This window comes from Lepus europaeus, chromosome Y (genome assembly GCF_033115175.1).
Source record: "Lepus europaeus isolate LE1 chromosome Y, mLepTim1.pri, whole genome shotgun sequence".
Taxonomy (NCBI): Eukaryota; Metazoa; Chordata; class Mammalia; order Lagomorpha; family Leporidae; genus Lepus; species Lepus europaeus.
In genome coordinates this window covers 1,279,830-1,351,918 of record NC_084851.1, presented here as the reverse complement: position 1 = coordinate 1,351,918, position 72,089 = coordinate 1,279,830, and the positions used below count along the sequence as shown (strand labels likewise).

General features: G+C 41.1%; 1 pseudogene; it reads right to left on the bottom strand.

Moving 5' to 3' along the window:
- Positions 1-24,847: 24,847 nt before the first annotated feature.
- On the bottom strand, positions 24,848-24,908 carry LOC133754252 (U6 spliceosomal RNA; annotated as a pseudogene).
- Between the last annotated feature and the right edge of the window lie 47,181 nt (positions 24,909-72,089).

The window sequence follows — 72,089 nt, the reverse complement described above, 5'->3', positions numbered from 1 at the left end:
TGCTTCTAGTCTAATTAGTTTTCCTTTATATATTACTTGACACTTTTACTCTATTTTCTTTGTCCTTAACATGTGACAATGTGACTACAATATAGCTTACATAAAATCTATCTTAGATGTGTCTACTTAGGGTCGTTTGAGCTTTTTGTAGCTGGATGTCTGTCTTTCTCAAGATCTAGGAATTTTTCAGGTATTGTGTTATTCAGGATTTTCTCAAAATCTTTTTGCTTCTCTCTTCCTTCAGAAATATCTGTAATATGAATGTCTGTTTGTATCCCATATTTCTCACATAATTTCTTCATTTTTCTGAATTCTTTTCTCTTCATTGGTACCAATTTTATTTCATTATTCTTGCCCTCGAGATCCTTGGCTCTTTCCTGCCCTTCTATTCTGCTCTTTAAGTTCTCAATTGCATTTTTATTTCATTGATTGAATTTTTAGTCTCTAAACTTCCTGTTTGGTTCTCCTTAATCATTTCTATGCCTAGTGAATTTTTCATTTATGTCACTTATGGATTTCTTCATTTCATTAAGCTCTCTGTATTCTTTCAAAGCACATTGAGTTTTATTACTGTCATATTTTGAATTCTATTTCTGTCATTTCATTACATTTCCTTACATCAGGATCTAATCCTGGAGAACTATTGTTTTGTTTTATTATGTTGTTTTGAAGTGTCATACTACGTTGTTTCTTCATTTCTGATCCCTATGCAGAGGATTAACCAAGTGAGCCATGGCCCTGGCCCTGTCTTAGGCTTTCTTTTCCCACACTAATCTAAAAGGTGCAAAGAGAATTTTCTCAGGTCAGACCAGAGCTTTTCGGGGTTGCTGCTGGAACTTGCCCCACGGACTGAAGGGAACCTATCTGAGATCACATAGAGTGAGTGAATGCAGCTTGGGACTCATGCCCAAAACTTCCAAGGATGCAGAGGATCTGCTCTCTGCCCCATAAATTTCCCTGTCTCTGACTCTGGTTTCTTATAGCAGTGTAACATAGATCAGCAGAGTGACTGTTCACAGACTGCTGAGACTAGTGCTTTGTGGAGGTTTGTGCAGAGAGGCCATATGTCTTCCTATCACATTGCAGAGCAACAACTCAGACCCCACTCAATTCACCAGGCTGGAATTAGCCACTGGATTTATCTCTCAGTTAAAGCTGCTGTTGGCATTCTACAAGAGAACTTCATACAGTGATTGGAGAAGATGACTTTCAGCCAGCTGTTGACAGTGCCATGCAGTTTGCCAAGAATATGTTTTCTTTCCTCACAGTCATATAGACTGTCTTCTGTCACTTCACTAAAAACTTCCAGTCACTTCACAGGAAATATGGTCTTTCATTTTTCTTGTATTTTTTCTGTAAATGAGATCAATATGGCTCCTCTTTTTTTAAATTTTTATTTAATGAATATAAATTTCCAAAGTACAAAATACAAAGCTTATGGATTACAAAGGCTTCCCCCCCATAACTTCCCTCCCACCCACACCCCTCCCCTCTCCCACTCCCTCTCCCCTTCCATTCACATCAAGATTCATTTTCAATTCTCTTTATATAATGAAGATCAGTTTAGCATATATTAAGTAAAGATTTCAACAGTTTGCACCCACAAAGAAACACAAAGTATAAAAATACTGTTTCAGTACTAGTTATAGCATTAAATCACAATGTACAGCACATTAAGGACAGAGATCCTACATGAGGAGTAAGTGCACAGTGACTCCTGTTGTTGACTTAACAAATTGACACTCTTGTTTATGGCATCAGTAATCACCTTGGGCTCTTATCACAAGTTGCCAAGGCTATGGAAGTCTTTTGAGTTCACCGACTCTGATCATATTTAGACAAGGTCATAGTCAAAGTGGAAGTTCTCTCCAGTCTTCAGAGAAAGGTACCTCCTTCTTTGATGAACTGTTCTTTCTACTGGGATCTCACTCATGGAGATCTTTCATTTAGCTCTTTTTTTTGCCAGAGTGTCTTGGCTTTCAAGGCCTGAAATACTCTCATAGGCTTTTCAGCCGGATCCGCATACCTTAAGGGCTGATTCTGAGGCCAGAGTGCTGTTTAGGACATCCACCATTCTATCAGTCTTCTGTGTATCCCGCTTCCCATGTTGGATCATTCTCTCCATTTTTTGTTCTATCGGTTAATATTTGCAGCCACTAGTCTCTTTTATGTGATCCCAATGGCTCTTAGTCCTATCATTATGATCAATTGTGAACAGAAATCGATCACTTGGACTAGTGAGATGGCATTGGTACATGCCACCTTGATGGGATTGAATTGGAATCCCCTGGTATGTTTCTAACTGTACCATTTGGGGCAAGTCAGCTTGAGCATGTCCCAAATTGCACATCTCTTCCCTCTCTTATTTCCACTCATATATTTAACAGTGATCATTTTTCAGTTAAGTTTCAACACTTAATAATAACTGTGTATTGATTATAGTATTCAACCAAAAGTATTAACTAGAACAAACAAAAATAAATACTAAGAGGGATAACATATTGTTCATGAATAGTCAGGGCAAGGGCTGATCAAGTCACCATTTCTCACAGTGTTCATTTCACCTTAACAGGTTTCCTTTTTGGTGCTCAGTTAGTTGTCACCGATCAGGGAGAACATATGATATTTGTCCCTTTGGGACTGGCTTATTTCACTCAGCATAATATCTTCCAAATTCCTAACAGGGATCACTTTTCAGTTAAAATTTAAACACCTAGGTATAATTGTGTGTTAATTACGGAGTTCAACCAATAGTACTAGGACAAAAAGAATGCTAAAATGGATAAAGTATTACATTGTACACCAACAGGCAGGACAAGAACTGATCAAGTCACTGTTTCTCATAGTGTCCATTTCACTTCAAGAGATTTCCCCTTTGGTGGTCAGTTAGTTGTCGCCAGTCAGGGAAAACAAATGATATTTGTCCCTTTGGGACTGACTTAATTCCCTCAGCATGATGTTTTCCATCTTGTTGCTATATGGCTCCTCTTAATCAGACTGTTTGGAATTCACTTTCACTCTCTAATAGCAGTTTGCTGAATGTAGGATTCTTGAGATGCATTTTTCATTTTTATTTATTTATTTTATTTAAGAAATACAAACTTCATGCATTTAATATATATAAATTTGGTAACATGATGATTCTTCCCCTCACCTCTATACCACTCACACTCACACTTTTTTTCCTTCTCCTCTGACTTTCTTTTACAAACTTTTACAAAGATCAATTTTCAGTTAATTTTATACTTGCAAGATTAACCCTATGATAAGACTTCATTGAATAGTATGAAGAAAAAAGAACAAAACAAGCAGGAAAAACATTGTTCCTCAACAGTTTACACTGGGTTGTTCAGAATCATCTCATCTTATTCTCTCCTATAGATTACCATTTAGGTACTCTATTAACTCCCACAGAGAGAAAATATGGTATTTGTCGTTTTTTATTTTTTCATTTTATATATTTACTTATTTTTGACAGGCAAAGTTAGACATTGAGAGAGACAGAGAGAAGGGTCTTCCTTTGCCGTTGGTTCACCTCCCAAATGGCTGCTACAGCCAGCACGCTGTGCCAATCCGAAGCCAGGAGCCAGGTGCTTCTCCTGGTCTCCCATGTGGGTGCAGGGCCCAAGGACTTGGGCCATCCTCCCCTCCCCTCCCAAGCCACAGCAGAGATCTGGATTGGAAGAGGAGCAACCAGGACAGAATTCCATGCCCCAACCAGAACTATAACCCGGGGTGCTGGAGCCTCAAGCGGAGGATTAGCCTAGTGAGCTGCAGCACTGGCTGCTATTTGTTTTTCTAGCTGGCTTATTTCACTAAATATAATGGTATCTAGTTATATCTATTTATTTCATGATTTTTAAAAGTTTATAAATGGAACAAATTTTAGGTATCTCTTACCTACAGTTTTAAGAATATAATGACATTCCCATGCCAACCTCCCTTCCTCCCTCCCCCTCTCCCTCTCATCCTTCCTCATAATTCTTTTCTTATTTTCTTTTTAATTTTTGTGATACTATACATTTTTTCCTTGGAGAACAAGTTCTAAAACTTATGAGACATTAGAAAGGCCTCTACTAACACAATAAAATGAAATACATATTTTTTAATTTTATTTTTTATTTTTGCTGTTAACTCTCATAATCCAACTCTTTTTTTAATGATTTATTTTTATTTACTTGAGAGACAGAGTTACAGTGAGAGGTGGAAACAGAGAGAGGTCTTCCATTTGCTGGTTCACTCCCCAGATGACCACAATGGCTGGAGCTGTGCCGATCTGAAGCCAAGAGTCAGGAGTCTCTCACATGGATGCAAGGGCCCAAGCACTTGGTCATCTTCCACCACTACCCCAGGTCACAGCAGAGAGCTGGATAGGAAGTGGAGCAGCTGTGACTAGAGCCAGCACCTCTATAGGATGCTGGCACTTCAGGCCAGGGTGTTAACCTACTGTACCACAGCACCAGCCCCATAATTCAACTCTTTAAGGACAGAGATCCTGCATGGGAAGTTAGTACAGAGTGACTCCTGCTGTTGATTTAACAATTTACACTCTTTCATATGATGTCACTGATCACCCAAGGCTCTTGACATGAGCTACCTATGCTATGGAAGCCTTTTGAATCCATAAACCCCTTCAGTATTTAGACAAGGCCATAAGCATAGTGGAAGTTCTTGCCTCCCTTCTGAGAAAAGTACCTCCCTCATCGATGACTACTTCTTTCCACTAGGGTCTTACCCTCAGAAGTTCTTCATATAGGACAATTGTTGCCATAGTGTATGGTTTTCCATACCTAAAATGCATTGTGTGCTTTTAGGCAAGATTAGAATGCCTTAAGCACTGACTCTGAGGTCAGAGTGATACTTAAAGTGATTGTCTTACTATGAGACTGCAATATGGACCACTTAGCATGTTGGAGAATTCACACCTTTTTAATGCTTTTTTTGTAGATATGTTATTTATTTGAGAGTTTAAGTTACACACAGTGAGAGGGAGAGGCAGAGATAAAGGTCTTCTAATTGCTGGTTCACTCCTCAAATGTCCTCAACAGTTGGGGTTGGGCTCATCCAAAGCCTGGAGCTAGGAGCTTCTTCCAAGTATCTCAAACTGGTAGAGAGTCCCAAGATGGGACCATCTTCCACTGCATTCCCAAGCCATAGCAGAGAGCTGATTCAGAACAGGAGCAGCCAGGACTTGAACTGGTGGCCATATGAGATGCCGGTGCTGCAGTAGGAGAATTAACCTACTGCACCACGGTGCTGGCCCCAACACACCTTTTTGATGCTATGTTATTATTATCAAACACATTGCTTCTTGGCCTTTTGGCTAAGATGAATTGTAGTATTATTACTAAAGACGTGATCCTGCCTATAAGATCCATTTAATGCTTGACCACATTCCTATGATTACTTTAACTCTTAAAAAGCATTTTTCTTTACCACCCCACTTATGAGTATTTGGCACCCATGGCAAACTTTAAACTGTACATTAGAAGTAAGTCGAAAGAAATGTATGCAGAACTATACAGTTTTACAGTTACGAACTTCATATATTTCACAATTACAACTTCAGGAACATCCTGATTCTTCCCACCATGCCTGCCATCAAACCCACATTCCCACTCCCCTTTCTCCTCCCTCTCTTTATCCAACTCTTATTTTTTTACTAAGGTCTATTTTCCATTAAGATTATACACATACAATTGACTCTATGTTAAGTAAAGAATTCAATAGATAGTATACAAAAATCGTTCCAGATTGCGGCCAAGATGGCGGATAGTGAGGACGTGCGCTGTAGTTTGGGAAAATAAAGTTTCATAAAAGTGGAATTACTGTAGCCTCAGGAAAAGACTCAAGAGAAAAACTGCAGAGGGAACACTTCCGGATCTAGTGGATGTGACACAGAGGACCTACAGGGAGCCCACCACGATAAACCCAACCGCGGGAGATGAGCCGCAGAACCTCGTCAGGGCGGGAACGAATGGTAGGTAAAACAAAGACGTCAGAAACCCAAGACATTGGGGGGGGGGGGAGGCAGAAACCTCTCTCTTCACTCACCAAGCAAAACAAACAGCAGGCGCCAGTTTACATATGTAAAGCGCAACTAATGAGTTCACAAACTCAGTAACTTTGGAACTTTGGTGAAACTTGAGAACACATTGAGGGCTGCATAAACTCTTTGTGTGGTCCCAGGGGTAGATCAAACGAATACTCACAGAGGCCAGATTCAACTACACTCAAGTCCACTCACCTGTGCTGAATTACTTCAAAACTTAGTCAAAAAAAAGAGAAAGATAGAGAGAGCAATCCAGCAAGGAGCAAGGGAGAGAACAATCGGGGTGAGTCGCTTTTAGCCCAGCCTTAAACCTGAAGAATCAAGCAGAGCTCACTGGCCACACCCAACACAGCCTCAAAGGATACATCAAAGCAGACAGCCCAAATAGAGGCATAGTATAACGAGAAAAAAACACCACAGCAAAAAAAAACAACAACAACAACAACATAAATTATCTCCAACATGCCAAACAACGAACGTAGAAAGCGAGGTAACAAGAGCAAGGAAGACACTATGATGCCCCCAAATGAACAAGACACCCCAATCCAGGATTATGAAGATGAAGAGACAGAGGAAATGCAAGAAGTGGATCTCAAAAAATTGATAAGAACATTAAGAAGTTCTCAAACACAAATTCTTGAACTACTGAAATCCTTAATGGACAAGATAGAAAATCTCTCTTGTGAAAATGAAATATTAAGGAGGAATCAAAATGAAATGAAACAACTAGTAGAACATGAAACTGTGATAGTGACAAAAAACCACAATGAAATGAAGAACTCAATAGAGCAAATGACAAACGCATTAGAATTCCTTAAAAACAAAATGGGTGAAGCAGAAGAGAGAATATCAGACTTAGAAGACAGAGAACAGGAAAGGAAACAGTCAAATCAAAGAAAAGAAGAAGAAATCAGAAACCTAAAAAATACTGTCAGGAATCTACAGGATACTATTAAAAAACCCAACATTCGGGTTCTAGGAGTTCCTGAAGGCATGGAGAGGGAGAAAATATTAGAAGGCCTTTTTAGTGAGATACTAGCAGAAAATTTCCCAGGTTTGGAGAAGGACAGAGACATCCTAGTACAGGAAGCTCATAGAAACCCTAATAAACATGACCAAAAGAGATCCTCACCATGACACGTCGTATTCAAACTCACCACAGTGAAACACACACACAAAAAAGATTCTAAAAGGTGCAAGAGAGAAACGCCAGATTACTCTCAGAGGATCTCCAATTAGACTCACAGCTGACTTCTCATCAGAAACCCTACAAGCTAGGAGAGAATGGCGAGATATAGCCCAGGTACTAAGAGAGAAAAACTGCCAACCCAGAATATTATTTCCTGCAAAGCTCTCATTTGTGAATGAAGGTGAAAGAAAGACCTGTCACAGCAAACAGAAATTGAAAGAATTTGTCGCCACTCGTCCAGCCCTAAAAAGATGCTTAAAGATGTGTTACATACAGAAACACAGAAACATGGTCACCAATATGAAAGAATATAAAGGAAGTAAACCTCACAGCAAAAGATCACCGGAATCTCAAACCATATATTAGAAAAAATCATTGGCAAATGACAGGGCAAAGTTAATCCTTCTCGATAGTCACATTGAATGCTAATGGCCTGAACTGTCCAGTTATAATATACCGATTGGCTGATTGGGTTAAGGAACAAAACCCATCTTTTTGCTGCTTACAAGAAACTCATCTTTCCAACAATGATGCATACAGACTGAAAGTGAAAGGCTGGAAAAATATATACCATGCCAACAGATGAAAAAAGAGCGGGAGTAGCCATCTTAATATCGGACCACATACACTTTACCACAAAAACTGTCAGGAGAGACAAAGAGGGGCACTATTCAATGATTAAGGGATCCATTCAACAGGAAGATATAACAAGTATCAATGTATATGCACCTAATTACAGGGCATGGGTTTATTTAAAAGACTTGTTAAGGGACTTAAAGGCAGACTTAGACCCCAATACAATAGTTCTGGGGGACTTCAATACTCCACTCTCAGAGATAGACAAATCAACAGGACAGAAGATCAACAAGGAGACAGTAGATTTAAAGGACACTATAGCCCAAATGGACCTAACAGATATCTACAGAACATTTCATCCTACATCTAAGGACTTTACATTCTTCTCAGCAGTACATGGAACCTTCTCTAGGACTGACCACATACTAGGCCATAAAGCAAGTCTCAGCAAATTCAAAAGAATTAGAATCATACCATGCAGCTTCTCAGACCACAAAGGAATGAAATTGGAAATTAGCAACTCGCGAATTCCCAGAGCATGTTCAAACACATGGAGATTGAACAACATGCTGCTGAATGAACAATGGGTCATAGAAGAAATTAAAAGAGAAATCAAAAATTTTCTGGAAGTAAATGAGGATAACAGCACAACAAACCAAAACCTATGGGGTACAACAAAAGCAGTGTTAAGAGGAAAGTTTATATCAATAGGTGCCTACATCAAGAAATTGGAAGGCACCAAATAGATGAGCTTTCAAGTCATCTCAAGGATCTAGCAAATCTGCAGCAAACCAAACCCAAACCCAGTAGGAGAACAGAAATAATTAAAATCAGAGAAGAAATCAACAGGATTGAATCCAACAAAACATTACAAAAAATCAGCCAAACGAGGAGCTGGCTTTTGAAAAAATAAACAAAATTGACACCCCCATTGGCCCAACTAATTAAAAAAACAAGAGAAAAGACCCAAATCAATAGGATCAGATATGAAAGGGAAACGTAACAGAAATAAAAAGAAATAAAACAGAAATAAAACAGAAATAAAAAGAATCATCAGAAATTACTACAAGGACCTGTATGCCAGCAAACAGGGAAATCTATCAGAAATGGACAGATTCTTGGACACATACAACCTACCTAAATTGAGCCAGGAAGACATAGAAAACCTAAACGGACCCATAACTGACACAGAAATTGAAACAGTAATAAAGGCCCTCCCAACAAAGAAAAGCCCAGGACCAGATGGATTCACTGCTGAGTTCTACTAGATATTTAGAGAAGAACAAACTCCAATTCTTCTCAGACTATTCAAAACAATCGAAAAAGAGGGAATCCTCCCAAATTCTTTCTATGAAATCAGTATCACCTTAATTCCTAAGCCTGAAAAAGATGCAGCATTGAAAGAGAATTACAGACCAATATCCCTGATGAACATAGATGCAAAAATACTCAAAAAAATTCTGGCCAATAGAATGCAACAACATATCAGAAAGATCATCCACCCAGACCAAGTGGGATTTATCCCTGGTATGCAGGGATGGTTCAACGTTCGCAAAATAATCAATGTAATACACTACATTAACAGACTGCAGAATAAAAACCATATGATTCTCTCAATAGACGCAGAGAAAGCATTTGATAAAATACAACACCCTTTCATGATGAAAACCCTAAGTAAACTGGGCATGGAAGGAACATTCCTCAATACAATCAAAGCAATATATGAAAAACCCATGGCCAACATCCTATTGAATGGGGAAAAGTTGGAAGCATTTCCACTGAGATCTGGTACCAGACAGGGATGCCCACTCTCACCACTGCTATTCAATATAGTTCTGGAAGTTTTAGCCAGAGGTATTAGGCAATAAAAAGAAATTAATGGCCGACGCCGTGGCTCAATTAGGCTAACACACTGCCTTACTGCGCTGGCACACCTGGTTCTAGTCCTGGTTGGGGCACCGATCCTGTCCCGGTTGCCCCTCTTCCAGGCCAGCTACTTCTGTGGCCATGTAGTACAGTGGAAGATGGCCCAAGTACTTGGGCCCTGCACCCCATGGGAGACCAGGAGAATCACCTGGCTCCTGCCATCTGATCAGTGTGGTGTACCGGCCACAGCGTGCCTTTCGGCGGCCATTGGAGGGTGAACCAATGGCAAATAAGACCTTTCTCTCTGTCTCTCTCTCACACTGTCCACTCTGCCTGTCAAAAAATAAAAAAAAACAAACAAAAAAATTAAAGGGATACAAATTGGGAAGGAAGAACTCAAACATCCCTCTTTGCAGATGATATGATTCTTTATTTAGGGGAACCAAAGAACTCTACTAAGAGACTACTGGAACTCATCGAAGAGTTTGGCAAAGTAGCAGGATATAAAATCAATGCACAAAAATCAACAGCCTTTGTATACACAGGCAATGCCATGGCTGAGGAAGAACTGCTAAGATCAATCCCATTCACAATAGCTACAAAAACAATCAAATACCTTGGAATAAACTTAACCAAGGATGTTAAAGATCTCTATGATGAAAACTACAAAACCTTAAAGAAAGAAATAGAAGAGGACACCAAAAAATGGAGAAATCTTCCATGCTCATGGATTGGAAGAATCAATATCATCAAAATGTCTATTCTCCCAAAAGCAATTTATACATTCAATGCAATACCAATCAAGGTACCAAAGACATTCTTCTCAGATGTGGAAAAAATGATGCTGAAATTCATATAGAGACACAGAAGACCTCGAATAGCCAAAGCAATCTTGTACAACAAAAACAAAGCCGGAGGCATCACAATACCAGATTTCAGGACATACTACAGCGCAGTTGTTATCAAAACAGCATAGTAGTGGTACCGAAACACATGGATAGGCCAATGGAACAGAATAGAAACACCAGAAATCAATTCTAACATCTACAACCAACTTATATTTGATCAAAGATCCAAAACTAATCCCTGGAATAATGACAGCCTATTCAATAAATGGTGCTGAGAAAATTGGATTTCCACGTGCAGACGCTTGAAGCAAGACCTCTACCTTTCACCTTACACAAAAATTCACTCAACATAGATTAAAGACTTAAATCTAATACCCGAAACCATCAAATTGTTAGAGAGCATTGAAGAAACCCTGCAAGATATAGGTACAGGCAAAGACTTCTTGGAAAGACCCCAGGAGCACAGGCAGTCAAAACCAAAATTAACATTTGGGATTGCATCACACTGAGAAGTTTCTGTACTTCAAAAGAAACAGTCAGGAAAGTGAATAGGAAACCTACAGAATGTGAAAAAATGTTTGCAAACTATACCTCAGATAAAGGGTTGATAACCAGAAACTACAAAGAAATCAAGAAAATCCACAACATCAAAACAAACAACCCACTTAAGAGATGGGCCAAGGACCTCAAGAGACATTTTTCGAAAGAGGAAATCCAAATAGCCAACAGGCACATGAAAAAATGTTCCAGATCACTAGCAATCAGAGAAATGCAAATCAAAACCACAATGAGGTTTCACCTCACCCCAGTGAGAATGGCTCACATTCAGAAATCTACCAACAACAGATGCTGGAGAGGATGTGGGGAAAAAAGGACACTAACCCACTGTTGGTGGGAATGCAAACTGGTTAAGCCACTATGGAAGTCAGTCTGGAGATTCCTCAGAAACCTGAACGTAACCCTACCATACAACCCAGCCATCCCACTCCTTGGAATTTATCCAAAGGAAATTAATTTGGCAAATAAAAAAGCCATCTGCACCTTCATGTTTATTGCAGCTCAACTCACAATAGCTAAGACCTGGAACCAACGAAATGTCCATCAACAGTAGACTGGATAAAGAAATTATAGGACATGTACTCTATAGAATACTATGCAGCAGTAAGAAACAATGAAATCCAGTCATTTGCAACAAGATGGAGGAATCTGGAAAACATCATGCTAAGTGAATTAAGCCAGTCCCAAAGAGACAAATCTCATTTGTTTTCCCTGATCGGCAACAACTGAGCACCAAAGGGGAAACCTGTTGAAGTGAAATGGACACTATAAGAAACAATGACCTGATCAGCTCTTGTCCTGACTCTAGATGTACAATGTAATACTTTATCCTCTTTAGTACTTGTTGTTGTTTTTGTTGTTGTTGTTGTTGTTCTAGTACTAGTGGTTGAACTCTGTAATTAACACACAATTATTCTTAGGTGTTTAAGTTGTAACTGAAAAGTGATCCCTGTTAAATTTCAGAGTGGAAAAAGAGAGGGAGGAGATGTACAATTTGGGACATGCTCAATCAGACTTGCCCCAAATGGTGGAGTTATAAATGTGCCAGGGGATTCCAATACAATCCCATCAAGATGGCATGTACCAATGCCATCTCACTAGTCCAAGTGATCAATTTCAGTTCACAGTTGATCACACTGCTACGTCTAAGAGTCAAAGGGATCACACAAACAAGCCAAGTGTCTGCTAATACTAACTGATAGAATCAAAAAGGGAGAGAAATATTCAACATGGGAAGTGGGATACACAGCAGACTCATAGAATGGCAGACATCCTAAACAGCACTCTGGCCTCAGAATCAGCCCTTAAGGCATTCGGATCTGGCTGAAGAGCCCACGAGAGTATTGTAGGCATGGAAAGCCAAGAACCATGGGAAAAAAAAGAAGACCTACATGAAAGATCTCTGTGGGTGAGATCTCAGTGGAAAAAACAGGGCCATCAAAGACGGAGGTACCTTTCTCTGAAGGGAGGAGAGAACTTCCACTTTGACTAGGACCCTATCGGAATAAGATCAAAGTCAGCAAACTCTAAAGGCTTCCATAGCCCTGGCAACTCATGACTTAGAGCCTAGGGAGAGTACTGACGCCATGAACAGGAGTGTCAAATTGTTAAGTCAGCAACAGGTGTCACTGTGTACCTACATCCCATGTGGGATCTGTCCTTAATATGTTGTCTAATGTGCAGTGATGCTATAACTAATACTGAAACTGTATTTTTACACTTTATGTTTCTGCGTGGGTACAAACTGATGAGATCTTTACTAATTATATACTGAATTGATCTCCTGTATATAAAGATAATTGGAAATGAAAAAAAAAACCCTGGTGTTAAATTGTAAATGGCATAGAAAATTAATTTTTTAAAAAATATTATGTAGGATCTCTGTCTTTAATGTGCTGTATACTCTTATTTAATGCTATAACTAGTACTCCAGCAGTATTTTTTTTCTCCTAGTGTTGCTATATGGCGGAAAACTGTTGACATCATTACCTAATATATACTAAACTGATCTTCTGTATGTAAAGAGAATTGAAAATGAATCATGATGTGATTGGAAGGGGAGAGGGAGCAGGAAAGGGGAGGGTTGCCGGTGGGAGGGAAGTTTTGGGAGGGGAAAGCTATTGTAACCCATAAGCTGTATTTTGGAAATTTATATTCATTAAATTAAAGTTTAATTAAAAAAACGATTAAAAAAAAGGCCTTCTAATTTTTTTCTCCCTCTCCATTCCTTCAGGAACTCTTAGAACTCAAATGTTGGGTTTTTTAATAGTATCCTGTAGATTCCTGACAGTATTTTTTAGGTTTCTGATTTCTTCTTCTTTTCTTTGATTTGACTGTTTCCTGTTCTCTGTCTTCTAAGTCCGATATTCTCTCTTCTGCTTCACCCATTCTGTTTTTAGGCTCTCTCTTTTTTTTGTCATTTGATCTATTGAGTTCTTCATTTCATTGTGCTTTTTGTCACTATCACAGTTTCCTGTTCTACTAGTTGTTTCATTTCATTTTGATTCCTCCTTAATATTTCATTTTCATGAGTGATATTTTCTATCTTGTCCATTAAGGATTTCTGTAGTTCAGGAATTTGTGTTTGAGAACTTCTTAATGTTCTTATCAATTTTTTGAGATCCACTTCTTGTATTTCCTCTATCTCTTCCTCTTCATAATCTTGGATTGGGGTGTCTTGTTCATTTGGGGGCATCATAGTGTCTTCCTTGCTCTTGTTACCTCGATGTTGTTTGGCATGTTGGAGATAATTTATGTTGTTTTTTTTTTTTTGCTGTGGTGTTTTTTTCTCGTTATACTATGCCTCTAAGTGGGCTGTCTGCTTTGATGGATATTTAGAGGCTGTGATGGGTGTGGCCAGTGAGCTCTGCTTGATTCTTCAGGTTTAAAGCTGTGCAAAAAGTGACTCACCCAGATTGTTCTCTCCCTTGCTCCTTGCTGGATCTCTCTCTCTCTCCCTCTCTCTCTCTCTCTCTCTCTCTCTCTCTCTCTCTCTCTCTCTCTTGACTAAGTTGGGAAGTAATTCGGCACAGGTGAGTGGAATTGAGTGTAGTTGAAATCTGGCCTCTGTGAGTATTCGTTTGATCTACCCCTGGGACCACACAAAGTGTTTATGCAGCCCTCAATGTATTCTCAAATTTCACCAAAGTTCCAAAGTTACTGAGTTTGTGAACTCATTAGTTGCGCTTTACATATGTAAAATGACACCTGCTCTTTACTTTGCTCTTTGAGTGAAGAGAGAGGCCTCTGCCTTTCCCCACCAATGTCTCGGGTTTCTGACGTTTTTGTCTTACCTCCCGTTCGTTCCTGTGCTGGCGAGATTCTACGGCTCGGCTCCTGCAGTTGGGTTTCCATGCAGTGGGCTCCCTGTAGGTCCTCTGTGTCACATCCACTAGATCTGGAAGCATTCCCTCTGCAGTTTTTATTTGAATCTTTTTCCTGAGGCTACAGTAATTCCACTTTTATGAAACTTTATTTTCCCAAACTACAGCGCACGTCCTCACTATCCACCATCTTGGCTCTGCCCCCAGAAGGTATCTCTTAAAACCAAGTGTCTAGTTAGAGCTGAACCAAATTAGCACATTGCCATGCATGTCACTGGCATTTTCATGTGTGAGATTTTTATATATACATATTTTAATAGAGGGGAAATTATCCTACATTAAACCATTTTCCAAATAGAGAAAACAAGCTAAAAAAACTGCTTTTATTTTCTAAGACTGAAGTTGAAAAATTGAAGAGGGGGGTAGTTGGGTTTACCCTTTAGGCCTTTACAATAGTACAACAGAAATTGGGCTGCATACCCTCATAATGAATTTTTAGGTTATAAAAAATGCCAATTTCTTGCTATGCTTGAGTCTCATATTTTAAAAAGATTTATTTATTTATTGGAAAGTCAGAGTTACACAGAGAGGAGAAGCAGAGAGAAAGGGGGGGGGTCTTCCATCCAATGGTTCACTCCCCAATTGGCTGCAACAGTTGCAGCCATGCAGATCCTAAGCACGGAACCAGGAGCTTTTTCTGGGTCTCCTACAAAGGTGCAGAGGCCCAAGGATTTGGGCCACCTTCTACTGCTTTCCTGCAGAGAGCAGAGAGCCACACTGGAAGTGGAGCATCTGGGTCTTGTGCCAGTGCCCATATGAGATGCCGGTGCCTCAGGCCAGGGCATTAGCCTGCTGTGCCCCAGTGCCAGCCCCTTGAGTCTCATTTTTTAAAAAGATTCTTTACTTCTTTATTTGAGAGGTAGAGTTACAGTGAAAGGGAGAGACAGACAGAAATGTTTTCTGTCCACTGGTTTACTCTCCAAATGGCCGCAGCAGCCAGAGCTGCACTGATCTTAAGCCAGGAGCCAGGTGATTCTTCCCGGTCTCCTATGAAGGGGCAGGGACCCAAGGACTTGGGCCACATCCACTGCTTTCCCAGGCCACAATAGAGAACCGGATTGGAAGAAGAGCAGCTGGAACTAGAACTGGTGCCCATATGGGATGCCAGTGCCACAGGTTGAGGATTAACCTACTGCACCACAGCACTGGCTCCGAGTCTCATTTTTTGAGCATTCCCATGATTCATCTTGAAGTCCCAAGATCAGAGACTGAATTCTGAGTTAAGACAGGACTTTTAGCATTCTAGAGGTAGTTATCTTAAGACTCAGTTCTGGTGTCTCCTTGTGTTGATCTTTTGACCAAAGTCTGGGTGTCAAAGGAATTCCCAGTGTCCTGTGGCTGAGTATTGTGCCATCCTGAGAGTATCATTCAAGCTCTGGGCTGTGGGAACATTGTATCACAGATCCCACAGTGAGGGAGAGGTAGTCAGGTAGGAGTGTGTGGTCTACACTCAGCCACCCTTTTGCCTGAGTGCCTGGGATGCCTTGACTACTCACTGCCAAGGAAATTGAATTCCAGTGAGATGGGAATGTGTTTGGAGTCTTATTCACTTACCCCATTAAAGAACTGACTTTGAGTTTCCCCCAAGTTTCCTTTAGTCTATAAAGAAAACCTCTACTGAGGTTTCCTGAAAGGGATATCTCACAAAAACTAGTGCATGTCTCGAATATAGTCCCGAGAGCCAATGTGGCCCTTATCACCTCGATGATGAGTTGCACTTGTAAATGTCACACCCAGTGAGTTGCCACATCCCTCTGGAGTTTTCATGGGGCCTGATGGAGTAAGGACATAAGCCTCAGACATTCTAGTTCCTTGCTCAAAAGTAGGTGGAATCAGAATTAACCCCCTATTCCCGCTTCCTTTCAAGAGACTAGTTCAGTCTCACATCCTATATTGTTCCACATGCCACACTCTGCATTTTTTCTGGGTTTGACAACCCATGCACATGTTGAAAAACCTGTATGGAGAAGCTCATACTGCCTATTGACACCCCAACCCCACTCCAGACCCTTAATCATCTAAGGTTTATAAGCACAGCCCACTGAGGAGTCTGTCTTCTGCCACATATTCAGTCTGTGAGCAGAGTGGCAATTGGCCACCACTGAGAATAAATCCCTTTCGGTTGTGAGTTCATATCCTGTCTCCACTCTGTTCTGCATACCTTTTTTTTAACAGTAAGAGAGAGAGACAGAGAGAAAGTTCTTCCTTTTTCTGTTGGTTCACGCCCTAGTGGCAGCTAAGGCCGGTGCATTGAGGCTGGTGTGCTGCGCCAATCCGAAGCCAGGAGCCAGGTGCTTCCTCCTGGTCTCCCATGGGGTGCAGGGCCCAAGGACCTGGGCCCTCCTCCACTGCACTCCCAGGATGCAGCAGAGAGCTGGACTGGAAGAGGAGCAACCAGGACAGAATCCAGCACCTCAACCAGGACTAGACCCTGGGGTACCAGCACCACAGGTGGAGGATTAGCCTAGTGAGCCATGGCACCAGCCTGTATACCTTTCTTTACAGGGCCAGCCTCAGAATCCTTGCAAACCACTCAAGAAATACCAGGGTGTGATAAGGGTTCTTTGTGGGGTCCAAATGCAAAGAGAAGGAAATTCTGTGATGGAAGGGCCCCATAGGGCCCTAAGGTTTACTAAGCCTCAGAGTCAGGGGTAATGACTACCAGTAGGTTCCTGCAATAGCCAGTAAAGAGGCACACTGGAGGAAGAAATTCCTGAGATACTAGAAAGCTACTGTGACTTCATACCCTGGACCAAAAGCTGGTACTGGAAGTGTCCGATTGAGGTACAGTTGACTAAACCAGCCTCAAGGATGAGGGGGTCAGGTCAGGAGGGATCTCAAAGTTTCAAGATTCATCATATGGATTAACCCATATATTTCAATAACAATTGAGGTTATTGGGTCTAAATTTTTGCTGAAACCCTGGGGCAAAATTACAATGATATGGGCAACGGTCATCTGAAAAAAAATCTCTTCTCTACCTGGTATTAAAAGGCTCAGCAATAGTCAAACACTGATAACAGAGGGACCCTGGTTGCTCACTAAACATAGAACCAAGGACCCTATGAGAGACTCTGGAGAAGAACTTAATTCATGTTAGTGTGCATGCTGGGAAGTAGTCACGAAGGGATTTAAAACAGAATTCTAAAACAAGGAGTCATAGTAAAGAGATTGACACTGGGGCTGATGCTGTGGCTCACTTGGCTAATCCTCTGCCTGTGGTGCCAGCATCCCATATGGGCACCAGGTTCTAGTCCTGGTGGCTCCTCTTCCAGTCCAGCTCTCTGCTGTGGCCCTGGAGGGGAGTGGAGGATGGCCCAAGTGCTTGGGTGCATGCACCCACGTGGGAGACCGGGAAGAGGCACCTGGCTCCTGGCTTCGGACTGGCACAGCGCAGGCCATAGTGGCCATTTGGGGAGTGAACCAACAGGAGGAAGACCTTTCTCTCTCTCTCTCTCTCTCTCTCTCTCTCTCTCTCTCTCTCTCTCTCATCGTCTATAACTCTGCCCATCAAATAATACTTAAAAAAAAGAGATTGACACTTTTCTCCATTTGCTTCTAGAGCATAAAAAGTGTCTTCCAAAGTCCATGTGAATCACTTATAGGGAAAAATTCCAAGGAGGGTAGTTGAAGGCAACATAGGAATCTCACCTCTTCTCTACCAAGGAGAGTCATCCAGTCAGAAATGAAAGTAAAGGGGAAGTCAGCGCTTTGTAACCCTACTAGACAGTGTCTGGAATTTGCCTGGGGAGATTTCAATAATACTGAGGAGTAGTCTTAGGGACAGTCAGTCTTCCACCCACTTATCTCCTGCCACATACATCCATGGCATCATTCTGGAAAGGAAAATGGAAGTGATAGGAAAAACAAGTAGGAGCAATAGGCTGTTGTTGGCCTTTTACTCACTGCTTAGAGAAGAAATCCTGGGAGAGCCCCCAGTAATTTTGCAGGAAGACTGGTATGATAAGCCTGTGTTCATGTCTTGATGTTGGTGACAATTTATGAAGCTAGACCCATGGTGAGACTAGAAGAAGTGAAGTTTTATTTAAGTGAGGAAAAAGGAAGCTCCACACAGTACAATTGGAAGAGCTGTATTAGAGACTCCAAGCCACTGCAGTCTCATAGTCTTTGTAGGTCCTTAACATTTATCTCCAAAGAACACAAATAGTGGTTATACTTTAGCCTCTGTGAAAGCCTAGGAGAGTTTTAATGGAGGCCTTTCTCCCTTATTTTGATCTAAACCTAGATGTTGTCACCAAAACCTATATCTTGTAATTGTTGATAAGTATTTGATACAAGGAGTTTCCAACTAGTTCTGTTTAGTGTGTGCATGCTGGGAAAGTGCTGTAGTTTGTATATGCTGACAAGGAGCTGTGGGATAGCATTAGTTTGGCTTAATTTTAGTCTAAGGTTCCCTAACTAAGACCCCTGGTTAGGAAAGCCCCTCCTGCTGGACTGCCGACTAAATATTAAATTTGGCCATGAGCTCAGAAACCCTGCATCTCCATCTAATGGATACAATGGACAGATTTCTTGCATGCTAGGATTTCTTGCATGTTCAGTCTCACCTGAGAGATACCCTTGGACACAGATTGGACCTTACTGCAGAAAGACACATGACTTTGCACACAGGTAAGCCCCAGAATGGACAGAAAACTCAGCCTTGGGGGCACCATGTGATTCAAGGCCAGGGGAGAAACTGGCCCCCTAGTTTAGGGACTGCAATGTACTATTTTTCTAAAAGAAGGTCCCCATATTGAGCCTGCAGCATGTATAGGCCAGGAGATATCAGGATATTTCAAAAAGTTTGTGGAAACAGAATGCAAAGATATGCTTCTGTTGGTGTAAACATGTTCGGAATACACATGTAAGAGATCTTCAAAACCATACATGGAAAATACATGTTGTACAACAAATAGTTTGCATGGAATGTGGAATTGTTTTGTATGTCAGCAAATGAGAGACAAGAGTATTCTCTATTTAAGACACTGAAAGAAAGTAAATCTTTGAGAATAAGATTTACCATTAACTCTAAAAAGAAAATTTGTTTAGGACAGAGGTACTGCATGGAATGTTGGTATACAAGGACTCTTTTTTTTGACAGGCAGAGTTAGACAGTGAGAGAGAGAGACAGAGAGAAAGGTCTTCCTCCCGTTGGTTCACTCCTCAAATGGCCGCTACGGCTGGCACTGAGCCGATCCGAAGCCAGTAGCCAGGTGCTTCCTCCTGGTCTCCCATGAGGGTGCAGGGCCCAAGCACTCAAGCCATCCTCCACTGCCTTCCCGAGCCACAGCAGAGAGCTGGACTGGAAGAGGAGCAACTGGGACTAGAACCCAGTGTCCCAACTGAGACTAGAACCTGGGGTACCAGCACCACAGGCAGAGGATTATCCAAATGAGCCACAGCACCGGCCCACAATGACTCTTGTTGTCATTGTACAAATCAACACTCCTGTATGACATCAGTAATCACGTGAGTCTCTTAAGGTGAGATGCCTAGGCTGTGGAAGTCTCTTCAATCCACAAACCCCATCAGACTTTAGACAAGGCATGCACAAAGTGTCAGTTGTCTACTTCCTTCAGAGGAGACATTTCTCTTCGATGGCCACTTCTTTCCACTGGAGTTGGGCCATAGTGGTCCTTCAGTGCAGGGACACTCTTCACACTAGTGTCCTGGCCTTTCACACCTGAAATGCTCATTTGTTGCATTTTCAGCCAGATGGGATTTCCTTATGGACTGATTCTGAGGCCACTGGGTGCTACTTAACAGCAACTGCCATTGAACGAGTCTGCTGTATGGACTGCTTTCCTTGTTGGAGCAATCTCTCCCTTTAAACAAACCCTGTCTGTATTATGCGTAAACACTTATAGCCTTAGAAGTGAGTTCGCAGGAGTGCCTGAAGAACTATGCAGCTGAGCAGCCTCTTGGTAGGACCTGAGGAAACAAAAGTGGACAAGGCTCTCCCCAAGCCTAATGATGTTTAAGCATGTGACTTGGACCCACTGCATTAGGTATAATTCTCATGCCTTACTTTATTTCTGTGAGACTTTATTTTTGTACCAAAAATGGGTTACATTGTCTTACTCAGCACACCAGGGACTCCTTATTTCTGACAACTAATGTAAAGCTAAAATAACAAGTTAAAATAACTGTTGAGAAAACCCCTTGGCCTAGGAGACAATCCTAGAAGTCCCCAGAGTAAACCAACAGACCTATGATACATAATCCTAGGAGGCCCCAGAGAACCAGAATAAAGCTAAAATTAAAAAATAAAATAGGGGCTGATGCTGTGGTGCAGTGGGTTACTGCTGGCATCCCATGTGGGCACCAGTTCAAGGCCCAGCTGCTCCACTTCTGATCCAGCCCTCTGCTATGGCTTGGGAAAGCAGTAGAAAATGGTCAAGTCCTGGAGACCCCGCAATCACATCTGAGATCCAGAAAAAACTCTTGGTTCCTGGCTTTGGATCAGCACAGCTTTGGCAGTTGCAGACAATTGGGGAGTGAACCTCTGGATGTAAGACCTCTCTCTCTCTCTCTCTCTCTCTCTCTCTCTCTCTCTCTGTAACTCTTTCAAATAAATATTAAAAATAAAATAATAAAATAAATTTCCAGGGCTAATTTCCATAACCTTAGGTCACCCACAGTTGTGTTCTCAGTAATCCATGGGAGAAACCTGAAAGAGGACCAGCATAAAGCTAAAATGAAAAACGAAAATAATATACCTCACTGTTAACCAGGTAAGCATCATGCAACCAGCTATTGGGGCCCCCTTCTTGGGGCTGGAGATATGTTGTTCATATCATAGAAGTCCCCACAGAGGATGCCCTCTTGCAACCAGCTGTTGTCACTGGGAGCTGCTATTCTGGGGCAGAAGTCCTACCCTCTGCAGCAGGAAGTCGAACCTCCACTATGTTTGGAGTCCTTCCTTCCTGCCACTAGCTGCAATTGCTAGGCAACAGAACACATCTCTCTGGTTTGCCCCACCAAATAATGCCTGCAATTAGTAAATGAAAGCACCCTAGGATATATGACTTTAAGTTGAAAGAACCCAAGACAGAATGGTCAGAAACCATAAAGTTGTCCCATAAAACCAAAGGCTTAAATTTAAGCCTCTCCATGGAAAGCCAAGAACCATGGGAAAAAAAAGAAGACCTAAATGAAAGATCTCTGTGGGTGAGATCTCAGTGGAAAAATTGGGCCATCAAAGAAGGAGGTACCTTTCTCTGAAGGGAGGAGAGAACTTCCACTTTGACTATGACCCTATCAGAATAAGATCAAAGTCGGCAAACTCTAAAGGCTTCCATAGCCCTGGCAACTCATGACTAGAGCCTAGGGAGATTACTGATGCCATGAACAGGAGTGTCAAATTGTTAAGTCAGCAACAGAAGTCACTGTGTACTTACATCCCATGTGGGATCTGTCCTTAATGTGTTGTCTAATGTGCAGTGATGCTATAACTAGTACTGAAACAGTATTTTTACACTTTGTGTTTCTGGGTGGGTACAAACTGATGAGATCTTTACTAATTATATACTGAATCGATCTCCTGTATATAAAGATAATTGGAAATGACAAAAAAAACCCTGGTGTTAAATTGGAAATGGCATAGAAAATTAATTTAAAAAAAAAATTATGTAGGATCCCTGTCTTTAATGTGCTGTACACTGTTATTTAATGCTATAACTAGTACTCCAACAGTATTTTTTTCACTTTGTGTTGCTATATGGGGGCAAACTGTTAAAATCTTTATGTATACTAAACTGATATTCTGTATGTAAAGAGAATTGAAAATGAATCTTGATGTGAATGGAAGGGAAGAAGGAGCGGGAAAGGGGAGGGTTGCAGGTGGGAGGGATGTTATAGGGGGGGGAAAGCCATTGTAACCCATAAGCTGTACTTTGGAAATTTATATTCATTAAATAAAAGTTTAATAATTGAAAAAAAGAATATAAAAAAATTAAGCCTCTCCAGTAATTTAAACTATCCCTAAAAACAAACAACTGGAAACACTTATAAATTTGCAAACAATCACAAACTGCCACATCTTTTTCCTGCTTCTCTGCCTAAATCCAGTTAATGCTAACAGTCTGTATTAGCCTCTACAACTACCAAAATTAGAAACACTAAAGACATCAAGTTTTGCATTTTAGCTGACTTTTCCAAGCTGTGAACACTGAGAGAAGAGATTATGGGGAAAAGAGAGATTTCCAGGATTTGGAAACCATGGATTGCTGACAGAAACTGATGGAATTCCACTTACCATATTGCCATTGTGGAATGGGTTTTCTGCTGTCTGATTCTGTCAATTAGTTGTGGGGTAGGTTGGGCAGAAATTCCTGTTCTTGGCTCTTGTATCTTACTTACAGGAGTATTCTAAGCATAGACAGTACCACAATTAAGTGATGCAGTTATTTGAAAAATGAGGAAAACATACACACACACAAACACACACACAAACACATGCACAGACACACAAACACAGAGAGACAGAGAGGCAGAGGCAGAGATATATGGTACTGCCCCTCCAGGTCCCAGGTCAGGTGAGTACATCCTGGGATACATGCATGAATAAGATTACATAGGGCAAGGGAGGTGTGGCTTCCAACTTGTGGCCCTAATCTAGCCACCTGTCTTATCATGATGATAAAAAGAGGTAATGCAGACATTGCCAATGATGTAGAAGATGGCTAAATGATGAGGACAAATAAGGAAGTAGTAAAGTAAAGTTTAATAGAGCAGCACACCATCCAGTTAGTTGAAGACAGATGTACTCCTGGTTGTCACAAAGAATGCTCCCATTTTGTTTAACGTGAGCCTGCTGGAAAGTAGCTGTAGGATGGTGTTAGTCTGGCCTGCTTTTAGTCATGGCCTCCCTTGTTTCCTCCCTCTGCTTATAGAAACCTTGGTTGCTGTCAAGGGTTAGGGTAAGGACTTCTCTGACTTATTGAAGCTAAGCAGGGGAAAGAAGGAGCCCACTGTCAAGACAGGGTTGTAGCAAAAGTGGCGTCTTCAGGGAGACTCAGTGCCAGTTCACAGCAACTGCTTCAGTTTGAGGTTTCATGTGTTGGGCCGTCTAGAATTTCACCACTTCAAGTCTGGGAGAAACAGATCTAACAAGCAGATTAGATACACAGGGTCCAAAACACAGGGTAGAGTCATTATAAGAGGAGCTAAGAAGAGTACTACACACACCAGGAGGCAGTTTTCCCAGAGAGGCAAATAGAAATTGACAGCAGGGGGCCTGCTAATAATCACTGGGCATTAAGGCCTGGCCAGGTATCTGTGAGGTCCAGACCTATCTGGACCTATCAATCTTTTCACATGGGGTAGTGGAAGAGACTCCATAGGGAAAATGTGAGCCACCTTAGGGAAGACACCCTGTTGATTTCTATTACCTAGCTGCCCTGAGTGGATAGCTGGCCTCAACAGGAGGTTAGAGGTGGTGGCATCATTAATTTATATTTATTTATTTATGTGTTTGACAGGTAGAGTTACAGAGAGTGAGAGGGAGAGACAGAGAGAAAGGACTTCCTCCCGTTGGTTCACTCCCCAAATGACCACAACAGTTGGAGCTGCACTGATCTGAAGCCAGGAGCCAGGTGCTTCTTTCTGGTCTCCCATGCGGGTGCAGAGGCCCAAGCACTTGGGCCATCTTCCACTGCTTTCCCAGGCCGCAGAAGAGAGCTGGACTAGAAGAGGAACAGCCGGGACTAGGACTGATGCCCATATGGGATGCCGGTGCCACAGGTGGAGGATTAATCTAGTGTGTCACTGCGCAGGCCCCAGAGGTGGCATCTTTAAAAGGAAATTTACAGCTCTGCCTGTAATGTTACTGACCTTAGGCTGTTCCCCTGATGGCAGTGATTACTTTAGTAGCTGGGCAGAGTGAAGGTCCTTTTCTGCTTAGGAAGAGGCCACAGGGTTTGCAGTAGTGAACTGAAAGCCTTTCAGACTGACTCCTGTCAGGACTTGGGACTACTGGCCCACTGTCCTGGTTTTCCACATCAAAAAACAATGCAATTTGTGGTGGGGTAGCCCTCTTAGGTCTCCCTGATGGAAAATCACTGTGTAAAGCTTTTGTTAAATGGCCTGCACCTATCCTTACATTGCTTCTGCTACCTACCTCTCTTGCTACTCTTCCTTCTGGATTCTGTTCAAGATAGATTACAGAAGAAGACTTTATAATGTCATCCACAGGGATGTTCAGTCACATCCCTAATCTTTGGTGGCATGAACTAGAAATCTGTGGTCACAGGGTTGTTCTGAGATCATTTTTCCTGTGAAATAAGACAATGCCCATGAAGAGAGCCACATCCTACTTCTAAGTAAGGTCAAACATGATGACCACCTTATAGAACCTGTCTACAATTTTTTTTTAAATATGGAACGCTTCACGAATTTGCATGTCATCCTTGCGCAGGGGCCATGCTAATTTTGAAGTCATTAATGAAACTTTTTGCTCTCCTTTAGCTTGGATTGAGAAGGTAGGCTTTGCCTATGTACCATGCTTATAGAAAAAAAAATCTAGGAGTAAAATCTTACCCATGTGTAAGAGAGCCACCTCTGTGAATTTATTTATTATTCTTATTGAATAAAATTGTTTTGGAGCTAAGTTTGTGCCCTGTCTCCTTTCTGTTCAGCTCCCATTTTCCTTATAAGGGCTTGCCGGCATCTGATCTCTGCAGACTTGGACTGCCTCACTAATTTTGTTACAAGATGATGAAAGTGATCTTGGGTTCTCTGTTGCCATTGATTTCTCAACAATGTTGAAGTGGATTGGTTTCTGAGAGGGGCAGCATGGTGGGGGCAAGAGGCACGCAGTCACCACACAGACCCCGGGAGTCGGGTGAAAGCAGGCTTGAGGCGAGTAGCCCGCAGACTCGTTTATTACAGTTGGAACATCTTACATAGCCAAAACCAGCCAATCTGGTCAAGGGGCGGTCTATGCCCCAACCAATCACAGCCTGTTGCCAGGCAGGCTCCATTGCCAGGTGGGTTTCAAAGCCATTACTGAGTAACTAACACTTGCCAGTGGCCACCTTGGCATGGCCTTCTCATTCCACCACATTTCCCCCTTTTTGTTTATTTTTGAGCAACAGAAGGCAGGATTCTTGGCCATACCATTGTTGACCCCGTTTCCATGGGGTCTCCATACACAGCTGTGCCTGTCTTAGGTTGTCCCCCAGGGGATCTTACCCATCATTGACTAACCAGTGCTCAAATCGAGAGACCACAGGATTGCTTGCTCAGATAGGGGTAGGAATGAGGAATAATGGTTATCAGGAATGGCGTGACCACACACAGGCTGTGGGCCATTTGAGTGGCTGACCAGAGCTAGTGGGGTACACAACAGTAACAGATATGGCTTTGGGCAGTTTCCCAGGGTAGGATGATAGGGCAGGTGCGTCTGGTAACAAGGCGGAGTCTTGGTCTTGTTCAGCTGGTTCTGGCTGGCTGTCAGTTTCAGGTTTGATGTTTCTAGCTGGTACCCAAATGGGCTGTTCCACATTCTCTGGAAAGACACAAACATATCCGCGACCTTTGGTTAGCAGAAGGTGTGTTATGAGGGTTAGTGGAGGGTTCTATGTGTCCATTTTCCAATTGTTCTTGTACTAATTCTTTAAGGATGCTAAGTTTGGGTTGTATGATTGGCCACTGCTCTACCCAATGTTTCCTGTTTTTTCTCATTCAATGGGGGTTGGGCTTGGCTTTTGTATGAGGTGAGCAGTGGCACTAGAATTTGAGGTGAATCTTACTTGTAGGCTCTCCGTTAAAGCTGTTGGCTTGTGGAGATTTGTGACCCGTAGTAAGGACTGCTTGCATTTGTGAGAGCACATCTCTCCCCCATAAGGTCATGGAAACCTCAGCAATTAGTGGAAAGATGGTTCCTGTATCTCCATTGTCATCTCACCAAGTTACGGGTCTGATGACCTGATCAGCCAATTTTAAAATCCTCCAACACCTTGGAGGTCAGGTCCAGGTGCTGTCTTCCAAAGTTGTATTTTTCTTGCACCCCTAGCTTTTAAGACAGTAACATCTGCTCCCATATCAATTAAACCCACAAAGGCAATGTTATTTAAATATAGGGTCAATTTCTGCCTCAGATTGAAGATAGGCATTGACCAGTTAATGGTGGTGGGACTCCCTCTTACTTGCTGAGCTGAGGGCGCCCCACTGGAAGTTTAAAGGTTTGGTCTTGCAATCTTTTGCCCAAATGAAAGCCTTTTTTATATCTAGGACACAGCGTTCTGGGCTTGCCCCATCTTTTAGCATTTGGGCAGTTTCGCCGTAGGTTTCCTGTTTCCTGGCATCCCCAGCAAACTGGAGGGTTATTAGACTTCAATCAGAGGCTGGGATAACAACCAATCAGAGACAAGGAGAAAATACATCAGAGTTGTGAGAATTGGTTACCGTGTTTAGCCTTCCTGTGGTGGAAAGCTTAATGTTGCTACAGGCAGCTTCTGGGAGGAGACTTGCACATTGTTCCACTCCTAAAGGGACTCTGCACCTTTTTTAACTCCTCATCCCCACATCCCCCAAATAACTGGACCTAACTGCTGTTAATTAGGGATATGGGAGTGACAACCACTCTAGCTGCTTCCTGCTAGAAAGGGACACAATAAGGGGTCAGCAGAAGAGCATTCCTCTGGGAGGTCAATCAAAGGCTCCCTAATACAATGCAGATTTCCTGGGGACATTGTCTGGAGTACCATGAGGAGTTTGATGGCTTCTAATTGTTTAACTCTGTGTTACACAAAGCATGCCAGGCAGTTTAGGCTGGATGGTCCTATGGAGAGTATTAAAAGGATTGCACATGTTAGTCTTAGGAAGAACAATAGCCAAGGTGGCCACTTCCGATTTTTAACTAAATTTCTCCAGTTTTCAAAGAAATTTCCATCAACAGGTATTTAATTCATTTCTTCATGTAATTTGTCAACTTCCCTTTGAATTATGTTTATCAGTTAAATTAAAACAACACAATTCTGGCAATTGCCTACATCCATTTTGTTTTTTTAGTAATGTGTAACTGATGGCTGCATGGCTTTGTAAGACTCCTTCCCAAATTTGGCTCGGCTCCTCACTGAGACATGTTAGGGAAAGTAGCAGTGGTGTTAGCTGTCCTTTCCAATACACAAGCCAATGATTAATTTCCTTATGTGCCCATGCAGCTGGTCCAGGTGTTGGTATATTGGAAATAACCACTACCAATGCCTCAGTCCAAGTGGATGGTGACAAGAATCATCATACTCCAGGGGGAATGATCATCTGGCATGTATGGAATACATAACTCTACAGGAGGACATAATAGGAGTCCCACCACCAATGAGGAAATGCTTCTCCTTTCAAATAGCTGCATGAGCATGGAGGCCCAAGTAAAGATACTGAGCCAGTGTATATATTGACTCTCTGGTCCTTGCTTGGTTCAAGGGTTCCATTTAAGTCTATCAGTTCAGTCAGCTGAGCACTTACCCTGGGGGCCACAGGGACTCTTAATAGCTTCTGTGAAAGTAACCATTGCCTAGCAAGCCTGGTGATGTCCACATTCCATAAAGGAGCTCATATCCTGGATTTTTCAAGGGGTCTCCCTAAGTTCTTCTCTGGTTGCATATGTCTGCAGGACTACCTCTTCATAGTCATGCCTGAGACTTTTCATCCACTCTGGGAAGAAGGTGGCAGTGTTAAGAGATGAGCATAGCTTGATTTGAGCTGCTGGGCTCTCCACTAAGAATGCTTGATATTTTAAGAGGTGGTCATCTCAACCAAAGGCTTCCTTTTGGAGGCCAGCAATATGGTCACATTTTGCATTATTTATACTACTAAATCTGGCCCCAAAGTAAATTTGGTGACTTCAGGGACCAGGAGAGTGATTACAGCCACTACCCAGAGGCAAGCTGTCTATCCCTTGGCCACAAAGTCAATATCCTTGCTAAGACACCCTATAGGCTGTTAACTTGGTTCTTTCATTTAAGGTACTACTCCCAATACGATCCATTTTCTTTCTGTTTCTTAGAGAGTAAAGGTTAATCCATGAGGAGGTATAGGGCAGGGGCCTTAGGTAGGACCTATTTAAGTTCAGTGAAGACTTTATTGGGGTTCTGAGCTCCATACCAGAGTATGGGTGCTGGCTACCTGGATGTCCTTTATCAGTTGATACAAGGGATAAGCCATCCCCCCATATCCAGGGATCTAGAGATGAGAAGACCCTGTAAGACCCAGGAAGCCTATAAGCGGCTTGAGAGTCTTAGGATGGGAGCATTTGTCTAGAGCTTAAATCTATCTTCTCCCACTACCTACTTTCCTTCAGAAATAGTCAAGTCCAGGCATCTCGAGACTGCATTTTGAGACTTCATAATCTCTTTTGGCTAAAACTTGGAGACGTACATGGTGTGCTCTTGGAGTCTTCCTTGGTTTGAGTGTACAGGAGAATGCCATCTGCATGTTGTAGAACATTTCTTGAGGGTTAATTGAACTGTTACAGATACAGATTTTTGGACAAGACCTACAAAAATAAGTATGGACTGTTCCTGAAACCCTGGGATGACAATGTCCAAATCAGTTTTGAGGATTGGCTGAAGGGGTCCTCAAAGGCAAATAGAACTTTGGAATCAGGGTGAAGGGAGAATGCAAATGAAGGCATCCTTTAATCATAAAACAGTGAGCTAGGCCATCCTTTCTGGGATTATATAGGATCAGAAACCACAGGATGGATGGGCACCACTGCTTCATTAATTAGCCAGAGATTCTGTACTGGTCTCCATTCTCTAGTTGGCTTTTGGACCCCTAGAACCATAGTGTTAGAGGGACTAGTGTAAGGCTTTATAAGTACCTGCACCTGGAGATTTTGTACTCTATGGCTCTTAGTCCTTCTGAGTCATGGGCTTTAATGGATAATTTCTCTAATGAAGAAAAAAGATAGGTCTTTAAGATCATCCTGCAAAACTGGGCAGTTATAGCCCAACCAATTTTTCTCTGGACGTTCCAAACTTTGAGATTGATAACTATCTCAGTTTAGAGGGAAGCCTGAAGTTGTCTCATCCTATAATAAGGTGGCCTTCATCTGACCCAGGAGCTTTCTGATTATTAAAGGTGCTGTACTATCTGAGATAATCATAAAGGACTGAGTAAATATTAGCTCATTCCAGACACAGTTCAAAGGTTGGGTGAAAAACCTAAACTGAGGTAGGGGTTACTGAAATAACTTTAGAGGCACTATATGCAAGGAGAGGGGTCCAAAGCTAGGATTAAGAACAAAAAATATTGCTTTCGTGTCCAAAAGGAAACTTATAGGATGCAGGCAGCCTTTGGACAAGCTAAGGCCAATCTTGGCTTGTGGAATTCCTGGGATAAGAAAGTCACATATTCCCATCCTGAAGGAGGATGATAATCAAGAACGCTCTGTTAAAATTATCTGTGCCACTGGAGGCCCCGAAAAGTGGCTTACATATGCTGTTATGTTTTGTGCTTTTTTGTGCTTCTTTGTGCTGGTTATGTATAACTACCACCGAGACATTGGAATAAACTAGCCTTGTTGTCTTGGCTCCATTCTCTGCGATCTCTTGTCCCTCTTTTCAGTCCCTCTCCCTCCCTTAGGTTCTGTTTGACTGGTGCGGCTGGCCCACACAATAGGAAATCTGTTTCCCTTCACTATGAGAACCACATGGGGCCCCTGGGTACTGATCTTGACCCTGCAAAGGAAACACTGGAGCTCTTCAGTCTCATGAACCCTTCAATCATGTGGGAAGTCTACTGGAAATGCCTGTCCCTGAAGCTCTTGGCTTCTGGAGCAGTTAAATTTCCAATTATCACCTCTGTAAATAGGCCATAGCCCTGGGGGCGGGAGGGGTTTGATAATCCTTGGTGAAGCGTCCATTTTCTGTGCATCAAAAACACTTGGGATGTACCCAGGGGTTCTTGCTGGAGCTGAGACATCACCCCAAAATGCACCCTTCTTCTTATCTGTTTGCTCCTGCTGTTGAGTGCCCTCCTGATCTCTGTTACAAATCATGGTGGCCATTTTTTTCAGAGAATTGTCCAGGGTGCTTTTGGGTCTCACTGCCACACTTGAGTTTTTTTCCATAATGTTTGGGGCACGTGGGTTTAAAATCAACTGTCCTACTACAGAGACAGTACCTAGTAGGTATAGGTCTTTAAAGTCTCCCTCAAATATTATAAGAAGGTGGGTGTATTTTTGTGTGGCCATTGATATATCAGGTATAGTGTTGAGTAAATGAGGGGCATTGACCTAGATTTCTTGAAATTCACTGCAGCACAGCTGATGACATGCCTCCTTCTCCAATCATCCAAAGAGTCACTAGGACCCTACTTACGGTCATCCTGCAGAACTGCCTGTTGACCACAGGGAATATACATCACTTGATCAGGGATTGCAATTTTGGCATTAGGATAATAAAATTTTGGATAGTAAATTTGACCACGCACAATTTATCCCTGAATTCCTCAGCTGACTATATGGCTCTAAATGCTTACAACCACATTAGAGTGTCTTTTAAATTAATTAATTTGGCTGAAAGCCAGAGTTTAGAAAGAGAGGAAGAGACACAGAAAGAGGGATCATCTACCTGCTGGTTTTCTCCCTCAGTGGCCAACACTGGCAGTCTGAAGCCAGTTTCATCCAGGCCTCCCACATGGTTGTCAGGGACTCAAACACTTGGGCCTTCTTGTGCTGTTCTGCCCAGATCATTAGCAGGGATCTGGATGGGAAGCAGAGCAGACAGGACATGGCAGGTCAGGCAGTGAATTTACCCATGACACACCACAATGCCCACCCCAACCTCATTAGAGTTTGACTGAAGAACAGCATCACATCTTTCCAGGTTAACTCAGACTCCAATGCTAGGTTCTGGAAGGGATCTATGTAACAATCTTGATCATCTGTGAAGAACCCCATATCCCCTTTAATCTGCCTAAGGTCTTGCTAAGTAAAAGGCTCCAAAAGACCCTTGGCCTCTAGGCACTAGCCAAAGAGGCAGTAGATTGGCATTAGGTTCTGGTGGAGATAGAGATAGAGATTTGGAGTACAGATGTGGAATAGGCAGATTACAAAGAGGCCATTGTGGTCCCAGTAGAATAGTTGATTCAGTCTGACAGGCTTTATGGTGTTCGGGATTGTCTCACTATTCAAAGGAATCCTGGATATAAGGAACCCCTAGACCTTTCTCTGCTTTATGATAGAAGAGATCTAGTTGGAAGATGATATATTTCCCTCAAAGGCCAGATTTCTCCTTCATCTAGCTTGTAACTGAGACAGGGTACAGCACAGAAAAGATCAAGCATTTATTCCTTACACTCTGAGGATCAAATGAGTCCCAGTGTCAGAGGGTGAACCCCAAGAGAGTGTCTTCAGTAGATGCTTTGTTTTCCATCTCTCACTGCCTGTGGCATCAAGAAATGTCCTGAATTCCACCAGAAAAGGAGGAAGGTGCAAGTAGAAGTAGCATGTGTTACGCATGCTCACTCTGTCTTTCATACCAAAACCTGGCATATGTATTTGTCAGAATAGCATGTGCAGGGAATGTTTAGTCACATTTATTGGTGGCATGCTAGAACTTGGCCTTTGCCTATTCAGATATATACCATCACTTTGCCCCTTACAAAATGAGAAACAGTTCTACCATGCCTCTTAACCTGGATATCCTATTATTTTGACAGTGAGTCTTCATGACAAGAGCCTTAAATAAGGTGTTTTCAGCTAGAGTTTGGAGGGAGGGCACCAGTCCTGGCAACCACTTGAGTTGGTGTCCAGGCAGATGGAGGGATAAAGGAGCATGGTGGGGGAATAAAAAATTATCTCCACTGAGCTACCTCTGAGGATTGGACTGTATAAGAAGGACCTGATCTTCCTATATAGGGGACCCCAAAGAGGAGGAAACCTGAGACCTGAGATGGAAGGATGAGGACACCAGAGAACATCTCAGAGGACCTGTCTCCACAAGTCCAGTTCATGAGGAAGTCTAAATATATTGAGGTATTTGGATAGAAAACCGCACCTCTGTCTGCAAAAGGGTTACCTAAATTCTGACCCAAAACTACCCAAGTGTTTGGCAAATACAGGATAATGGGAACAGGAATTTGAGTTCGTAACAAGTGAGGGGAGTTGGTGGGACAAAGAGAGTATCTAGAGGCCACAGTGTAGTGTGGCTAGCAGAAAAAGAGACAGAGATCTCATATGAATCTGAGGTAAAGTAGTCATCGTGGCACTGGGATAAGTAGCCCCTGGTCTCACTTCAAACTGTGCCCCATCACACTGACAGATTGATCTCAGTGGAATGAAGGAGAGTTAGCAATTTTCAGCCCAAAACTCTGCTGGGCTGTTAGATCTAGGTTTCCAGTCAAGGAGCCTTTGGAAAATCACCAGGGCATTGTCTGGCCTGAATTTCACAATTACTCCAAGAACTTTTCCCAGTTTGAGGCAATGGGCTGATCCCCAAGAAAGGACACTCAGTCAGGAAGGACCAATATTCCCAAAGCCAATATAAGAAGAGAGGTTATAGCCTCTAGTGTTACAGCTTAAGAAGACTCCAAAAGAGCGGGTAATGAGCACCTAAGTCTGAAGTAAAGTAAGAAGTCACTGAAGCATTGGGGAAAGGAATGCATCGCCAAACTCTAAACTATGTTCAGTCTCAAGAGTGCCATTCCCTACTGGAAGTGCCCTTTCCAGTCCAACATTCTTCAGGGCTGTTGGTTTCTACAGTCCAACCAAGAGATTTTCCAGGAATCCTTGCATTGTGGCACAGGCCAGAATCTGTCAGTCATTTCAAGACTGATTACCCAGTCCCTTGCAAAGAACCTATCCATACAAGAGAGAAGGGGATTGCTCACAGGTTAACTTGCTCATGGGCTATCAGTATCTGGGTCCAGCTAAGAGGACTTTCAGAGGAACTGGCAGGTGGCCCTAGCCAGAACCCCTCACTTGTTTCAGGGCCTTTTGCCAATACCTTGGAGAAGCTGATTTGCATGAATTGGAGTGAGGTTTGAACAGAGTCTCATTTCCAGAGATTTTTCCAGCCTCAGGTCTTTTTTTTGACAGGCAGAGTGGACAGTGAGAGAGAGAGAGAGAAAGGTCTTCCTTTTGCTGTTGGTTCACCCTCCAGTGGCCGGGGCGCTGCGGCACGCATCGTGCTGATCAGGTGCTTCTCCTGGTCTCCCATACAGGTGCAGGGCCCAAGGACTTGGGCCATCCTCCACTGCAATCCCAGGCCATAGCAGAGAGCTGGCCTGGAAGAGGGGCAACCGGGACAGAATCCGGCGCCCCAACCGGGACTAGAACCCGGTGTGCCTGCGCCACAAGGCAGAGGATTACCCTATTGAGCCCAGGCGCTGGCCCCAGCCTCAAGTCTTAAGAGTGATAGCGTTAAGTACTCTTAAATGGCTGACAGGAACCCACCCAGCTTTAGCGTGTAGGAGAGTGACACTTTCTGAAAAAGAGGTATAAAAACATTTATCCAGCTCATGTATCTGGTGAGGTTATTCGATGCTGATTGGAAACAGCTTGAATCTCAGTCACAACACCATGTAGTTACAGAGTGTTTAAGGCAATCTCAGCTCTTATCCCACATAAAAGAATTTCCATGCAGATAGCGTGAGCAAAGCAAGTTTTATTTGACTAAGAAGCCTCCTGTCAAACAGACAGAGGGGCTCCAAGAGAGGAAGTGCCTGGTATACTAGCCAGTGCTGGATCTTGTATACACAAACTGCCTGTCTATCTAGATTTAGCTAATCAGGGGAGAGCAGAACAACAGCTGAAACCAATGATAATGACTAATTATAATTAATAATATAATTATAACTAATATAACACATCTATAACTAAATAATATAACTATAATAAGCAATAATGATAACACATCAGGGACTAGGATAACAACCAATCAGAGATGAGGACAAAACCCATCAGAGGAATGGGAACTGGTAACCTTATCTAGCATGATTTCTATAAAAAAAAAGAAATATCGGCTCAGGTAGCCTCTGGCAGGAGGCAAGCATCTTGTCTACTCTTAAAAGGACTCTGATACTTTTTTCATCCCTAGAGGGACCTGACCTGATGCCTATTAGCCTTCTAACCCCTCATATTTTCTCTGTTAGTATTTTCTTGGTCCTGGGCCAGGTACCCAGACATGGAGAAGAGCAGTTTGGGTGACTCATCTTTGATGCCTTTGGGCCCCCCTTTATGCTATTAAAGTTGTTTAAATGTGTTTATGCATTTGAGAGACAGAAGTCATAGAGAAAACAAGAGTGTGGGGGTGAGGGGTGGGGGAGAGAAACATAAGGAGCACTCTGATCAGCTGACTCACTTCCCACAAGGTTGCAATAGTTTGAGAATGAGCCAGGACAAAACTCTGAGCCAAGAATTGAATTGCAGTCTCCCATGCAGCTGGGAAAGGCCCAAGTATTTGAGCCATCACTCAAATGCTGCCTCCCGGAGTTTGCATTAGTAGAAAACTGGAATCAAGACTTGAATATAAGCGTTCCTGTATGGATTACAAGATTCTTAATTTGTGTCTCAACTGCTATGCCAAATGCATGCTCCTATGCTGCTTTTTGGACTATGGTTCCAAAGAAGGTAATAATTAAATGATAGAAACAGAGTTGTATTTCTTTCTCTCTCTTTTTTTTGAAACATACATTTAATTTTTTTGGAAGAGTTAGAGAGAAAGGGAGAGACATACACAGAACTTTTCCATCCTCTTATTCACTCCCAAGATGGCTGTAATGGCTAGAGCTGGGGCAAGCTAAAGCCAGGATCTGGGGACTTGTTCTACATCTCCCACAAGGGTGGTAGGAGTTGTCATTCTTGGGCCATCATGCAGTGCCTTTCCTAGCTCATTAGCAGGAAGCTGAATTAGAAGCAGAGCAGCTGGGACTCAAACTCCCACTCAAATATAGAACTCCAACCTTAAAACATTAATTTAAAACTCTGCTGAAATGCCACTCCAGCATCCAGTTTAAATGCCTATTTTTATGCATTCTCATCTTGAAAAGCAGAGTGACATAGGGAGATAGATGATATATAGATGTAGATAAATGATGAATGGGTGGATATATATATATATATGTAGATAAATATGTGATGGATATAGATAGAATACATATGTGTTATGTTATGTTATGTTATGTTATGTTATGTTATGTTATGTTATGTTATGTTATGTTATATATCTTCCTACCTCTTCCCAAATTCTAACAACAGCTAGGGCTGGACCAGATCAAAGCAAGGAATGAGCAATTAACACCATTTCTCTTCTATGTGTGATCAAGGCCCAGGCACTTGTACCATCACCTGCTACTTCCAGGATACATTAACAGGGAGCTAGATCAGAAGAATAGCTAGGACTCAAACCAAGTGGATGTCAACATCACAAGCAGAAGCTGAACCCCCTGAATGCCAAACCAGCCCTTGTTGGCATCCCCTGTCATCTTAGGCAAAATGCTGAAATGCAAACATGTTTCATCTCACCAACCTAGTTCCCAGAATCAAGGTACAAGGGTACAATTGAATAGCCCTGGCAACCCTGGTGCTCTGTGAGTGATGGAACCAGAGAATAACATTATGCTAGGATAATCATCACAATTCTCCTAGCTGCTTCACCCCAGTTCACAAGCAGAATATTGCTTGAGCCCCCCACTCCTTCAGTGAGCCTTGGGCCATAAAGAGACTGAAAACCTTTGAAAGTGGCTCATGGAAGCCCCTCATTCCCACAAACAGCCTGGGACTTACTCATCGAAGGACTGAGGTTGGGGCAATGATGCAAATCCTAGGATGTCCAGTGAGCTGCAAACTTCTACCATGCGCCACAGAGGCCAGAAAGCCTTTGTAAGGTAGCAGATGATTAAGTGCAGGATGTGGCAACTGTGAAATTGAAGGTGCCATTTTCTGTGCCTCATCACCCCGGATGGCTCCAGAGATGACATTTTCCTCAGGTCTAATTTCAAGGTTCAGGGTAAAAAATTTGGCATTAGTGAAAAAGGACACAATGTTTTTTTAAAGCTTTTATTTAACGAATATAAATTTCCAAAGTACAGTTTATGGATTACAATGTCTTCCACCACCATAACTTCCCTCCCACTTGCAACCCTCCCCTTTCCCGCTCCCTCTCCCCTTCCAATCACATCAAGATTCATTTTCAATTCTCTTTACATACAGAAGATCAGTTTAGTATATATTAATTAAAGATTTTAACAGTTTGCAAACACATAGCAAAACAAAGTCAAAAATACTGTTGGAGTACTAGTTATAGCATTAAATCACAATGTACAGCATATTAAGGACAGAGATCCTACATGATATTTTTTTTAAATTGATTAATTTTCTATGCCATTTCCAATTTAGCACCAAGTTTTTGTTTCTCATTTTCAATTATCTTTATACAGAAGATTGATTCAGTATATATTCAGTAGAGATTTCATCACTTTGCACCCACAAAGAAACACAAAGTGTAAAAATAAAGTTTCAGTACTAGTTATAGCATCACTGCACATTAGACAACACATTAAGGACAGATCCCATATGAGACGTAAGTACACAGTGACTTCTGTTGCTGACTTAACAATTTGACACTCTTGTTTATAGTGTCAGTAATCTCCCTAGGCTCTAGTCATGAGCTGCCAAGACTATGGAAGCCTTTAGGGTTTGCCGACTTCGATCTTATTCCAACAGGATCATAGTCAAAAGTGGAAGTTCTCTCCTGCCTTCAGAGATAGGTACCTCCTACCTTGATGGCCCCATTCTTTCCACTGGGATCTCAGTCGCTGAGATCATTCATTTAGGTCTTCTTTTTTTTCCAGAGTGTCTTGACTTTCCATGCCTACAATACTCTCGTGGGCTCTTCAGCCAGATCCAAATGCCTTAAGGGCTGATTCTGAGGCCAGAGTGCTATTTAGGACATCTGCCATTCTATGAGTCTGCTGTGTATCCCCCTTCCCATGTTGGATCTTTCTGTCCCTTTTTGGTTTTATCAGTTAGTGTTATCAGACACTAGTCTTGATTGTGTGAGCCCTTTGACTCTTAGACCAATCAATGTGATCAATTGTGAACTGAAATTGATCACTTGGACTAGTGAGATGGCACTGGTACATGCAACCCTGATGGGATTATATTGGAATCCCCTGGCACATTTCTAACACCATCATTTGGGGTAAGTTCGATTGAGCATGTCCCAAATTGTACATCTGCTCCCTCTCTTTTTCCTACTCTTATATTCAACAGGGATCACTTTTCAGTTAAAAATTAAACACCTAAGAATAATTGTGTGTTAATTACAGAGTTCAACCACTAGTACTAGAACACAAAAAATACTAAAATGGATAAAGTATTACAATGTACAACAACAGTCTGCACAAGAGCTGATCAAGTTACTGTTTCTCATAGTGTTCATTTCACTTCCACAGGTTTCCCCTTTGGTGTTCAATCAGTTGTTGCCAATCAGGGAGAACATATGATATTTGAACTTTGGGACTGGCTTAATTCACTCAGCATGATATTTCCCAGATTCCTCAATCTTGTTGCAAATGACGGGATTTCATTGTTTTGAATGCTGTATTTTTTTAAATTTTTTTTCAGACAGAGTGGATAGTGAGAGAGAGACAGAGAGAAAGGTATTCCTTTTTGCCGTTGGTTCACCCTCCAATGGCCGCTGCAGCTGGCACATCGCGTTGATCCGAAGCCAGGAACAGGTGCTTCTCCTGGTCTCCCATGAGGATGCAGGGACCCAGGACATGGGCCATCCTCCACTGCCTTCCTGGGCCACAGCAGAGAGCTGGTCTGGAGGGGGGCAACCGGGATAGAATCCAACACCTGAAACGGGACTAGAACCAGTGTGCCGGCATCACAAGGTGGAGGATTAGCCTGTTAAACCATGGCACCGGTCGGTATAGTATTCTATAGAGTACATGTCCCATGGTTTCTTTATGAGTCTACTGTTGATGGGCATTTGGGTTGGTTCCAGGTCTTAGCTATTGTGAATTGAGCTGCAATAAACATTAATGTGCAGATGGCTTTTTTATTAGCCAAATTAATTTCCTTTTGGTAAATTCCAAGGAGTGGGATGGCTGGGTTGTATGGTAGGCTTACATTCAGGTTTCTGAGGAATCTCCAGACTGACTTCCATAGTGGCATAATCAGTTTGCATTCCCACCAACAGTGTGTTAATGTCCCTTTTTCCCCACATCCTCTCCAGCATCTGTTGTTGGTAGATTTCTGAATGTGAGCCATTCTCATCGGGGTGAGGTGAAACCTCATTGTGGTTTTGATTTGCATTTCTCTGATTGCTAGTGATCTTGAACATTTTTTCATGTGTCTGTTGGCCATTTGGATTTCCTCTTTCGAAAAATGTCTATTGAGGTCCTTGGCCCATCTATTAAGTGGTTTGTTTGTTTTGTTGTTGTGGATTTTCTTGATTTCTTTGTATATTCTGGTTTTCAACCCTTTATCTGAGGTATAGTTTGCAAATATTTTTTCCCATTCTGTCGGTTGCCGCTTTACTTTCCTGACTGTTTCTTTTGAAGTACAGAAACTTCTCAATTTGATGCAATCCCAAATGTTAATTTTGGTTTTGACTGCCTGTGCTCCTGGGGTCTTTTCTAAGAAGTCTTTGCCTATACCTATATCTTGCAGGGTTTTTCCAATGTTCTCTAATAATTTGATAGTTTTGGGTCATAGATTTAAGTCTTTAATCCATGTTGAGTGAATTTTTGTGTAAGGTGCAAGGTATGGGTCTTGCTTCAAGCTTCTGCATTTGGAAATCCAATTTTCCCAGCACCATTTATTGAATAGACTGTCCTTATTCCAGGGATTAGTTTTGGATTTTTGATGAAATATAAGTTGGATGTAGATGTTTGGATTGATTTCTAGTGTTTCTATTCTGTTCCATTGGTCTATCCATCTGTTTCTGTACCAGTACCATGCTATTTTGATAACAACTGCGCAGTAGTATGTCCTGAAATTTGGTATTGTGATGCCTCCGGCTTTGTTTTTGTTGTGCAAGATTGCTTTGGCTATTCAAGGTCTCCTGTGTCTCCATATGAATTTCAGCATCATTTTTTCCAGATCTGAGAAGAAGGTCTTCGGGATCTTGATGGGTATTGCATTGAATGTATAAATTTCTTTTGGGAGAATAGACATTTTGATGATATTGATTCTTCCAATCCATGAGCATGGAAGATTTCTCCATTTTTTGGTATCCTCTTCTATTTCTTTCTTTAAGGTTTTGTATTTTTCATCATAGATATTTTTACGTCCTTGGTTAAGTTTATTCCAAGGTATCTGATTGCTTTTGTAGCTATTGAGAATGGGATTGATCTTAGAAGTTCTTCTTCAGCCATGGCATTGCCTGTGTATACAAAGGCTGTTGATTTTTGTGCATTGATTATATCCTGCTACTTTGCCAAACTCTTCCATGAGTTCCAATAATCTCTTAGTAGAGTTCTTTGGGTCTCCTAAATAAAGAATCAAATCATCTGCAAAGAGGGATAGTTTGAGTTCTTCCTTCCCAATTTGTATCCCTTAATTTCTTTTTCTTGCCTAATAGCACTGGCTAAGACTTCCAGAACTATATTGAACAGCAGTGGTGAGAGTGGGCATCCCTGTCTGGTACCAGATCTCAGTGGAAATGCTTCCAACTTTTCCCCATTCAATAGGATGTTGGCCGTGGGTTTTTCATATATAGCTTTGATTGTATTGAGGAATGTTCCTTCCATGCCCAGTTTACTTAGGGTTTTCATCATGAAAGGGTGTTGTATTTTATCAAATGCTTTCTCTGCGTCTATTGAGAGAATTATATGGTTTTTCTTCTGAAGTCTGTTAATGTAGTGTATCACATTAATTATTTTGCGAACGTTGAACCATCACTGCATACCAGGGATAAATCCCACTTGGTCTGGGTGGATGATCTTTCTGATGTGTTGTTGCACTCTATTGGCCATTTTTTGGAGTATTTTTGCATCAATGTTCATCAGGGATATTGGTCTGTAATTCTCTTTCAATGCTGCATCTTTTTCCGGCTTAGGAATTAAGGTGATGCTGGCTTCATAGAAAGAATTTGGGAGGATTCCCTCTCTTTCGATTGTTCTGAATAGTTTGAGAAGAATTGGAGTTAGTTCTTCCCTAAATGTCTGGCAGAACAGAGCAGTGAATCCGTATGATCATGGGCTTTTCTTTGTTGGGAGTGCCTTTATTACTGTTTCAATTTCCGTGTCAGTTATGGGTCTGTTTAGGTTTTCTATGTCTTCCTTGCTCAATTTAGGTAGGTTGTATGTGTCCAAGAATCTGTCCTTTACTGATAGATTCCCCTGTTTGCTGGCATGCAAGTCCTTGTAGTAATTTCTGATGATTCTTTTTATTTCTGTGGTGTCTGTAGTTACATTTCCATTTTCATCTCTGATTTTATTGATTTGGGTCTTTTTCTTGTTTTTTTTAGTTAGTTGGGCCAATGGGGTGTCAATTTTGTTTATTTTTTCAAAAAACCAGCTCCTTGTTTGGCTGATTTTTTGTAATGTTTTTTTTTTGGATTTAATCCTGTTGATTTCTCTTTGATTTTAATTATTTCTCTTCCCCTACTGGGTTTGGGTTTGGTTTGCTGTAGATTTTCTAGATCCTTGAGATGACTTGAAAGCTCATCTATTTGGTGCCTCTCCAATTTCTTGATGTAGGCACCTATTGATATAAACTTTCCTCTTAACACTGCTTTTGTTGTATCCCATAGGTTTTGGTATGTTGTGCTGTTATCCTCATTTACTTCCAGGGAATTTTTGATTTCTCTTTTAATTTCTTCTATGACCCTTTATTCATTCAGGAGCATGTTGTTCAGTCTCCACGTGTTTGCATGTGCTCTAGGGATTCCCGAGTTGCTAATTTCCAATTTCATTCCTTTGTGGTCTGAGAAGCTGCATGGTATGATTCTAATTCTTTTGAACTTGCTGAGACTTGCTTTATGGCCTAGTATGTGGTCAGTCCTAGAGAAGGTTCCATGTACTGCTGAGAAGAATGTAAAGTCCTTAGATGTAGGATGAAATGTTCTGTAGATATCTGTTAGATCCATTTGGGCTATAGTGTCATTTAAATCTACTGTGTCCTTGTTGATCTTCTGTCCTGTTGATCTGTCTATCTCTGAGAGTGGAGTATTGAAGTCCCCCAGTACTATTGTATTGGGGTCTAAGTCTCCCTTGAAGTCCCTTAACAAGTCTTTTAAATAAGCTGGTGCTCTGTAATTAGGTGCATATACATTGATAATCGTTATATCTTCCTGTTGAATGGATCCCTTAATCTTTAAATAGTGTCCCTCTTTGTCTCTCCTAATAGTTTTTTGGTAAAATTTATGTTATCTGATATTAAGATGGCTAGGCCCGCTTTTTTCATTTCTGTTGGCATGGTATATCTTTTTCCAGCCTTTCACTTTCAGTCTGTATGCATCATTGTTGGAAAGATGAGTTTCTTGTAAGCAGCAAAAAGATGGGTTTTGTTCCTTAACCCAATCAGCCAATCAGTGTCTTTAACTGGACAGTTAAGGCCTTTTACATTTAATGTGATTATCAATAAGTAGTAACTTTGCCCTACCATTTGCTAAAGATATTTTCTAATATATGCTTTGAGTATCCTGTGATCTTTTGTTATGAGGTTTCCTTTCTTTACCTTCTTTCATATTGATGGCCGTGTTTCTATGTGTAACACATCTTTAAGCATCTTTTGCTGGGCTGGACAAGTGGTGATGAATTCTTTTAATTTCTGTTTGCTATGAAAGTTCTTTCTTTCACCTTCATTCACAAATGAGAGCTTTGCAGAATATAATATTCTGGGCTGGCATTTTTTCTCTCTTAGTACCTGGGCTATATCTCGCCATTCCCTCCTAGCTTTAGGGTTTCTGATGAGAAGTCAGCTGTAAGTCTAATTGGAGATCCTCTGTGAGTAATCTGCCATTTCTCTCTTGCACATTTTAAGTTCTTTTTTTTTGACAGGCAGAGTGGACAGTGAGAGAGAGAGACAGAGATAAAGGTCTTCCTTTGCCGTTGGTTCACCCTCCAATGGCCACCGTGGCTGGCATGCTGTGGCCGGTACACCACACTGATCAGATGGCAGGATCAGGTGCTTCTCCTCGTCTTCCATGGGGTGCAGGGCCCAAGCACTTGGGCCATCCTGCACTGCACTCCTGGGCCACAGCAGAGAGCTGACCTGCAAGAGGGCCAACTGGGACAGAATCCGGCGCCCCGACCGGGAATAAAACCTGGTGTGCCGGTGCCGCTAGGCAGAGGATTAGCCTAGTGAGCCGCAGCACATCTTTTCTTTATGTTTCACTGTGGTGAGTTTAATTACAACGTGTCGTGGTGAAGATCTCTCTGGTTATGTGTATTAGGGGTTCTATGAGCTTCCTGTACTAGGATGTCTCCGTAAAAAGGACAAAATGTTTATAGTGCCTGGGTCTCTGTCTGTCATTTCCTGCCCTCATATGCACTGAACTGAAAATGCACCACAAGAGGTGTGCTTTGATCTTTCTCCTCTAAAATGTTAGAGGACAAAGCACGAAGGGGGAGAGCCGTAAGTTCTTGGTGCCACAAAGATGGGCTGAGGGCTTTCAGCAAATTTGAGGGTACAGATGTGGATATGAGGGAGAAGGGAAGCAGGGTAGAAAGACAGAAGCTATGGCAAAAGAAACTACTAGCTTATTGCGAAAGAGAAGCTACCTTTCTCATCTACCTGAGACCATGAAATGGTTACCTTCTGGGGCATGCTGATTTCTGTGTGGCCTTAGATTTCTACACTGAGGGGAGGGGACATGCTTAGGGAAGCCTTGCAAAATTAAGTCTGAATCTGTGTGCCCTTTGAACACTGTGTCCCCTGTCCCCATCCTGACCCCTCGACCCTTCTCTGTGAAAATGGCATTTTTTAAAGATTTGTTTTATTTATTTGAAGGGCAAATTTTCAGAGAGGCAGAGGCAGGGGTATGGGGAGGACTTCCATCCATTGGCTTACTCCCCAAATGGCTGCAACCTCTGGAGCTGCCCATCTGAAGCCAGGAGACAGGAGTTTCCTTCAGGTCTCTCACAAGGGTGCAGGGGCCCAAGGACTTGGGGCATCTTCTCCTGCTTTCCCAGGCTAAAGCAGAGAGCTGGATCAGAAGTGGAGCAGCCAGGACTCAAACTGGTTCCATATGAGATGTTGACACTGCAGGTGGTGGCTTTACCCGCCATGCCACAGTGCAGGCCCCAAACATGTCATATTGATGTGGGGTTTGAAAGTTCCACGTGGCATCCTAACAGCTGGGCTAAATGTTCTCCCTGAGTTTGTCACTTTTGGATTCTGTATATGGGTGGGAACATGCAGTGTTTGTCTTTTTGAGCCTGGCTTATCACTTAACGTAAACTCCTTCGGGTTCATCCATGTTAGTGTAAGTACTGGAACTTCTGTCCTTTGTGTGCCTGGACAATGTTCCTTTGTTTATAAAAAACACTTTGTTTTTTTTTAAACTTTTATTTAATGAATATAAATTTCCAAAGTACAGCTTATGGGTTACAATGGCTTCCCCCCTCCCATAACTTCCCTCCCGCCCGCAACCCTCCCCTTTCCCGCTCCCTTTCCCCTTCCATTTATGTAAAGATTCATTTTCAATTCTCTTTGTATACAGAATATCAGTTTAGTATATATTAGGTAAAGATTTCAACATTTTGCCCATATAGCAACATAAAGTGAAAAAACTATCATTGGATTACTAATTATAGCATTAAATAGCAATAAAAAAACACTTTGTTTTTTTGAACCATGATTGCTATCTTAGCTCAGTATTGCTTTTCTCAAAACATATTTATTTATTTAAAATGCAAAGCAGGGAATGAATGGAAGAGTAGTGAGAGAGAACAAGATCTACAATCTGTTAGTTTATTCCCCAAACTCCTGCAATAGCCAGGGATGGCCTGGTAAAGCTAGGAGCCACGAATTCCAATTGGGTTTTCCACGTGAATGGTAGGTACGCAAGCACCTGGAGGAACACCAGCTGCCTGCCTTAGCAGGGAGGTGGACAAGAAGTAGAGCAGCTGGGCCTCCCTCTATAGATGTTGACTTAGTCTGCTGCCCTACAAAGCCAGCACTGCAATCGCATTTCTTTTTTTATCCATTCATCTGTCTATGGAGATTAAGGTTGGTTCCAGATCCTGGCTTTTGTAAATAAGGCTGTAATGAATGAACACAAGAAATAAAATGTGTCTCTGAAAATACTGATTTTGCTCTTCTGAAGATACCATTGACCCTCTACACCCAAAGATTGTGTATCCATGGGTTCTACAACTGCAGATTAAAGCATTTATTGAATGCATACAGACTTTCATCTTGTCATTACTTAAAATACTGTTGAACAACTATTTCCATGGCATTTATAGTGCCTTAAGCATTTATGTGCCATCTAGACATGATTTAAATTATGCAAGAAGATGGACAAGGAGTTTGGGCCAATTCGACACCATTATATATGAGGACTTTGTGTACATGCAGTCTGGCTTCTCGAGGGAAATCCTGGGACAACTGTACACCCAAAGATGGATCTCAGGGATCTTCATTGGGGCATACTGTGGATTCAGCCAACTCTCATGACACCAACAACATACATCGAAGGTGCACCAGTTCAGTTTGGGTCCCACCTACTCTACTTCTGGTCCAACTCCCTGCTAATGTGCCTGTGGAGGCAGCAGAAGATGACTCAAGTGCGTGGGTTCATGCCACCCCTGTGAGAGACCAGAATGGAGTTCCGGGCCCCTTTTTTAAGCCTGGCCCAGCCCCAACTGTTGTGGGAATTTCGCAGAGGTGGGGTGTGAACTAGTGGAATTGAAGATTCTCTCTCTCTCCTGAATGAATGAATGAATAAATAAAAATCTTTAAGACATGGATTTCACAAGATACAAAAGCAGCAAAACATCCCATTGTAGCCCAAAATATATGCAGTTATTATCTGTTAGTTAAAAATGAAATTAGTGGTGTATGTTTGGCTTAGTTAACCCCGCCTGAAATGTCCACATCCCCGCAGTGCAGTACCTGGGTTGGAGGTCTGTCTGCTTTAGATTTAGGCTCCTTGATTGCAGCTCCTCTGAAATGTACCCTTGGAGGCAGCAGCTGATGGCTCAGGTACTGGGGTTTCCTCCACCAAAATGGGACACATGCATTGAATTACCAGCTCCAACTTCCATCCAGCCCTGCCTCACATGTTGCAGGTATTTGGGGATTGAACCAACAGATGGGAAATCTTTCTCTGTCTGCTTTTCTGAGTCTCAGATAAATAAGATAAATAAATATAATATTAAGTTAAAATTGATTTTAGATGATAACACTTAGCCTAGCAATTAAGAACACTGCATGCCATCTCATAGTTCCTGGATTGAATCCAAGCTCTGCTCCTGATTCATCTTTCTGCCAATGCACACCCCCAGAGGCAGCAGATGTAAATCAGGAACAGGAATTCCTGCCATGCATGTGGGAGATTGGGATTAAGTTCCTGACTCCTAATTTTGGTCTTTCCCAGTTCTAGACGTTTGGGCACTTGGGAAGTAAACCAGTGGATGAGAGTGTCCTCTCTCTCTTTCTCTGTCTCTCTCTCTGTCTCTCCTCACCTCTCTCTCTCTCTCTCTGGAAGGGGTAAATAAATTATTTTATTCTATTTATTTGAAAGACAGAGTTACAGAGAGAGGTAGAGACACAGAGAGAGGTCCTCCATCCGCTGGCTAACTCCCAGATGGCCACAACAGCCAGAGCTGTGCCAATCTGAAGCCAGGAGCCAGCAGATTCCCCTGGGTCTCCAATGTGGGTGCAGGGGCCCAAGGACCAGGGCCATCCTCCACTGCATTCCTAGGTCATAGCAGAGAGCTGGATTGGAAGAGGAGCGGCCGGGACTAGAATTGACACCCATATGGGATGCCAGCACTTCAGGCCAGAGCTTCAACCCATTGTGCCCATTGTAGGCCCACCCTTCCCCAACTCCTCTCTGGGAGAGATAGATAAATTTCTTTTAAAAATTTAATCCTGAAGGTAAACATTGATTGGAATGCTAAAATAAGTATGACACATTGAAAACATTTTCCTTTTTATTGAGATGCATAAATTTCACACACACACACACACACACACACACACATATATATATATATATATATATATACACACATAAGGTATACTGTAATAAAATTTGTATACAAGGTATCATGATCAGGTCAGAGTGATTAGTGTGTGTCTCCTGAGACATTCACCATGTCTTTATGGTGACAACATTCAAAATTTTGTCTGCTAGGTATTTTGGGATAAACATGGGTTCTTCAAAAACTTCATGGAAAAGTTATATTGTGGAAAAAGCTGTAAGAATTTTACAACTCTGTTTATTCATTTATATTTTAGAAAACTTTTATTTAATAAATATAAATTTGGAAAGTACAACTTTTGGATTATAGCAGTTTTTCCTCCCATAATCACCATACCACCCACAAACCATCCCATCTCCTACTCTCTTTCCAATCCTATTCCTCATTCAGATTCATTTTTAATTATCTTTATATATCAGAAGATCAACTTGGTATATACTAGAGTAAATATTTCAAAGGTTTACACCCAAACAAACACACAAAATATAAAGTACTGTTTGACTGATCTTCTGTATATAAAGAGAATTGAAAATGAATCTTGAAGTGAATGGAAGGGGAGAGGGAGCGGGAAAGGGGAGGGTTGCCGGTGGGAGGGAAGTTATGGGAGGAGGGAAGCCATTGTAACCCATAAGCTGTACTTTGGAAATTTATATTCATTAAATAAAAGTTTAATAAATGAAAAAAATAAAGCACTGTTTGAATACTAGTTTTATGTCCAATTCTCATAGTGCAACACATTAACAGATGTCGTACATGGGAAATAAGTGCACAGTGACTCCTGTTGTTGACTTAACAACTGACACTCTTGTTTATGGCATCAGTAATCACCCAAGGCTCTTATCATGAGCTGCCAAGGCTATGGAAGCCTCTTAGGTTCACAAACTCTGATCTTATTTAGACAAGGCCATAGTCAAAGTCAAAGTTCTCTCCTCTCTTCAGAGAAAGGTACCTCCTTCTTTAATGGCCTATTCTTTCCACTGGGATCTCACTCACAGAGATCTTTCATTTAGGTCATTATTTTGCCACAGTGTCTGGGCTTTCCATGCCTGAGACACATTCCTGGACTTTTGGGCCAGATTTAAATGCCATAAGGTCTGATTCAGAGGCCAGAGTGCAGTTTAGGACATTTGTCATTCTAAGAGTCTGCTGTGTATCCCACTTCCCATATTGGATCGTTCTCTCCTTTTTTATCCAAACAATTATTATTAGCAGACACTGGTCTTATTTTTTTAAGATTTATTTATTTTACTTGAAAGTCAGAGTTACACAGACAGAGAGGGAGCGGCAGAGAGAGAGAGAGAGAGGTCTTCCATCTGCTTATTCACTCTCCAATTTGGCTGCAATGGCCAGAGCTGCACCAATCCAAAGCCAGGAGCCAGGAGCCAGGAGCCAGGAGCCAGGAGCCAGGAGCCAGGAGTTTTCATCTGGGTCTGCCAGAATCTACAAAGAAATCAAGAAACTCCACAACATCAAAACAAACAACCCACTTAGGAGATAGACCAAAGACCTTAACAGATATCTTTCCAAAAAGGAAATCCAAATGGCCAACAGACACATGAAAAAATGTTCAAGATCACTAGCCATCAGGGAAATGCAAATCAAAACCACAATGAGGTTTCACCTCACCCCGGTGAGAATGGCTCACATTCAGAAATCTACCAACAACAGATGCTGGAGAGGATGTGGGTAGAAAGGGACATTAACACACTGTTGGTGGGAATGCAAACTGATTCAGCCACTATGGAAGTCAGTCTGGAGATTCCTCAGAAACCTGAATATAACCCTACCATACAACCCAGCCATCCCACTCCTTGGAATTTACCCAAAGGAAATTAATTTGGCAAATCAAAAAGCCATCTGCACCTTCATGTTTATTGCAGCTCAACTCACAATAGCTAAGACCTGGAACCAACCCATCAGCAGTAGACTGGATAAAGAAATTATGGGACATGTACTCTATAGAATACTATACAGCAGTAAGGAACAATGAAGCCCGGTCATTTGCAACAAGATGGAGGAATCTGGAAAACATCATGCTGAGTGAATTAAGCCAGTCCCAAAGAGACAAATCTCATTTGTTTTCCCTGATCGGTGACAACTAACTGAGCACCAAAGGGGAAACCTGTTGAAGTGAAATGGACACTATAAGAAACAATGACCTGATCAGCTCTTGTCCTGACTCTAGATGTACAATGTAATACTTTATCCTTTTTAGTATTTGTTGTTGTTGTTGTTCTAGTACTAGTGGTTGAACTCTGTAACACACAATTATTCTTAGGTGTTTAAATTTTAACTGAAAAGTGATCCCTGTTAAATTTAAGAGTGGAAAAAGAGGGAGGAGATGTATAATTTGGGACATGCTCAATCAGACTTGCCCCAAATGGTGGAGTTATAAATGTGCCAGGGGATTCCAATACAATCCCAACAAGGTGGGATCTACCAATGCAGCACATCATATATAACTGTGGATGACAAAAGACTTTAAGTCTCCATGTTTAAAATTATAAACTCATCAACCAACAAGAGGCACTTGCTTACTTCTCAGTATTTTTGAAAGCACCTGTAGGTTTTTACAAGTATTTAACCCTTTAGGCCTCTGGGGCTTTCTCATTAAGATAACTATCATATCTAGTAACACAAGATCATTAGACTTTTTAATTCTCAAACATTTGTATTAATAGCATTTTCCATTATAGAAACTTAAAGTCTGGTACCACATCACATCTTGACAGTCCTTCTAATATCATCCAAATAGACTGATTAGTTGGTGTCTCTATAAGATGAGAGACATAGGTCCTTTGATTTTTTCAGTTGGGCCCAAACTGGAAAAATCAAAGTCCAGGATTTACTGGAAATTTTAGAGACCAGATTGTTTGAAACTTTGATTTTTTGAATGCCTGTCAAGAATGCCAAGAAGGCTCAAAATCCAAAATATCTGGTTGAAATAAGATTCCTTAAAATCATGACATAACATAGACCAAATTAGATCATTGTTACAAGGTGATTATTCAAATCTTTGAAAATAAGCACATATTTAAAGAACCCATAGCTCTTAATAAAAATTCAGCTGTTTTTGAACAATTAGAATTTAACAGACATCAAGAGAACATAATAGATTACATTAACACATTGCTTTAACAGAGCATCAGAGTTTAATTCTATGTCAAAGAGAAATTGAGCTTCCTGTGATCTTTGGCTGTGAGGTTTCCTTCCTTTACCTTCTTTCATATTGGTGACCATGTTTCTGTGTTTCTGTGTGTAACACATCTTTAAGCATCTTTTGCAGGGCAGGATGAGTGGCAACAAATTCTTTCAGTTTCTGTTTGCTATGAAAAGTCTTAATTTCACCTTCATTCACAAATGAGAGCTTTGCCGGATATAGTATTCTGGGATGGCGTGTTTTTTCTCTCTTAGTACCTGGGCTATGTCTCGCCATTCCCTTCTAGCTTGTAGGGTTTCTGATGAGAAGTCTGCTGTGAGTCTAATTGGAGATCCTCTAAGAGTAATCTGACGTTTCTCTCTTGCACATTTTAGGATCTTTTCTTTATGTTTCACTGTGGTGAGTTTGATTACAACATGTCGTGCTGAGGATCTCTTTTGGTCATGTTTATTAGGGGTTCTATAAGCTTCCTGTACTAAGATGCCTCTGTCTTTCTCCAAACCTGGGAAATTTTCTGCTAGTATCTCACTGAAAATGCCTTGTAATCCTTTCTCCCTCTCCATGCCTTCAGGGACTCCTAGAACCCGAATGTTAGGTTTTTTAATAGTATCCTGTAGATTCCTGACAATATTTTTTAGATTTCTAATTTCTTCTTCTTTTCTTTGGTTTGCCTGTTTCCTTTCCTGTTCTCTGTCTTCTAATTCCGATATTCTCTCGTCTGATCACCCATTTTGTTTTTAAGGCTCTCTAATGTGTTTGTCATTTGATCTATTGAATTCTTCATTTCATTATGATTTCTCATCACTATCAGAGTTTCTTGTTCCACTAGTTGTTTCATTTAATTTTGATTCCTCCTTAATATTTCACTTTCACGAGAGAGATTTTCTATCTTGTCCATGAAGGATTTCTGTAGTTCAAGAATTTGTTTTTGAGAACTTCTTAATGTTCTTATCAATTTTTTGAGATCCGCTTCTTGCATTTCTTCGATCTCATCATCTTCATAATCTTGAATTGGGGTGTCTTTTTCATTTGGGGGCGTCATAGTTTCTTCCTTGTTCTTGTTAGCTTGGTTTTTGCGTTTGTTGTTTGGCATGTTGGAGATATTTGGTTTCTTCACTGTGGTGTTTTTTTCTTTTTACACTATGGCTCTATATTAAGTGGACTGTCTGCTTTCAGTGGAGTCTTAGAGGCTTGAGATGAGTGTGGACTGAGAGCTGTGTTTGGTTCCTCAGGGTTGAGGGTGTGTCAAAGATGACACTCCCAGGTTAGGTGTGGTAAATCTCTCTTTCTTTTTTTGATTTAAAAGGGAAGTAATTCCACACAGCTGAACGTAATTGGAGGTAGTTAGCAGGCAAATGATGTACCCACAGGAGCCAGAGATCGGAAACTCTTTCCCAAGGACCACACAGGGAATCTGTGCTGCCCTCAGTGTGGGCTCCAATTCTCCTGCAGTCTCCCACTGGGTTGCCAAGTTAGATGCTAATCTCCTGTTATTTCACCCCTCCCCCCAGAGTCAGGTTTTTCTGGTAGGCTCAGGGCTGGTGTAGACCTGAGGTCGCCCTGCTTATGACGTATGTCCAAAATGGCGCCTGCTCTGTCTTGCTCGCCTTTGAAAGGTGAGCGGAGAGAGAGAAACTTGTGTCTGTATCGGTCACTTTTTTTTATTTTTTTCCTCTCTCTCTTCTAGTTAGCCTGGTGAACTTTTCCCCACGGAGTTTCAATCCTCGTTCCCTCTAGCCCCCTCTTTCCGCTTGCCCGCTGGTATCTCGGGCTATTGAGGTTCGGCTCACCTCGCGTTCCAGCGCTGGTGTGTTGAGTCTGCCGCTGGTGTCCCGAACTTCGGCTCCCACGCTCTCCACGCAGGTCCACTGTGAATCACTAGTTCCGGAAGAGTTTCCTCTGCTGTTTCATCCCCTACTCTTCCTTGACCCTGCAGTATCTCCACTTATATTAAACTTTCTCTCCCCCCAGACTAATAGTGTGCTCCCTGCCTATTCAGCCATCTTGCTGCTCTCCAATCGGTGTCTTTTAACTGGACAGTTCAGGCCATTAACGTTCAATGTGACTATTGAGAAGGAGTAACTTTGCCCTGCCTTTTGCCAAAGATTTTTTCTAATATATGATTTGAGACTCCTGTGATCTTTTGCTGTGAGGTTTCCTTCCTTTACCTTCTTTCATATTGGTGACTGTGTTTCTGTGTTTCTGTATGTAACACATCTTTAAGCATCTTTTGCAGGGCTGGACGAGTGGCGACAAATTCTTTCAGTTTCTGTTTGCTATGAAAAGTCTTAATTTCACCTTCATTCACAAATGATAGGTCTGCAGGATATAATATTCTGGGCTGGCAGTTTTTCTCTCTTAGTACCTGGGGTATGTCTCGCCATTCCCTCCTAGCTTGTAGGGTTTCTGATGAGAAGTCAGCTGAGTCTGATTGGGGATCCTCTGAGAGTAATCTTACTTTTCTCTCTTGCACATTTTAAGATCATTTCTTTATGTTTCACTGTGGTGAGTTTGATTATGACGTGTCGTGCGAGGATCTCTTTTGGTCATGTTTATTAGGGGTTCTATGAGCTTCCTGTACTAGGATTTTTTTGTCTTCTCAAATCCTGGGAAATTTTCTGCTCGTATCTCACTAAAAAGGCCTTCTAATCCTTTCTCCCTCTCCATGCCTTCAGGAACTCCTAGAACCCGAATGTTTGTTTTTTAATAGTATCCTGTAGATTCCCAACAATGTTTTTTAGATTTCTAATTTCCTCTTCTTTTCTTTGGTTTGACTGTATACTTTCCTGTGCTATGTATTCTAAGTCCGATATTCTCTCTTCTGCCCCACTGACTCTGTTTTTAAGGCTTTCTAATGTGTTTGTCATTTGATCTATTGTGTTCTTCATTTCATTTTGATTTCTCTTTACTATCACACTTTCCTGTTCTACCAGTTTCTATGTTTCATTTTGATTCCTTCTTAAGATTTCATTTTCTTGTTGGAGATTTTCTATGCTGTCCAATAAGGAGTTCAATACCTCAAGCATTTGTTTTTGAAAACTTCTAAATGTTCTTATCATAAATTTTTTGAAATCTATATCTTGCATTTCTTCCATCTCATCATTTTCCTAATCTTGTCTTGGGGTGTCTTGTTCATTTGGGCATGTCTAATGTCTTTGTTGTTCTTGTTTCCTCAGTTTTTGTGTTTGTTGCTTGGCACTGTGAAGATATATTTGGATTCATCTTCCCTTGCTGTGGTCTTTTTTCTTGTTATACTATCACTGTATTAAGTGGACTGTCTGCTTTTGATGGAACCATAGAGGCTTGAGATGGGTGTGGCCTGAGAGCTCTGTTTGGTTCCTCAGGGTTAAGGGTTTGCCAAAGGTGACACTCCCATGTTAGGCATGGTAAATCTCTCTTTCTCTCTTTCTTTTTTTGATTCAAAAGGGAAGTAATTCTGCACAGCTGAACAGAATTGGAGGTAGTTAGCAGCTGAATGATAAACCTATAGGAGCCAGTGATTGGAAGCTCTTTCCCAAGGACCACACAGGGAATCTGTGCTGCCCTCAGTGTGGGCTCAAATTCTCCTGCAGTCTCCCACTGGGTTGCCAAGGTTACCAAATTGTAGCATCTCTGGAGAGTACTCACGTGAATTCTGTGAGTTCTCTTTTCCACCATCTCTTTTTCACAGTCTGAGTTCATTAGCACCACACATTCACTAGGTCCTAATCTCCTGTTATTTCACCCCCCCCAGAGTCAGGTTTTTCTGCTAGGCTAAGGACTGTTGCAGACCTGAGGTCACCCTGCTTATGATGTATGTTCAGAATGGTGCCTGCTCTTTGTCTTGCTCACCTTTGAGAGGTGAGCGGAGAGAGAGGAACTCGTGTCTCTATAGGTCACTTTTTTTTCCTCTGTCTTCTAGTTAGCTTGGTGAAATTTTCCCCATGGGGATTCAAGCCTCGTTCCCTCTAGTCTTCTCTTTCCGGTTGCCCACCGGTGTCTCAGGCTATTGTGGTTCGGCTCAGCTCGTGTTCCAGTGCTGGTGTGTTGAGTCTGCCATTGGTGTCCCAAACTGTGGGTTCCCATGCTCTCCACACCAGTCCACTGTGAATCACTAGTTCCAGAAGAGTTTCCTCTGCTGTTCTTCCCCTACTCTTCATTGAACTTTCAGTATGTCCACTTTTATTAAACTGTCTCTTCCCAGACTATCAGTGTGCTCCCTTACTATTCCGCCATCTTTTTTTTTTTTTTACAGGCAGAGTGGACAGTGAGAGAGAGAGAGAGAGACAGAGAGAAAGGTCTTCCTTTGCCGTTGGTTCACCCTCCAATGGCCGCCGTGGTTGGCGCGCTGCGGCCAGCGCACCGCGCTGATCCAAATGCAGGAGCCAGGTGCTTCTCCTGGTCTCCCATGGGGTGCAGGGCCCAAGTACTTGGGCCATCCTCCACTGCACTCCCTGGCCACAGCAGAGAGCTGGCCTGGAAGAGGGGCATCGGGGACAGGACCGGTGCCCCGACCAGGACTAGAACCCAGTGTGCCGGCGCCGCAAGGCGGAGGATTAGCCTAGTGAGCTGCGGCGCCGGCCTATTCCGCCATCTTAACGCTCTCAAGTTTTCACTCCTTTTTAATTATATTATTGTTTCCAAACACTTAGTTCTATTTATATGATCATTTTAACACTTGATCATATTTAAATGGTCATTTTACCAGTTGTTACTATCCATTTCATCTTTACAACACATAAATTGCTATATTTATTAACCAACTTAAGGTATTTAGGGGTGTTATGGCTGGTTGTTAAGCTGTACCCTTAGAAATATGTCTATATCATATACTATTTTGCAGTTGAAAACTTCATGCATCTCAACAATTACACCTTTATGATCTTGATAATTCATCCCACTTTGCCCATCATCGCCCCCTCTCTCCTAACCCTCTTCCTCTTTCTTTTCTTATTCTCACTCATATTCTTTACTAAGATATATTTTCAATTAAATTGATGCCTATATGACTTTCTGTGCATTAAGTATAGCACTCAATGGATTGCATGAAACAGAAAATATAATTAAAGAAAAGGTAAACAAAATATAGAATAAGAAATTGTTCAACAGTAAAGAGAAGTGTTGTTCAAATCATTGCTCCTCAAAACATTAATTTTTTCTACGTTTGTCTTATAGGTGATGTACTAGTGTCACAGGTCAGGGAGAACATATGGAATTTGTCCCTCAGGAACTCTCCTGTTTCACTAAGTATAATATTCTCCATTTTCATCCATTTTGTTGCAAATGACCATGATGTACATATCCCATAATTTCTTTATCTAGTCTTCATTTGATGGGCATATGGGATTATTCCATGTCTTTGCTACTGTGAGTTGAGCTGCAATAAACATGGAGGTTCAGCTGGCTCTTTCTTTTTAAAGATTGATTTATTTATTTGAAAGTCAGAGTTATACAGAGAGAGGAGAGGTAGAGTGAGGTCTTCCATCCAATGGTTCACTCCCCAATTGGCTGCAACAGTCAGAGCTGCACTGAACTGAAGCCAGGAGCCAGGAACTTCTTCTGGATCTCCCACGTGGGTGCAGGGGCCCAAGGACTTGGACCATCTTCTACTGCTTTCCCAGGCCATAGCAGAGAGCTGAATTAGAATGGTGTAGCTGCGTCTTGAACTGGCACCCATATGGGATACCAGCACTTCAGAGCAGAGCATTTACCCTCTGCACCATAGTGTGGCCCCAGAGAGCTCTTTCATATGCTGATTTCGTTTCCCTTGGGTATATTATGAGGAGTGGGATGGCTGGGTCATATGGTAGGTGTATATTCAGACCTCTTTGGTGTCTCCGCACTCTCTTCCATAGTGACTTTACCAGTTTACATTCCTACCAACAGTGGATTAGGGTAATTTTTCCCATATCTTACCAGAATTCATTGTTTGTTGATTTCTATATGAAAGCCATTCTAACTTGGCTAAGGCAAGACCTCATTGTGGTTTTGGTTGGCATTTCTCTAATGGCTAGGAATCCTGATCATATTTTCATATGTCTATTGGCCATTTGGGTTTCCTCTCTTGAAAACTGTCTTTCTAAGCTCTTTGCCCATTCCTAATTTGGTTTTTAGTTTGTTGTTGTTGATTTTCCTTGTCTCTTTATAGATTCGGGTTATTGATCCTTTATCAGTTGCATAGTTTGTAGAAAATTTATATTATTCTACTTGTTGCATCTTCATTTCACTGGGTGTTACTTTGCAGTACTGAAGTTTCTCAATTTGATGTAATCACATTTATCGATTTTGGTTTTCGTGTGCCTCTAGGGTCTGTTCCAAGAACTCTTTGCCTGTGGCAATGCTTTGCATGGTTTCCCCAAATAATTTGATGATATTCTGTCATAGTTTTAGGTTTTAATCCAGTTTGAGTGGATTTTCATGTCTGCATGTGGAAATTCAGTTTTCCCAGCACTGTTTGTTGAAGACACTGTCCTTGCTCCAGGAGTTGATTTTACCTCCTTCATCAAAGATAAATTAGTTGTCTAGATGCTTGTGTTGATTTCTGCTATTTCTATTCTGTTCCATAGGTCTGTCCATTTATTTTTGTACCAGTACTAGGTTGTTTTGGTTATAACTGCACCGCAGTATGTCTTGAAATCTGTCATTGTGATGTCTCCAGGTTTGTTTTTGTCATTTAAGATTACTTTAGTTATTTTGGGTCTCCTCTGTTTCCATATGAATTTCAGCTTCATTCTTCCTGTGTCTGAGTAGAATGTTATTGATATTTTGAATGATATTGCATTGAATTTGTAGATTGCTTTCAGTAGTATGAATATGTTGATGACATTGATTCTTCTAATTCTTGAACATGAAATGATGTTCTATTTTTTGTATCTTCTTCTATTTCTTTTTCCCCCAATGTTTGTAATTCTCACCATAGAGATTTTTGATAACCTTAATTGAATTCATTCTGAAGTATCTGCTTTTTGATGGCTATTGTGAATAGATTGATCTTAGAAGTTCTTTCTCAGCTATGGCATTGTCTGTGTATACAAAGTATATTGATATTTATATCCTATTACTTTTCCAAACTCTTCTGTGAGTTCTAATAGTCTCTTAGGGGAGTCTTTTGGATCCCTTATATGTACAATCATGTCATCTGGAAATAGGGAAAGTTTGACTTCTGTCCTTCTGATTTATATCGCTTCGATTTCTCTTTTTCTTGGCTAATCACTCAGGCCAATACTTCAGGACTATATTGAATAGCAATGGGAAGAGTGGGCATCCTTGTCTGGTTCCACATCACATTGGGAATGCTTCCAATATTTTCTTATTCAAGAGGATGTTGGCCCTATAGATTTGTCATGAATTGTCTTGATTTTTTGAGGAATGTGTCTTCTATACCCTATTTGCTTAGAGTTTATACCATGAAACAATGTCGTATTTTTCAAATGCTCTCTTGGCATTGATTGAGATAATCCTATGGTTTTTGTTCTTTATTTTTGTTAATGTGATGTATCACATTGACTGATGTGCAAATGTTATATTACCCAAGCATACCAGAGATAAATCCCATTTGGTCAGAGTGAATGACCTCTCTGGGATTCAATTTGTTAGTATGTTGTACAGGATGTTTGCTTATGTTCATCAGGGAAATTGGTCTATAATTCTCTGTCTCTGTTGTGTCTTTTTCAGATTTTAGAAGTAAGGTGATGCTAGCTTTGAAGGCAGAATTTGGGAGGATTCCCTCCCTTTCAATTGTTTCGAATAGCCTGAGAAGAATTGGAGTTAATTTTTCTTAAATGTCTTCTAGAAATCAGTAGTGAACCATTCCAGTCCTGGATTTTTCTTTGTTGGGAGTGTCTTTATAATGGATTCAATTGTCATCTTGGTTATGGCTCTGTTTAGGTTTTCCATGTTTTCAGGGCTCAGTTCAGGTGGATTGAATGTGTCTAGGAATGTATGCATTCCTTCTAGGTTTCCCAGTTTGTTGGCATATAGATCTTTACAGTAATTTCTGGTGATTCCTCTTGTTTCTGTGGTGTCTGTCATTACATTTTCCTATTCATCTCTGAATTTATTGATTTGGGTCTTCTCTCTCTTTGATTTTTGTTTTTTGGTTAATTGTGTAAACATTGTATAGTACTTGTTTATTTTTCTCAAAAAAGTCTTTTTATTTCACTGATTTTTAAAATTCTGTTTGGTTTCAGTTTTGTTTATTTTTCTCTAATTTTAATTATTTCTTCCCTCCTACTAGTTTTGGTTTTGTTTGTTTTTGATAGTCTAGGTCCTTCAGATGCATTGATAGCTCCTTTATTTTGTATCTTTCCAGTTTCTTCATGTGGGCACTGATTGTTGGGAACTTCCCTTTTAACACTGCTTTTTGGTTGGTGCTGTGGCTCAACAGGCTAATCCTCTGCCTTGCGGCACTGGCACACCAGGTTCTAGTCCCGGTTGGGGTGCCGGATTCTGTCCCGGTTGCTCCTCTTCCAGGCCAGCTCTCTGCTATTCCCCGGGAAGGCAGTGGAGGATGGCCCAAGTCCTTGGGCCCTGCACCCGCATGGGAGACCAGGAGAAGCACCTGGCTCCTGGCTTTGGATCAGCATGATGCGCTGGCTGCAGCGGCCATTGGAGGGTAAACCAATGGCAAAAAGGAAGACCTTTCTCTCTGTCTCTCTCTCCCACTATCCACTCTGCCTGTCAAAAAAAATTACAAAAACAAACAAAACAAAAAAACAAACAAAAACCCTAAAACACTGCTTTTTCTGTGTCGCTTGGGTTTTGGTATAATGTACTGTCACCTTCATTTGTTTCCAGATTTTTTTAAATTTCTTTTATTTATTTCCTCTATGACTCACTGTTCATGCAGGAGCATATTGTTCAGTCTTCATGTGCTTATGAATAGTCTAGAGATTTTTGAGTTGTTGATTCTTGCTATATACCATTGTGTTCAGAGAAGGTGCCTGGAATGATTTTGATTTTTTTTTAATTTGCTGAAACTTGTTTTGTGGCCAGGCACATGGTCTTTCTTAGAAAAAGTTCTGTGCACTGATGAGAAGAATCTGTATTCTGTCCCTGTGGGATTAAATGTTCTGTTGATACCTGTTTGGCCCATAGTGTTAATCAACTCTGTTGTTTCCTTGTTGGCTTCTGTCTGGTGGATCTGTCCATTGACAAAATTGTGGCATTGAAATCAGTATTGAATTGGAACCAAAGTCTCCCTTTAGGTCCTTTAACATTTTTTAAGAAGCCAGATACCCTGTAATTGGGTACATATGTGTTCTTTATAGACAAACCTTCCTATTGGGTTGGTCCCTTAAATATGACATAGTGTCCTTCTCCATCTCTCTTAAGAGTTGCTATATTGAAGTCTGCTTTGTCTGATTTAGGATGGCATCAGCTCTTGTTTGGTCTCTTTTAGCATTGACTATCTTTTTCAACCTTTTTCTTTTCAGTCACATGTATATTTGTTGGTAAGACGTGTTTCTAGTAAACAGAAAATATATGGGTCTTGTTTTTCATTCCACTCAGCCCATTTGTATCTTTTAACTGGAGAATTGAGGCCATTTACATTCAAATGAATATTGATAAGTAACGACTTTGCTCTGACTTTTTTCTATAATCATTTCTATTGTTTACCTTGGATTTCTTTTATACTTCTACTGGTGGTTTTTCCTCCTTATTCTTTAGTAATGGTGGCTATTTTTCTGTTTCTGTGTGTAGACATCCTTAAGCATCTACTGTAGGGCTGGATGAGTGTTGACCAGTTCTTTCAATTTCTGTTTGTTATGAAATGTATTTATTTCACCTTCATTCATAAATGTGACATTTGTGGGGTATAGTATTCTGGGTTGACATTTTTTTTTCCTTTTAAGACCTGAACTATTTCTTGCCACTTTTATCTAGCCTTTAGGGTTTCTTATAAGAAGTCAACTGTGAGATTGGTTTTGTAATCCTCTGAAAGCAGTGTGGTATTTTTCTTGTGCCCACTTTAGAACTTTTTCTTTATACGTTATTGTGGACCATTTGACTACAATATTTCATGGTGAAGATCTTTTCCAGTCATGTCTGTTAGGAGTTCTATGTGCTTCCGTTTTGGAACATCCCTTTTTTCTCCAAATTGGGGAAGCTTTCAATAATTATTTCACAGGATTTCTATGCCCTTCTCTCTTTTCACTCATTCAGGCACGCCTGAGGTACATATGTTTGGTCATTTGATAGTATCTCATAGCTCTCCAACACTGTTTTTAAAGTTTTCTATTTTCTTATTTTTTTATCTGACTGTAATACTTCCAAATATTTTTCTTCTAGTTTGGATAGTATTTGCCTCACGAAGTCTTCTCTTGAGACTTTCTACCACATTTTGTATTTGATTCCTCATCACATTTTTCATTTCTAAAATTTCATTTCTATTCCTCTTTATATTCTCAATTTCCTTGAGAAAATTTTTGTTCATATCTTGTGTGGTTTTTTAAAAATAATCATATGCTTAATTTTTTTCTGACAGGCAGAGTGGACAGTGAGAGAGAGAGACAGAGAAAATCCTATGCTTAATTTTAAATTCCATTTCTGGCATTTCCTCAATCTCTTCTTTACATTTTAACATACACATGTGTTGCAGGCACCATTGTCACTAGGTTGATCCTCCCATCCCATATGGGTGCCAGATTCTAGTCCCAGTTGGTCCTCTCCTAGTCCAGCTCTCTGCTGTGGCCAGCAGGGCAGTGGAAAATGGCCCAAGTGCTTGGGACCCTGCACCCGCATGGGGGACCAGGAGGAAGCACCTTACTCCTGGATTTGGATCAGCACAGCTCCAGCTGTTGCGGCCATTTTGGGGGTGAACCATCAGATGGAAGACCATTCTCTCTGTCTCCCTCAATGTCTGGAACTCTATCTGTAAAATAAATAAATTAAAAAATACAGGGGCGGAGCCAATATGGCGGATAATAAGGACGTGCACAAATAGTCTGGGAAAATATACTTTCATAGTGGAATTACTTTAGCTTCTTGAAAGGACTCAAGAAAAAAACTGCAGAGGAAATGCTCCCGGATCTAGTGGATGTGACACAGAGGACCTACAGGGAGCCTAGCGCGTGGAAGCCCAGCTGCGGGAGCCGAGCCACAGAATCTCACCAGCGTGGGAATGAATGGGAGGTAAGACAAAAACCTCAGAAACCCGAGACATTAGTGGAGAAAGTCAGAGGCCTCTCTCCCCACCAACCTAACAAGGCCAAGCAAAACAAAGAGGAGGAGCCATTTTACATATGTAAAGCAGCAAGGAGTACACAAACTCAGTAACTTTGGGACTATGGTGAAACTTGAGAACACATTGAGGGCTGCATAAACTCTTTGTGTGGTCCCGGGGGTAGATCAAACGAATACTCACAGAGGCCAGATTTCAACTACCCTCAATTCCACTCAGCTGTGCGGATTACTTCCCAACTTTGTCAAAAAAAAGAGAGAGAGAGATCCAGCAAGGAGCAAGGGAGAGAACAATCTGGGTGAGTCACTTTTTGCACAGCAATAAACCTGAAGAATCAAACAGAGCTCTCTGGTCACACCCATCACAGCCTCTAAGGATCCATCAAAACAGCCCACTTAGAGGCATTGTATAATGAGAAAAAAAACACCACAGCAAAACAAACAAACAAACAAACAAACAAACAAAATTATCTCCAAGATGCCAAACAACAAACGTAGAAGCCGAGGTAACAAGAGCAAGGAAGATACTATGATGCCCCCAAATGAAACAGACACCCCAATCCAAGATTATGAAGATGAAGAGATAGAGGAAATGCAAGAAGCGGATCTCAAAAAATTGATAAGAACATTAAGAAATTCTCAAAAACAAATTCTTGAACTACAGAAATCCTTCATGGACAAGACAGAAAATCTCTCTTGTGAAAATGAAATATTAAGGAGGAATCAAAATGAAATGAAACAACTAGTAGAACACGAAACTGTGATAGCGACCAAAAACCACAATGAAATGAAGAACTCAGAGAGCCTTAAAAACAGAATGGGTGATCATACGAGAGAATATCGGAATTAGAAGACAGAGAACAGGAATGGAAACAGGCAAATCAAAGAAAAGATGAAGAAATCAGAAATCTAAAAAATACTGTCAGTAATCTACAGAATACTATTAGAAAACCCAACATTCAGGTTCTAGGAGTTCCTGAAGGAATGGAGAGGGAGAAAGGATTAGAAGGCCTTTTTAGTGAGATACTAGCAGGAAATTTCCCAGGTTTGGAGAAGGACAGAGACATCCTAGTACAGGAAGCTCATAGAACCCCTAATAAACATGACCAAAAGAGATCCTCACCACGACAAGTCGTAATCAAACTCAACACAGTGAAACACAAAGAAAAGATCCTAAAATGTACAAGAGAGAAACGCCAGATTACTCTCAGAGGATCTCCAGTTAGAATCACAGATGACATCTCATCAGAAACTCTACAAGCGAGGAGAGAATGGCGAGACATACCCCAGGTACTAAGAGAGAAAAATTGCCAGCCCAGAATATTATTTCCTGCAGACCTATCATTTGTGAATGAAGGTGAAAAAGACATTTCACAGCAAACAGAAATTGAAAGAATTTGACACCACTCATCTAGCCCTGCAAAAGATGCTTAAAGATGTGTTACATACAGAAACACAGAAACATGGTCACCAATATGAAAGAAGATAAAGGAAGGAAACCTCACAGCAAAAGATCACAGGAATCTCAACCATATATTAGAAAATATCTTTGGCAGCCGGCGCCGTGGCTCAATAGGTTAATCCTCCACCTTGCAACGATGGCAAACCAGGTTCTAGTCCCGGTCAGGGCACCAATCCTACCCTGGTTGACCCTCTTCCACGCAAGCTCTCTGATGTGTCCAGGGAGTGCAGTGGAGGATGGCCCAAGTGCTTGGGCCCTGCACCCATGGGAGACCAGGAGAAGCACCTGGCTCCTGCCATCGGATCAGCATGGTGCGCCGGCCGCACCAGGCCAACCGCAACAGCCATTGGAGGGTGAACCAATGGCAAAAGCAAGACCTTTCTAACTCTCTTTCACTCCACTCTGCCATTCAAAAAATAGATAAAAAAGAAAAATATAAATAAAAAGAAAAGAAACAATCATTGGAAAATGAGAGGGCAAAGTTACTCCTTCTCAATAGTCACATTGAATGTTAATGGCTTGAACTGTCCAGTTAAAAGACACCGATTGGCTGGTTGGGTTAAGGAACAAAACCCATCTTTTTGCTGCTTACAGGAAACTCATCTTTCCAACAGCAAACTTGGTATGGAAGGAATTTTCCTCAATACAATCAAAGCAATATATGAAAAACCCACGGCCAACATCCTATTGAATGGGAAAAAGTTGGAAGCATTTCCACTGAGATCTGGTACCAGACAGGGATGCCCACTCTCACCACTGCTCTTCAATATAGTTCTGGAAGTTTTAGCCAGAGCTATTAGGCAAGAAAAAGAAATTAAAGGGATACAAATTGGGAAGGAAGAACTCAAACTATCCCTCTTTGCAGATGATATGATTCTTTATTTAGGGGACCCAAAGAACTCTACTAAGAGACTACTGGAACTCATCGAAGAGTTTGGCAAAGTAGCAGGATATAAAATCAACGCACAAAAATCAACAGCCTTTGTATACATAGGCAATGTCACGGCTGAGGAAGAACTGCTAAGATGAATCCCATTCACAATAGCTACAAAAACAATCAAATACCTTGGAATACACTTAACCAAGGATGTTAAAGATCTCTACGATGAAAACTACAAAACCTTACAGAAAGAAATAGAAGAGGATACCAAAAAATGGAGAAATCTTCCATGCTCATGGATTGGAAGAATCAATATCATCAAAATGTCTATTCTCCCAAAAGAAATTTATACATTCAATGCAATACCCATCAAGATCCCGAAGACCTTCTTCTCAGATCTGGAAAAAATGATGCTGAAATTCATATGGAGACACAGAACACCTTGAATAGACAAATCAATCTTGTACAACAAAAACAAAGCCGGAGGCATCACAATACCAGATTTCAGGGCATACTACAGGGCAGTTGTTATCAAAAGAGCATGGTACTGGTACAGAAACAGATGGGTAGACCAATGGAACAGAATAGAAACTCCAGAAATAAATGCAAACATCTACAGCCAACTTACATTTCATCAAAAATCCAAAACTAATCCCTGGAATAAGGACAGCCTATTCAATAAATGGTGCTGGGAAAATTGGATTTCCAAATGCAGAAGCTTGAAGCAAGACCCCTACTTTTCACCTTACACAAAAATTCACTCAACGTGGATTAAACACTTAAATCTATGACCCAAAACTATCAAATTATTAGAGAGCATTGGAGAAACCCTGCAAGATATAGGTACAGGCAAAGACTTCTTAGAAAAGACCCCAGGAGCACAGGCAGTCAAAACCAAAATTAACATTTGGGATTGCATCAAATTGAGAAGTTTCTGTACTTCAAAAGAAACAGTCAGGAAAGTAAAGCGGCAACCGACAGAATGGGAAAAAATATTTGCAAACTATACCTCAGATAAAGGGTTGCTAATGAGAATATACAAAGAAATCAAGAAAATCCACAACAACAAAACAAACAACCCACTTAAGAGATGGGCCAAGGACCTCAAGAGACATTTTTCAAAAGAGGAAATCCAAATGGCCAACAGACACATGAAAAAATGTTCAAGATCACTAGCAATCAGAGAAATGCAAATCAAAACCACAATGAGGTTTCACCTCACCCCGATGAGAATGGCTCACATTCAGAAATCTACCAACAATAGATGCTGGAGAGGATGTGGGGAAAAAGGAACACTAACACACTGTTGGTGGGAATGCAAACTGGGAAAGCCACTATGGAAGTCAGTCTGGTGATTCCTCAGAAACTTGAACATAACCCTACCATACAACCCAGCCATCCCACTCCTTGGAATTTACCCAAAGGAAATTAATTTGGCAAATCAAAAAGCCATCGGCACCTTCATGTTTATTGCAGCTCAACTCACAATAGCTAAGACCTGGAACCAACCCATTAGCAGTAGACTGGATAAAGAAATTATGGGACATGTACTCTATAGAATACTATACAGCAGTAAGGAACAATGAAGCCCGGTCATTTGCAACAAGATGGAGGAATCTGGAACACATCATGCTGAGTGAATTAAGCCAGTCCCAAAGAGACAAATCTCATTTGTTTTCCCTGATCGGTGACAACTGAGAACCAAAGGGGAAACCTGTTGAAGTGAAATGGACACTATAAGAAACAATGAACTGATCAGCTCTTGTCCTGACTCTAGATGTACAATGTAATACTTTATCCTTTTTAGTATTTGTTGTTGTGTTGGTGGTGTTGTTCTAGTACTAGTGGTGGAACTCTGTAATTAACACACAATTATTCTTAGGTGTTGAAATTGTAACTGAAAAGTGATCCCTGTTAAATTTAAGAGTGGAAAATGAGGGAGGAGATGTACAATTTGGGACATGCTCAATCAGACTTGCCCCAAATGGTGGAGTTAGAAAAGTGCCAGGGGGCCAGAGCAATGGCTAACTAGGCTAATCTTCCGCCTTGTGGCACCAGCTCACCGGGTTCTAGTCCCATTCGGGACACCGGAATCTGTCACGGTTGCCCCTCTTCCAGGCCAGCTTTCTGCTGTGGCCAGGGAGTGCAGTGGAGGATGGCCCAAGCGCTCGGGCCCTGCACCCCACGGGAGACCAGGAGAAGCACCTGGCTCCGGCCATTGGATCAGCACAGTGCGCAGGCCACAGCGCGCAATCCGCAGCGGCCATTGGGGTGTGAACCAATGGCAAAAGGAAGACCTTTCTCTCTGTCTCTCTCTCTCTCACTGTCCACTCTGCCTGTCAAAAATTAAACATAAATAAATAAATAAAAAGGAAATGTGCCAGGGGATTCCAATACAATCCCATCAAGGTGGCATGTACCAATGCCATCTCACTAGTCCAAGATATCATTTTCACTTCACAATTGATGGCTATTTTAGGTCTAAGAGTCAAAGACATCACACAAACAAGACAAGTATCTGCTAATATTAACTGATAGAATCAAAAAGGGAGAGAAGGATCCAACATGGGAAGCGGGATACACTGCAGACTCATAGAATGGCAGATGTCCTAAACAACACTCTGGCCTCAGAATCAGCCCTTAAAGCATTCAGATCTGGCTGAAGAGCCCATGAGAGTATTGTATGCATGGAAACTCAAGACACCATGGAAAAGGAAAAAAAAAAAGAAGACCTAAATGAAAGATCTCAGCAACTGAGATCCCAGTGGAAAGAATGGGGCCATCAAGGTAGGAGGTACCTTTCTCTGAATGGAGGAGAGAACTTCCATTTTGACTATGACCCTATCGGAATAAGTTCAAAGTTAGCGAACTCCAAAGGCTTCCATAGCCTTGGCAGCTCATGACTAGAGCCTAGGGAGATTACTGACACCATAAACAAGATTGTCAAACTGTAAGTACACAGGAGTCACTGTGTACTTACATCCCATGTGGGATCTGTCCTTAATGTGTTGTCTAATGTACAGTGATGCTATAGCTAGTAGTGAAACAGTATTTTTACACTTTGTGTTTCTGTGTGGGTACAAGCTGATGAGATCTTTATTAATTATATACTGAATCAATCTTCTGTATATAAAGATAATTGGAAATGAAAAAAAAAACCTGGCGTTAAATTGCAAATGGCATAGAAAATTAATTAATTTAAAAAAATTATATGTTGGATCTCTGTCTTTAATGTGCTGTACACTCTTATTTAATGCTATAACTAGTACTCCAACAGTATTTTTTTCACTTTGTCTTGCTATACGGGGGCAAACTGCTGAAATCTTTACCTAATATATACTAAACTGATCTTCTGTATATAAAGAGAATCGAAAATGAATCTTGATGTGAATGGAAGGGGAGAGGGAGTGGGAAAGGGGAGGGTTGCGTGTGGGAGGGAAGTTATGGGAGGGGGGGAGCCATTGTAACCCATAAGCTGTACTTTGGAAATTTAAATTCATTAAATAAAAGTTTAATAAATGAAAAAATACAAACATAAAAAACTTGGACATGTGATTTTGTTCCTCTGAGAGTTTCATGGTGACTTCCTTATTCTTGTTATTTTAATTTCAGCTCTGTGTTTCAGCATGTTTTAATTTGTTTTTTTTTTCTTCTGTTGTCTTTTATTTTGGGGGCTATTATTCTGCATCTACCTAGAATGTCTTTCTTTCCATGAATTCCAGGAGGTTGTGGTGGGTGTGGCTTGGGAGCTTTAGGGCAGAGCATATTTCCACAGTAAGGATTCTCAGCTATGCCCTTCAGGTTTTCATGTATCCACCTAGGCCCCAAGGTTTTGGCACCTAAGTTTCCCCCAGATGCTGCTGGCATGGGCATCCTTTTGTTTCCGGTAGTTGCCTAGCTGCTTCCTGGTTGATCTCTGAGACAGTGGGGGCTGCAGCCCCTTCCCTTCATTACAAGTTCTAGTTCTCATTCTACAGTCACTGGTTTAATAGTTGCCTACTGCTGCTACCAGTTCTGCATTCAGGTGTCTCATCTCTCTGGGCTGCTATGTGCATGCTTGCAGGCTTCCTGGGTTGTAGGTCTGATTTGAAATGGCATCCAATCTCTCTCATCCAGGTCACGGGTTTTGTTTTGGAGAGATTGGTTTGAATCAGCTGCCTCTCTCCACTTCCACTTGGACCTCAGGCAAATGCCAGCAACAGCCAGCTCCCCAGGTCATCAAATGGACCCATGCTACACTATACCCAGGATTGATTGCTGCCATCCATCTTGCTCCTGGTGCCCTGTCTCAAAAAGGTCATGGGTTCTGGCTGTCTTCAGTTTCAGTTTTCCAAGCTCTCTGAGTGTGTTCCAACACTCACCACTCTGGTTCAATCTGGTTCCTGTCCTCTTTGGGGCCTCTCAGTGGTTTTCTCTTCTAATCCATTGATATATACCTCGTACACTTCTCCTTGCTGTTTCTCCCTCTAGTTGTATATATTTTGTTGCAAATAACATGATTTCATTTTTTAACACTGTGTAGTATTCCATAGCGTATATGTAGCACAACTTTTATCCAGTCTTCAGTTGATGGACATCTGGCTGGAGTTCATATTTTACCTCTAGTAAATTGAGCTGAAATGAAGATGGAGGTACAGGTCACTTTCATATGCTTATTTCATTTGCTTTGGGTGAATTCCCTAGAGTGGGATGGCTAGTTCATGTGATTGATGTATAATTGGATTTCCGAGTTATCTCCATATTGTCTTCCACAGTTGCTGTACCAGTTTACATTCTCACCAGTAATGAATTAGGGTGCCCTTCTCGCCACATCATCACCAACACTTGTTGTTGATTTCTGTATGTAAGCCATCCTAATTGGAGTGAGGTGAAACCTCATTGTGGTTTTGATTTGTTTCCCTTATGGCTAATGATTCTGAGCATTTTTTTCATGTGTCTGTTGGCAATTTGAATTTCCTCTCTTGATAAATATCTGCTCAGTTCCTTTTCCAATTTCTTAGCTAGAATTTTTGTTTTGCTGTTGTTGAATTTCCTGAGCTCTTTATAGATTCTGCAAATTAAACTTTTATCAGTTGCATAGATTGCAAATATCTTCTCTGATTCTGTCAGTTGCCTTTTATCTTTGCTGAATGTTTCTTTTTTGCAGTGTCAGAGCTTCTCTGTTTGATGTAATCCCATTTGTCAATGTTGGCACCGATTGCCTGTGCTTTTGGAGTCTGTGGTAAAGTCTTTCCCTATGCTAAGTCTTTCTTGAAGTTCAGTGTTAGTTGGTGGTATCACACCAGAGATTTAGATCCATTTGGAGTGGATTCTGATCCATTTGGAGTGGATTTTTGTGTAAGGGGTAATGTAGGGGTCTTACTTCACACTTCTGCATGTGCAGATCCAGACTTCCCATCATCAGTTTTTAAAGAGACTGTCTTAGCTTCAGGGATTGATTTTTTTTCCTTTGTCAAAGAGGGTTGGTGGTAGATGTGAGGATTGACTTCTGGTGTTTCTATTCTGTTCAATTGGTCTACATGCCAATTTTTAAAATTGCATTGTAGAGATCTTTTACATCCGTGGTTAAGTTTATCCCAAGGTATTTAAATTTTCTTGTAGCTAATGTGAATAGGATTGATCTTAGTAGTTATTTCTCCATTAAGCCATTGTGTATAGAAAGGCTATTGATTTTTGTGTGTTGATTTTATATTGTGTACTTTGTTAAACTCTTATGAGTTCCAATATTCTCTTCATGGAATCCATTGGGTCCCCTATATATAGAATGATGTCATTAGAAAGTAAGGATAATTTGACTTCTGCCTTCCCAATTTGTATCCCTTTGATTTCTTTTTTTGAATAATGGATCTGACTGAAACTTACAGGACTATATTAAATAGCAATAGTGAAAGTTGGTTTCCTTGTATGGTTCGGGTCTCAATGGGAATGCCTCCATTTTTCCTCTTTCAGTAGGATACTGGCTGAAGGATTTTCATATATTTTCTTATGCTGAAAAATGTTTCCTCTATACCCAAGTTGCTTAATGTTTTCATCATAAAAGGGTGTTTAATTATGTCAAATATATTCTTTGCATCTATTGAGATAATCATATGCCTTTGATCTTCAAATTGGTAATGTGATGTACCACATCTATTGATTTTTGATGTTGAACAATCCCTGTATACCTGAGATAAATCCCACGTAGTCTAGGTGAAGGATCATTCTCATATATTGTTGGATTCACTTACTTTATTGAAGATTTTTTCGTCTATGTTCATCAGGAATATTTCTCTATAGTTCTCTCTCTGTCGTATCTTTTTCTGTCTTATGAATTATGATGATGCTGATTTCATCAAAATACTGGAAGGATTCCCTTCCATTCAATTGTTTTGAATAGCTTCAGAAAAATTTGAATTAGTTCTTTTTTTGCAAATATTTATTTATTTACTTTGAAAGAGTTAGAAAGAGAGAAAGAAAGGAGAGAGAAAGAGAGGGAGAGAGAGAGAGAGAGAGAGAGAGAGAGAGAGAGAGAGAGAGAGAGAGAGAGAGAGAGAGAGATCATGAGGTAGGGCTACATTTAGGTTTCTGAACATTCTCCAAACTGTCTTCCATAGTGCCTTTACCAGTTTGCATTCCCACCAACCATGGATTAGTGTGCCTTTTTCCCTACACCCTCACCAGAATCTGTTGTTAGTTGATTTCTGTACGTAAGACATTCTAACTGGGATGAAGGAAAACTCATTGTGGTTTTGATTAGCACTTCCTCGATTGCTAGTGATCCTAAATATTTTTTTCATGTATCTATTGGCCATTTGGATTTCCTCTTACAAAAAATGTGTATTTAGGTCATTGGTCCATGTCTTAGGTGGGCTCTTTGTTTTATGGTTGTGGAGTTTCTTGATCTCTTTGAAGTTTCTGGTTATTAAAATTTATCAGTTGCATAAATTGCAATTATTTTTCCCATTCTGTTGGTTGCCTGTTCACTTTCCTGACTGTTTATTTTGCAGTACAGAAACTTCTCAATTTGATGTAATCCCAATAGTGAATTCTGGTTTAGACAGCCTGTGCCTCTGTGGTCTTTTCCAAGAAGTCTTTGGCTATTCCTGAATCTTGCTTTCTCTAATAATTTCATGGTGTCAGGTCATACATTTAGATCTTTAATCCATGTTGAGTGGATTTTTGTGTAAAGTGAAAGGTAGGGGCCTTGCTTCATACTTCTGCATGTGTAAATCCAATTTTCCCAGCACCGTTTGTTGAATAGACTGTACTTGCTCCAGGATTGGCTTTAGATCCTTGATCAAATATGAGTTGGCTGTAGATGTTTGTATGAGTTCTGGTGTTTCTATTCTGTTCCATTGGTCTATCCATGTGTTTCAGCAACAGTGCCATGCTGTTTTGATTATAACTACCCTGTAGTGTGTTCCGAAATCTGGTATTGTAATGTCTTCAGCATTGTTTCTGTTGCACAAGATAGGTTTAGCTATTCGCATTGTCTTGTGCATCCATATGAATTTCAGCATCATTTTTTCCTGATCTCAGAAGAATGTCTTTGGTATCTTGATTGCTATTGCATTGAATTTATAAATTGCTTTTGGGAGAATAGACATTTTGATGATATTGATTCTTTCCATCCATGAGCATGGAATATTTCTCTATTTCTTTCTTTAAGGTTTTGTAATTTTCATTGTAGAGATCTTTAACGTCCTTAGTTAAGTTAATACCAAGGTATTTGACTGTTTTTGCAGCTATTGTGAATGGGATTGATCTTAGAAGTTCTTCCTCAGCCGTGGCATTGCCTGTGTATACAAAGGCTGTTGATTTTTGTGCATTGATTATATCCTGCTACTTTGCCAAACTCTTCTATGAGTTCCAATCATCTCTTAGTAGAGTTCTTTGGATTCCCTAAATAAAGAATCATATCATCTGCAAAGAGGGATAGTTTGAGTTCTTCCTTCTCAATTTGTGTCCCTTTAATTTCTTTTTCTTGCTTGATGGCTCTGGCTAAAACTCCCAGAACTGTGTTGAATAGCAGTGGTGAGAGTGGGCATCCCTGTCTGGTACCAGATCTCAGCGGAAATGCTTCCAACTTTTTTCTATTCCATAGGATGTTGGCCGTGGGTTTTTCATAAATTGCTTTGATTGTCTTGAAGGACGTTCCTTCTATACCTAATTTGCTTTGAGTTTTCATCATGAAGGGTGTTGTATTATATCAAATGCTTTCTCTGCCTCTATTGAGATAATCATATGGGTTTTTTTTTCTTCAGTTTGTTAATGAGGTGTATCACATAGATTGATTTGTGAATGTTGAATTATCCCTGCATACCAGGGATAAATCCCACTTGGTCTGGGTGGATGATCTTTCTGATGTGTTACTGCATTCTATTGGCCAGAATTTTATTGAGTATTTTTTGCATCTATGTTCATCAGGGAAATTGGTCTGTAATTCTCTTTCAATGCCTCATCTCTTTCAAGTTTAGGAATTAAGATGTTATTAGCTGCATAGAAAGAATTTGGGAGGATTCTCTCTTTTTTGATTGTTCTGAATAGTTTGAGAAGAATTTGAGTTAGTTCTTCTCTAAATGTCTGGTAGAATTCAGCAGTGAATCCATCTGGTCCTGGGCTTTTGTTTGTTGGGAGGGCCTTTATCACTGTTTCAATTTCTGACTGTTATTTTACAGTTTAGTTTTTCTATGTCTTCCTGGTTCAATGTAGGTAATTTGCATGTGTCCAGGAATCTATCCATTTCTGATAGATTTCACTGTCGCTGGCATACAACTCTTTGTAGTAATTCTGATGACTCTTTTATTTCTGTGATTTTATTGTTTCATTGCCTTTTTCATCTGATTTTATCATAT